Source organism: Rattus norvegicus, chromosome 7, assembly GCF_036323735.1.
Source record: "Rattus norvegicus strain BN/NHsdMcwi chromosome 7, GRCr8, whole genome shotgun sequence".
Taxonomy (NCBI): Eukaryota; Metazoa; Chordata; class Mammalia; order Rodentia; family Muridae; genus Rattus; species Rattus norvegicus.
The window spans coordinates 23,600,420-23,672,508 of NC_086025.1; positions in this window are offsets into that span (position 1 = coordinate 23,600,420).

The window sequence follows — 72,089 nt, forward strand, 5'->3', positions numbered from 1 at the left end:
GACTCACTAGGCCTCTTATTACTGTTCTGATGGTGTCACTCTAGGCTAATTCTTTTCTTTGCCTGTTCTCAGCACCCCCCAACAGTCAGATACACACAATTTCAAATATACACAACCTTCACAGAGCATTTGACAGTCACAGTTCTAGATAGTTCTAGATTAGGGAGGGGGTAACTAATACTTCAGGTTAAAGAGTTTTGTGAAGAGTAATCTTACAAGTATTTCTCTCAGGTCAGGTAACATGGGTGACATTTAAAGCATCACAATTTAATCTCCAGTATAGTTGATTCACAAGCTGACAAGCTCCGTAAGGAGTACTGACCAAGTGTATTGGTTTAAAACTTGAAGCATCTAACACCTCCTTGAAAGAGCTACTAGCGTACCCTCTCTGTACCTCGTAGGCATTAGGCTTGTCCCCAGACTCCCAACCTAGGGCACGTGGCTGGGTCTGGCAGATCTACAATCCTTCCCCTAAGCGGATTAATTTTTACAGATTAAGCAAAAAAAAAAAAAAAGTTGATTTTCTTCTCTTCTGTACAGGGCAAACTTCATGAGATGGTGACTTAATTCCACAATACAAAAGCATGAAAATACTGTTCAAATTAAGTCTACACACACACACACACACACACACACACACACACACACACGCAAAAGAAAAGAAAAGAAAAGAAAAGAAAAGAGAAAAAGGGGGGAGGAAGAGAAGAAAAAGGCAGGTTCATTCAGAGTAATAGACCACTTTTTTCCTTAAAAAAAAAACAATTGAACTTTAGCAATTCTCACTAATGATAGGGGAATCCCTTTGTAGAAGAACCAATCTCACTGACTACTAAATCATATAAAATATTCTAAGGAAGAAATGAAATCTTGGTCATTGAGGACCCTCTGTGATTCCTGCTGAGGGAGAGGCACCCACTGCTGCTGTAATGGGGAGAATGATTGGGTTTGCAGCTTCGTGAACAGAGACGATCACAGACACCATCCAACTGCAATTCTACACTTCAGTCATTGAAGAAGACTCTTGCAGGTGATAAAATGAAGCAGATCCGCTGGCCAGGGTAGGGACGGGGCGAATCGATGGCATGTCAAGTTTAGAGTGAGTACATTCCCGAGCTGAGCTTGGTTTCTCTGAAGCCATTGGGAGGATGAGATTTCCAGCTGAAGAATTCATTCACCTAGAAAAGCCCAGGAATGCATCATCTCCATGCATGTTTAGAACCTCAATACTAAAATAATATTTTGACATGCAAAGTCAAAGCCAGCTGTACACTTAGGATACGTACCAGCCCTTCCATCAACATAACAGATGATAGGCTTCTAAAACGTGACAGCTAACTGGGACACTTGACTGCATTTGTTTATAGACAGAAAAAAAAAAAGACTAAGTGCTTGGAAAACAGGAGATCCTAATAGCAGTGGATTTCAGTTATTGATATTGGAAAGTCTATGCTGGCAGGGGAAACAAACTGGTCTTGCATTTGACTGGAAATACTTCTTTATTCCACCTATGAGGTAATCTCTAACTTGTTTTGCCAGTCTAAGATACTGTCCATGTGCACATGATGATCTGGAACTTACCCTTTCCCTGACTCAGACACCTCTCTTGATGTCTTTACCTTTAACCAGGTTAACTTACCACACTGGAGACAGTGGAGGCAAAACCAGCAACATGGGAAATGAGACTTGACCTGTGCCAAAGCCTACCATGGATATGAACGGAATGGTCAAACCGATACAAGTGGTTTTAGTACGACAATCCCGGAACATTCAGGTCTTTAGTTTTATAGCGGTAAGTGTAGTGCTGTCAGAGTATTTCTGGAAATCTGTTCTTGCTCCAGAATTAGTTTGTTCTAATCTAGAACATTCGTTATATACCCAGGCAGACAGATGTGATTCTTCAAAGTGATTCTTACTGACGTTAAAGCCACACATGCTCCTTCATTTGAACACAGAAATGTAAGTATTCTTCCAGCATCTATATAGTGAGCCCCTTCTCTGGGAGCACTGCGGAATGAGTGAGCTTGACTTCGGAACTTCAAGGTACATAATAATTCGGTAGAAGAAAGATAGGTATTCACACAAAAAAATTCACACGAAATGCAAAATATGACCATTCTCAATGGAGAGATAAAACAAATGCTATCAACTCTCAGAGAAAAGAGGGACCTGGGAGGGCCCTAAAAAGGAGAATAAAGATTACTTATATGTACCTGGAATGTAGAATATGTCTGTGAGAAGGGCTTAATGCGAACAGAGGTAAGCTAGGCAGGAGGACAAAACAAATTTAAGGCTTAAGCATTGTTGTATGAATGGCTTATTGGAAATCTAAGTATGAGCTGTACTGAGACTTGCGATCTGTGATCCTGTGGTCCACACAGAAGTGTGTGGGATGTGCTGGGCAGTATGGTTTTGTTAACCATTGTCCAACATGACTGACATAGGAAAGTTCTTGACAGTCCTCTTGATTCCTCACTGGGCACAGCTCACAAGCCAGAAACCATTGGCATAGCAAATCTCCCTTAAACAGCGTCACTCACGATAATGATACAATGTAGAACAGTAGGGGAACGGCACTGGCAGGCTGGTCCAATGGGCATGGATGGAACACCATCTCTGCCTCACAGAGGAGGCATCTACAGATTGCTGTATCACTCTGATGACTTTACATTCTTGGAAGAGAAAGTTTTTGAGTCAGTTTAAAAGAAGATATATGTCATCATCTGTGGTAGAGGGAGGTAAGGATGAGTCTATGGCCCAGTCTTACCACATGGTGGATGCATGCGTCGTAAGTTTGAACAGATCACAGAATATACAAAATCAAGGGTGAACCCCCTTGTAAACTTGGCTTTCAGTGATATTGATCTATCATTGAAGATTCCCCAATCAAAACGCCTACACTACTCTGGGTGCTGCGTGGGTACCGGGCAAGTTAGACATATTGGAGGGCAGAGGGGATATGGTCCAATGTCTGTCTTTTCTGCTCAGCTTTGAAGGCCTTTGAAGTGTAAAACCCATTAAAAATAGCATGTGACAGACCATGGTGAAATTAAGTAGTGGTAACAAAAATGAGTATGATTTTAAAATTCTATACAGTTTCTAATTTAAAACATGCATCTAACTACTTAATCAATTATAGAAGAAAATAGAGTGGCAATTAAATATATATATTTAATATATAAATCCTTCACAGATAGGATATCTATCTATATCTATATCTATATCTATATCTATATCTATATCTATATCTATATCTATATCTATATCTATATCATCTATATCTATATCTATATCTATATCATCTATATCTATATCTATATCTATATCTATATCTATATCTATATATATCTCCTAGTACTTATAAGAACATGGGGATGTAGCCATGAATGGTTGTACCTGGTAAAAGTCACATCAGTTACTAATGAACTAAGTGTGTAACACAGTCATCAAGAGAACCGTGTACCATTCCTATTAATGAACTAAGCACTAGTGTGTAAGGCAAGTAATAGAGAGAACAGTGTAATAAGCCTAAATAAATAAAAGGGAAACATGTTTATTATAAGAAGAAAAAGTGGATGAAAGGTAAAAAAAAGCACGTGACTGAAATAACAGCCAAGTTAAAATGAATTCCGTTAAAAGGCCTCACCTGTGGTTCTGATGGAACCCATGGAGGGGGGCAGAGTAGAAAATTGTCATCAGCATTAGAACAAAAGAGGGGACGTGTTTGTGTGTTAGCACAGCAGGAACTGGAAGACCATGAATCCTACAAAAAGCAGAAAAATAATTCTAGAAATATGCAGACCACCAAGAGGACTCAAAAATAAATACAACATTGGAGCCCTCTATGGCAACACAGCCATTGAATCTGTAGATTAAAATCTTTCCACAGAGAGAACACCAGATCCAGATGGTTCCTACAGGCTTCTGGAAACATTCAAGAAATGGCAAATTTTAGTCTTAACTACTTTTTTAGGGTCTTATTGTTGTGAACAGACACCATGACCAATGTAAGTTTTATAAAGGACAACATTTAATTGGGGCTGGCTTACAGGGCCAGAGATTCAGTCCATTATCATCAAGGCAGGAGCATGGCAGCACCCAGGCAGGCCTGGTGCAGGAGGAGCTAAGTTCTACATCTTCATCCAAAGGAAGCCAGGAACAGACTGGGCATCCTCCGGCAGCTAGGAGGAAGGACTCCAAGTCCACCCCACAGTGACACACTTCCTCCAACAAGGCCACACCTTCTAATAGTGCCACTCCCTGGGCCAAGCATATGCAAACCATCACAACTGCTTTTTAAATTTTTTTCGTTTAATTCTCTGAAAGTTCCACATATTTATATAATGCGTATTGATCATACCAATCTGTTATTATCTCCCTCCTTTTAATTCTTTTTGTTATTAGTAATCCCTGGATCCAGTTAGTTCTGCCAGTACGCACATGGTATGGGGTCAGCCAATGGGGCATGAGCGGCCTCCTAGAAGCTCAGAGGAAAGTAATTTCCCCTCCTTCTGCAGCCATAAACTGCCATTACCTTCTTCAATGGGATTGGAGGCTTGGGGCACTGCCCACATCCATGTTGGCATTTTAACTGTCTTGATCTTGTGAAGGTCATGTACAGGTAACCATGGCTCCTGTGGATTCCTGTGTTCAGTGGTCATGCCATGTCCGGAGGTCAGCACTTCAGAGTTCTCCTCCCCACTGGCTGGATCTTACATTCTTTCCAGCCCCTCTTCCACAAAGTCCCCTGAACTCAAACAGTAGGGGGTTGATGCAAATGATCTGCCATAGTTAGACACTCATAGCGCCTCATACCTGGACCCTCTGAGCAGTAACTAGTGTCTGTATTTACCAGCTGTAAAGTGAAATGTCCCAGACCAACCTGGACAGCACCACAGATAAATATAAACAAATATTTAGAAGTTATTTTGGGCAACACGATCATTTAGCAATGAAACACTAGTAGTTCCCCCAACAATCCCCACCCCAGGTCTTACAACCTCCCGAGTCAAGGGTTTTTGACTAGTCATTGAGTACTGGCATGACGTCCTATGAAAGCAGGTCTCATAATGAGAAATCGGTTGATTATCCCCATAGACTTCAAGCCATTATGGTATAGGGAGTACATCTTGCTAGCAGGTCAGTGTTATAGCATGCATGGGGCTGGTTCAATCATGCATGCCCTTCCCTCCTGCATGGCACCTTCTGGCACCATGGGGGCTACCCAGTAAGGAGAGACGGTGGTCAGTTCAAAGTTGGCTTCTCACCCAAAGCGAGTAGTTCTACAGCAGCAGACTTTTAATATCCAGTCATCGTGAACAACCAAGAGAGATGACAATAGTCTAGAGCCTCCCTGACTCATGGCTTGAGAGGATATATCTCATGCCTGGTGTGGAAATTTTCATCTAATGACCTGTGTCTTCTTGGGACAGCTTTGTCCACCCATGCAGGGTAGTTCTGTTCAAATTATGTGCGCGTGCGTGCGTGCGTGTGTGTGTGTGTGTGTGTGTGTGTGCGCACACACACACACACACACACACACACACATAAAGTCATTTGTCATTTTGACTGTATTTTACTATTCTCTCTCCCTTATGGTATCCACCCCCTGTGCCCATTTCTAGGTTCCAGGTTTCCACATGTGCTTTGGATTAAACAGAAAAATCAAAGATAGGAAGCTATGAACCACATTTGAGAAAGAATGTATCACGCGCACCTTTCCGGGCCCACATGACCTCACTCAACACCATTTTGGCCATAAATTGAGTAGTGCTTGAGCTAAAGCACCTGGTTATAAACCAATGCCTTTCTCTAACGGTTGCTGAGAAGGGAAGATGGCCTTGAACAGCGCTTGTGGGAGATCAGTATGAAGTGTGCCGTGAACAGCGTGAAGTGAACTGACTTCGTCAGGTCTTACATTGCTGCAGTGCAACACCGCGACTAGAAGTCAGGGAGGAAAGGGTTTATTTGACTGTCATTGTTCATTACAGGAGAGAGTTAAGACAGAAAGTCCAGTAGGGCAGGAACCTGGAGGCAGGAGCTGGTGCGGATGCCATGGAGGGGCGCTGCTTACTGGCTTGCTCCTCATGGCTTGCTCAGCTGATGTCTTATAAAACCCAGGGCCTCCATTCTAGGGATGGCTCCACCCACCGTGGGCTGGGCACTCCTCCATTGATCACTAATTGAGAAACACCTTCCACTGGCTCTCATGGAGACATTTCCTCAACTGAGACTCCTTCCTCTCTGGTGACTCTAGCTTGTGGCAAACTGATGCCCCAAACCAGCCAATCCATGTACCAGGGACGGTAGGGGATGAAGGCAAGCTCTTTCTTCCCATCAGGTTCTTCAAAGAGCAGTACCAGTTTAATCTTTATGGTTAAGCGCTAGAGTGGGCGTGGTGAGAGAAGGCAACAGAAAGTTGTAGGAAGCTGGACCTGGGAGGCTGAACAGAAGGAGCGTTTTGGCGATACAATTTTTAGGGCAACCGGCATAAACGTTTCCCAGAGTTTGGAACATGTTGCAGGATATTTCCAGGGGACAGTTCTCTGGGAGAGGACATGGTTTAAAATGACAACGTAAAATACAATGGTGTGTCCATATTTTTACAGTCATTTGTCATGCTAACTCTGCCTCCTCGCCGCGACCTTTCTCCGGAGTTACCTCAGCATTCCCTTAGCTTTAGCAGAAGTAAGACCAGCCTTTCCCTCGAGTTGTCTGATGGGGTCGGCTGTTGCTGAAGATGTTAAAAATACAAGCAAACCTGCTAATCATTGCCAACAAAGCGGCTTAATCCTGCCTGACAGGCGATTTGTTTTGCAGCCTTTGGTGCAACCGAGAGATTGGAGTTTATAAAAAGAGGTAAATAGTCAGTTAGAGATTAGAAGCCCAGAAAAGGGAAAGAGGCCTCTCTCCCCACCAGACCACACACTGATAGGGACTCTCCCTCGAGCAATTGTTCCACAGCCGTTCATGTTTCTCCTCCCTCCCAAGCTTGGCTTCTCCGCTGCCCCTCCCTCTACCACCAAAGGTTTGATTGGCACTTGTCACTGCTGACAGAGAGGACACAGCTTCAGGAAGGAGGGAGGGGGTGCGGGAGGCAGCCCTTCAAAAGCCCCCGGAGTCAAAAGATGATTCAGTCTTTCTGCCTGCGTTTTGTCTCTCTCTCTAAATTATTCAAATCTGGGTGGCATCTTGGATAAGTGGCATTTTGACACAGCTTAAGGGATTGTCTCACTAACACTATTGAGTCCGAAGCTGCCATCCTTTTAAAAATGTAAAAAGAGAGATCTTTACTATAATCTGATATGTCTACAAACGGAAGACAGCTACATTCAAAAATTTAAAATATTTTGATCAATTATTTTCATTTTTGACTTACTGTTTTGTTCGCTCCATCTAAGAATGATCTTTACTAGAAAAGGGAAAGGAAAAAAAATATCTCTTTTCAGAATCTGTTTCAAGAGTGTCAAGGGCAGCTAGGTGCCTGTCAGATGCTTGCAAAACATTGCATGGTTGCAAGGTAGCTGGCACAGAATGAAAGTGTGGAATTTTCTAGATCAAAAGAGAAAAAAGAGTTTAGCATTGTTAATAATAGCTTGAGTGTGAAATATATAAGAAACGTAGGCTCAGGGTTTGTCATGTCCAGATTCTAGCCCAGACATCCCATTCTTACCTGGAGGTCTTAGAATAGTCACAGCACAGCCCTAGGCTTATTTCCCCTCTGCCGTCCATGTTGGTAAACATGGAAGAAAGCAGACCCCCATCTTCCTCTGGTTTTAGGGTCATGGAATTAATCACCGAGTTATTTTTACACTCTTCTTTTTAGTGTAACATTCCCTTTATGGGTGAAGACACTTACCGGAACTTAAGATATATTGATTGTTTGCCTCACAACGTGTTTGTGTCTTGGCAGCAGGCTTGTACTTGACACCCTCGGGGTGGGATGAGAGATGACAGACAGTGGGTGGAGGAGACAGGAGTAAGAATTTCCTGACTCTACTTATCAAAGAGTTCAGTCTTCTACGTCCGCCGCCTTACTTCTGAAGTTTCATTTATTTATTTTATCTGCGGATGGTAACCTATATTTTTGTTCCCAGAATAGTGGGTTTCGCAGTTAAGTTTCATGCAGGAAGATTGTCTCAAAACTGCTAATAAAATCAAAGGGTGCAGTGGCTGTTTCGTTAAGTGAAGGATCAATGACGTAGGTACAAAAGCTAAATCAGAGCTCCTCATCTAGTGGACTGATCGATTTACGTCTCATCAAACCTGAGTTTCATGTTGTCCTTCCGTACTTCCTCTTTTGCTTTGTTCCCAGGCTTAACAAAATAAAGATAAAGAATAGCCAAGAAATGTGCAATTAAAACAATGAATAACGGGGTTGGGGATTTGGCTCAGTGGTAGAGCGCTTGACTAGGAAGTGCAAGGTCCTGGGTTCAGTCCCCAGCCCCGGAAAAAAAAAAAAAAGAAAAAAAAAGTATTTCCTGGTTTTTTGGTGTTGGGGATTTAGCTCAGTGGTAGAGCGCTTGCCTAGCAAGCGCAAGGCCCTGGGTTCGGTCCCCAGCTCCAAAAAAAAAAAACAATGAATAACGATTAGATAGTATCTAGGATAAATGTATATTAAATGATTGTATACTATTTGAAATTTGAATTAAACTGGTCATTCTGTGCTTTATCTGACAACTCTTAAGAAGCCTTCTGCTTGCCTTTCAGATGCTGGGCAGAAGTTTTAGTTTGAGTAGAATTTTGCCTTGAGCAGAATGGAGTCCACGAGAAAAGTATGCATATGTATTTAACCATGACAAGTATATTTATTTACACATTTAAAGAAATATGTGTTGACGTCAGCTAGATTTTGGAAGCTGGGCAAGGTCCTTACAGTACAAGCTGGGTAAGATACAGTCCATGTTTTTGTAGGTTTTGGTCTAGCAAAAAGGAAGCAGACATTTAAAAGGGATTAACAGTTAGGAAGGGCTTAATTCCTACTATAATATGGCCCATTATGAAAACATATGCTCCAACAAGAATATTTCACAGAAGCACCTAACCCTGTGTTGGGTGGGGATTAGGGTAGGGACCCTCAAGGAAGTGACATTTAATATAACAAAGTTGGGTACTGAAAGATAGTAACCCCAGTAGGAGAACAAGAGGTAGGTGCTGACAAAATATGGAATTTGTTTCTGTTTATATATCTCTAGGACAATCCATTCTGTGATAGAATCATGGCCGGTTAATAGGTTTTCCTACTGAACTCTCTAATTTCAGAAGTATGAATGACAAACAGGTTCCTTCAGTACTGAATACAGCAGCATGAGAGTTGATATCCCACCTTAATAAACTCCAAGGAAACTAAAATTAAAATAGCTTAACGACAAAGTTAAGCTTCAAAAAATTAGGATGCTTTACCACTCATTGAGAAGTCAAAATGTTTGTGAAAAATAGCATTAATTTTAGTTCCCCAAGGATGATTAGAAGCAGCAAGAACAAGGAGTAGATGAACCTATATTTTTAGGATAAAACATTTCTACCTAGAATCAGAGTTCTGATGTTAAAATCTGCTGTGTCACCTTCTTGTGTGATCAAATGCAAGCTATATTAACAGGAGTAAGAAACATACTGATATAGTTGGCATCAGTGACCTATCGTGTCAGGAGCCCTTTCAAACAACTTACACACAGCACAGTAAGTCACTTAATGCTAATTGGTCTTATCCTCAATTTTTTTTTTTAACCTACAAAATGACCAATGGTAATAGAGTTTGCCTCCTGGGGTTCTCATGAGACTTCTGTAGGATGAAATTAAACCACCGGAGCAAAGCAGGTACTTTTCATAGCATTGATAGCATTGATGATGGCTGCCTACTTGTTTGCTCAGAGAGTAAAAGGAGCAGCCTCCGTCCAAGGTTCTGAGACTGTATCACAGCACTGATGCATCCATTCTACTTTATCTCCAAGTGTGTGTGTGTGTGTGTGTGTGTGTGTGTGTGTGTGTGTGTTCTCATCCTGTACATTGGAAACCTCAGACCACTTTGGAAATGTCCAGAAAATAAAACCAGACCTTATCATTGTCTTCCGGCAGCCCTCTCTTTCATCCACACATAGGACAGAAGTGGTTGAGGATTGCCCACTTTGAGGCGAAACACCTGACCCACCTGGCACGGTCCACAGCCTGACTTAGGTCCAAATGAGAGGCTCCTCTGCCTCCGCCTTCTGTTGCTGGGTAGCAGCAGGATGGCTAAGATAGACTCAGGAGTTCAAGGGAGCACTTCTTAAAATAGAGAAGGCTTGAAATTTGATATTTTGTAGCCTCCGGTTTCAATCCCTTTACTCAACATCAGGCAATCAAAGAACATCCACAGCGGGTACTGTCAACATCAGTTTGAGTGCCCGGCACGTGTTTAGCCACTTAGCTATCTGTGGCTAAAAGCAGTTTCAGTATTTTCCCTGGCCAGTACATTCTAGAGAGAGAAGAAAGGACGTTTAAAGGTGGTTAAATATTTAAGTGAGTGGTGTGGTGGACGAAAGCACTAGAATTTCAGGGGTTACACTTGGCGCTATGGGAGCTTTGGTAGAGAGGATGTGAGTAATGAACGCCTTACTCGGGCCAAGGAAGAGTCTGTCTGTGAAGACTTTTAATATCCAGTCATTGTGAACAACCAAGAGAGATGGCAATAGTCTAGAGCCTAGGAAAGGCTGTGATAAAGGGGGAGAGGGACAGAGACAGAGACAGAGACACAAATATACAGGCAAGACAGAGAGACAGACAGAGAGAAGAGAAACAGAGGGGAGAGGGAGAGAGAAAGAGAGACAGAGACAGAGATATACATGTAGAAAGGGGGGCAGGACAGAGAGACAAAAATAGGGAGGGAGAGAGAGAGAGAGAGAGAGAGAGAGAAGAAGAAGGAGAAGGAGAAGGAGAAGGAGAAGGAGAAGGAGAAGGAGAAGGAGAAGAAGAAAAGAGACAAGACAGAGGCAGAGGCAGAGGCAGAGGCAGATGCAGAGGCAGAGGCAGACAGACAAGAATATCCAGAACTTTCTCCAAGAGAGCCATTTCCCAGCATTCTTAGTTCTGGTTTATGTTCCACAGACAATGAAGAGCTAATGAAGGCTGACCACTTTCACACATGAAGTGATGCCCAGTGATGTGTGACACATTCTGGAGAGGGCAGTGGCAGCAGAAAGACAATTACAGCCAATTTGGCTGGGAGCAGCTTTCCAAATATCGAGTACTTCCAGCATGCCTCTGGGTTGAGAGGTTTAAATTTCCACTAACCTAGAAAAGGTCTGAGTTGAGTGTGGAAGACATTTTGCTTGGTCTTTGGGAGACTTGACAGGGTCTGTGACTTTGGCTCTCTACGGGAACCACACTGCAGTTAAGCTAGAGCAAAGGTTCTCATTGGAGGGAAGAAGAAACAGGAGGTCATCTGGTTTGCTCTCATTGGTGTTTTACCAGTGCCCAGTGAGTCCCTGCTTATCACGCAGGGCCCATCTGTGCATTTCAATAAAAGCAGGGGGGCTCTCCATTGAGGAGAAGCCAATTCATCACTGTTTGTCCAGAGGATGTGGGAGACACGGTGTGTGGAAATGAGCTTTGCTGTCTTCTTTAAAGCAGGGGCCATCTCAACCTTACTGCCTTCTAACAAAAGGTGGAAGGAAACTCATGGTCAGCCTCCTTTCAAGTAAGGGAGTGTTCAAAAATCCCGTATTTCCCCTTGCTATTCCGTGCTCTAGACATTTCAAGTCATCCTGCCCAAGAGGGAACATGGTAACACCAGGTGCACAGTGTGTGGAGAAAGGCTGCTTGAGGTATGGCTGCCATCTGGATTACCAACCCTCCGATTCAGACCTTTAGGGTCCCCTGCGCTGCCAAGCAGACATTTTTATCCAGGGCCGTGCCTTCTGTGTGTAGTGTTTGAGAGACAAATATATCTGAAGGGCACTCTTTAAGAGAGCTAACCCTTTAAGGGATCAGTGGCTGTTGCCTTTCCACCTTTAAGTTACCTATTCCTTCTCCACTGAGAGCAGTGCACCGTCCATAATCAGTGAGGTTGGGGAAGGGAACAGAAGTGAGTTTATCATCAATCCCTCCAAGTGGGATAAACTCCGAACGAGACACTACAACCTCAGTATATGTGTATCTGTATAGGGAATATTGTATATTAGCCGTGCTATTAGAGTTGGTGCCTGGAAAAGTGTCAATACCGATGCAAGCACCAATATTTGTGTTAGTGTGGTAAGAAAAAAAAAACCTAGAGCAATCTTTTGACACAAGTCAGAGCCCGAGAAGTATTTATTTCCCTCCACTGAAATTTTGTCTCTCATTTTAGGGAAAAATTAGTACACTCTGCTCCATGCAAAAAAATATTTATTAAGACTCATCCTGCTGTGTGTGAATCTCACTCAGAAGGGGAAACAAACTAGTCATCGGAGGTGGGTAGAGAGAGGGAGCTGGGTGGGAGAGGGGGTGAGGAGAGGTATGGAAATGGTCAGGTTGGGGAGAGAGTGGCAAGAGAAGGCCAGGAGTGAGAATGGAAATCGGTGGCGGTGGTGGGAAGAGCATCTCTGGGACTAACTGGTGACTGGGAATGGGAGATGCTACAGGGAGTCTATGGGGGTGACCTTAGCTGAGATTCCTACCAGCAGAGGGTATAGTGACTGAAGTGCCCACCTCCTATAGGGTAGGGTTTACAGTGGAGGGAGGGGAACAGCATTGTACCCACAGAAAACTCCAACCCAAAATCTGTCCTGCCTACAAGATGCTCAGGGATAAAGAGGTAACAGAAACTGAGGGGATGGCCAACCAATGACTGGCCCAACCTGAGACCCATTCCATCCACCAAGGGTTGGAGAGAGCCAACCCTTGATACCTATTATAGATACTCTGCTATGCTTGCAGACAGAAACCTCGCATAATTTTCTCTTGAAAGGCTTTATCTAGCAGCGGTGGAAACAGATGTAGAGACCCACAGCCAAACATCAGGCAGTGCTTGGGGAGTCTTTGGAAGAGTGGAGGATAGAATTCAGTGAGTCAGAGGGATCCAGGACAGCATAGGAAGACTGGAGAAGTCAACATGGGCCCATGGAGCAGAGACTGAACTACCAACCAAAGAGCATGCAGGGGCTGGACCTAGGCTTTCCCCACCATACACACACACACACACACACACACACACACACACACACACACACACACATTTGTAGCAGATATGCAGCTTGCTCTTCATATGGGTCTCCTAACATTTGGAGCAAGGGCTATCTCTGACTTAGTTCCCTGCCCTTGGATCTTCTTCCCCCCCTACCTGGACTGCCTGGTTGGGCCTCAGTTGGGAGAGAATGTGCTTAGTTCTTCTGGGACTAGATGTACAAGTGTGGGGTGATATCCAAAGGGGAGAACATTCCTTTCTCTGAGGAGAATGGAAGGGAGTAGTCTGGGGAAGGGTTTGTAAGGGCAGGAATGAGAGGAGAGAAGGGAAGGGGCTGTGATTGGGATGTAATGTGAATAAAAAAAATAAATTATGAAAAAAAAAGAAAAGACTCATTTTGCTGAATTAAATAAACGTTGCTATGCATCCTTTAGAATTTTAGGAAGAATTTTTGGTTTACAAGAATGTTGACCGGGTAGATTAAACCTAGGAAGACAAGGTGTAGCCATGTGTAGAGGGGAGAATGTTTTCTTGATAAGTTTGGTCTGAGAAAGATAATAGTGAAGTCAGAGACCAAGGCTTAGGATCTGGGTGTGGCCTGTAAATGAATTATGCAAAGGAGGTAGCAGATTATCCCTTGGGGTTTTTCATGGGGTCCATTACACTAGGTTCCTGTCTGCAATCATGTAATCATTCATTAATTCTAGCATCCTGAACCAGTGGGAACACCCTGTTCTGACATAAGTTGCCTGGAGGATGGACGTTTTTACAGAGCAAGATGCGTTCTATCAGTGATCTTCTTCCTCAGGTTAACAGTAACAATCTTGTTTCTCAGGTCGAAAAACTTCAACAATGAATCATTTTGGTTTGTTAAATAGATAGGGTCACCTTTTTTGAGCTCACATCAGCCACAGACTGAGCTATTGTTTTCCTTAAACACTAGGCAGGATACTATCATCCCATGTCACAGGAGACTACACCAAACTCAGACAATTACTGATCCTCACTCGAGTGAACAATCCTGGCAGAACCAGAATTGGACCCCTGGGGATCCGTTACCAGAATCCATTCAAGACTTCCTTATTTAGAATCTCTCAGAGACCTTTTTAAATTTTCTTACTGGAGGAAGTTTAAGCAAGTTGCTACAACTCCATTAGCTTGTAGTAGGGCTTGAATTGCTATGGAACAGGCATTCATAGACTCAAAGGAAGCTTGCATGTTTAAAGCATGTATGTATGTGGATATGTGTTGGGGCTTCTTCAATGTCAGCAAAATAGAATTCGTTCTAGAAAGGCTAGTGAGCGTGCCTTCTTCTTGCTTCAGGAATATTTGATCAACACTGCCTTTGATTGTGGCCAAATTGTGCTACTCACCTGAGGTTTGGTAAAAACCTTCTAAGTTTCTACAGCCTGTTGTTGGTTATTCTTAATCATAACCATTTAAGTTTATACATGAACTTAATAAAGATGCATATATATGCCTATGTGTGTATATTTTGTATGGATAGATGACACATATTTTCACAAATATTATATATTTGTAGAGCACTAAATAATATTGTATTTTGCAGAGCACTAAATAATCAGAGATGCGGGATGGTGTCTGAGGGCAGATGTTTACTGTCTAGTTCAGGAAGAGTGTTACAGAAACCATATATGCCTTGCTTCAGGATACACAAATAGGTAGTAAGGGCAAATATTGCTTTTACAGATATATTTCAGCTAGTAAATGGGGATGGAATGACAGCATTAACTCCCTGCCTTAATGGTTCGGTGGATAGAGATAACGATGGCCACTCACATTCCATTAGAAGAAACACCTGGACCTCCATCACGACCCTTCTGATTGCTCTCCTCAGCCTCCCATCCCATAATGCTGAGTCTTCACTAGGTGAACCACTTTACCGAACATTCGACAATGTGTGGAACCACACTTGAGGGACGCAGTCACCGACATGCAGAAGGTTTACTCTATTATAGAACAAATGTTTTGTTTTGTTTCATGGACAATATTAAAATACGGCAAGAGGACAAAGAAGAGTGTCAGCATGGCTTAGTGGCTAAAGGCACCTGCCAGAGAACCCTGCAATCTGAGTTCAGGCTCTGGAATCACGTGGTGGAAGAGAGAACCTGCCCCTAGAAACTGTCCCTCTGATTGCCATCCCTGTGCCCTTTCACATAGTAAGTGAAGGAGAAGAAGAGAGGAAGGAGAGGAGGAGGAGGAGAATAGAAGGAGAAGAAGAAGAAGAAGAAGAAGAAGAAGAAGAAGAAGAAGAAGAAGAAGAAGAAGAAGAAGAAGAAGAAGAAGAAGAAGAAGAAGGGGAGGAGGAGAAGGAGGAGGAGGAGGGGGAGGAAGAAGAAGAAGAAGAAGAAGAAGAAGAAGAAGAAGAAGAAGAAGAAGAAGAAGAAGAAGAAGAAGAAGAAGAAGAAGAAGAAGAAGAGGAAGGGAAGGAGGAGAAGGAGGAGGAGGAGGGGGAGGAAGAAGAAAAAGAAGAAGAAGAAGAAGAAGAAGAGGAAGGGAAGGAGGAGAAGGAGGAGGAGGAGGGGGAGGAAGAAGAAGAAGAAGAAGAAGAAGAAGAAGAAGAAGAAGAAGAAGAAGAAGAAGAAGAAGAAGAAGAAGAAGAAGAAGAAGAAGGGGAGGAGGAGAAAGAGGAGGAGGGGGAGGAAGAAGAAGAAGAAGAAGAAGAAGAAGAAGAAGAAGAAGAAGAAGAAGAAGAAGAAGAAGAAGAAGAAGAAGAAGGGGAGGAGGAGAAGGAGGAGGAGGAGGGGGAGGAAGAAGAAGAAGAAGAAGAAGAAGAAGAAGAAGAAGAAGAAGAAGAAGAAGAAGAAGAAGAAGAAGAAGAAGAAGAAGAAGAAGAAGAAGAAGAAGAAGAAGGGGAGGAGGAGAAAGAGGAGGAGGGGGAGGAAGAAGAAGAAGAAGAAGAAGAAGAAGAAGAAGAAGAAGAAGAAGAAGAAGAAGAAGAAGAAGAAGAAGAAGAAGAAGAAAATGAAGAAGAGGAAGAGGAAGAGGAAGAAGAGGAAGAAGAAGAGGAAGAGGAAGAAGAAGAGGAAGAGGAAGAAGATGAAGAAGAGGAAGAGGAAGAAGAAGAGGAAGAGGAAGAGGAGGAAGAGGAAGAAGAGGTGGAGGAGGAGGAGGAGGAAGGAGAGGAGGAAGGAGAGGGGGAAGAAGAAGGCCATCAAGATTCTTCAGTGAGTAAAAGCACTTGACACCAAGCCTGAGACCTGAGACTCTGAGTTCTATTCCCAGGACTCACATGATGGAAGAAAAGAGAAAACTGTCCTTTGATTTCTCCATCAGCTCTGTGCAATCCATGTGCACACACGCATGCACACACAACGCATGCGTGTGTATGCACACCGGCACACTAAAATAAACTTTAGACGTTTTAAAGATGAAAAGCATATAAACTAAAAATTGGAACTATCAATGGCATTGCATGAACTTCTTTGAGCCCAAGTTGAAGAAAATAAGCCCTGAAATACAGAAGTGCATTTTCAAAGCAAATATATTTGACTCCTTCACCGATATTTGATGGTATTAAGGAATATTAATGAATAATTTCTCATTTGGGTGGGTAATGTTATTAAAGTAACATTTATAAAAATGATAAGGTCAAACGACTCTTGCTTTTTAATTTGTATATTTTAGCATGTAAGCTATTATAAAAGGAAATTGATGATCAGCAAAATGGAGAGATATATCATGTTTATGAGTTGAAAGACCCCAAGTGGTTAAGGTGGCACTATCTAAGCTGATATTTACATTAAATACAATCCAGGGGCTGGAGTGATGGCTCAGAAGCTTAGAGCACATACTGTTCTTATAGATAACCTAAGTTCAGGTCTTAGAACCTACACCAGGTTGCTCCTAAACACATGTTACTTCAGCTCTAGTGGACCTGACACCCTCTTTTAGTCTCTGTGGACACCCACTCACACACACATAGATACACATAAATAAAACTAAAATAAAATGAAAATTTAAACAATACAATCCTGTCGTGGTTATATACATTTAGAATTAAAATTCGTTTTAAATAATAAAACATAATAGAACTATTTTTAAAACACAAATTATACTTCTAGATTGATTTTAAAATATATAACTGATGGACTGATTCTAAGATGCACAATAAAACCACAGTGCCTAGAATATCCTCATCTCCAACAACAACAACAAAAAATTCAGAGAAAGGGTGAACTTAGAAATTTTGTGTTTACATAGGTGAATGCCAGCAGCAAACCACTGAACTAAGTACGGGACCCCCATTGAAGGAACCAGAGAAAGGACTGGAAGAGCTTGAAGGGGCTTGAGACCCCATATAAACAACAATGCCAACCAACCAGAGCTTCCAGGGACTAAGCCACTACCCAAAGACTATACATGGACTGACCCTGGACTCTGACCTCATAGGTAGCAATGAATAGCCTAGTAAGGGCACCAGTGGAAGGGGAAGCCCTGGGTCCTGCTAAGACTGAACCCCCAGTGAACTAGACTGGTGGGGGGGGGAGGGTGGTAATGGGGGGAGGATGGGGAAGGGAATACCCATATAGAAGGGGAGGGGGGAGGGGCTAGGGGGATGTTGACCCTGAAACCGGGAAGGGGAATAACAATCGAAATGTAAATAAAAAATACTCAAGTTAATAAAGATAAAAAAAAAGATTTTGTGTTATTTGATTTCAAGGTCAACACGTGATAATTAACCTTGATGTCTACTTTACCAGAGTTAGTGTCTCCAAGGAGTGTTTCTCTCTCTTAAGGGGTTTTCAGAGATGTTTAACTCTGAGAAGCCTCACCCCGAATATGGGTAGTATCACTATACAACATGATAGCAGAAAAGAGGAGGTTAAAGAAAACAGAAAATGTCATCATCATGACTCTTGACTTATCAAAGAACAATATTTTCCTACACAAAAGAATGTGAGCCTTTTGATATCAACTTACCCATGATGAATACCCATGCTGTTACCCTTTGGCACAAGTGATCAGAGGACAGCACCATGACTCCTGTTGAGAATAATGGAAATCATGTGGGGGGACCCCCTTCTTGGTATAGCTAAGGGCTGCTGTCAATGTTCTGACAGAGTGTACCCTGGAACAGGGAGCCAAAACGCTTCCTCCTCGCTTGCTTTCATCAGGCATTTGTTAATGTGTTACAGCAGTGATAAAATTAATGCATATGCTACTAAAAACTACAACAATCAAGACATCAAGGTCCCCAGATTAAATCGCACAAATCACATACAGATATACAGAGCGTAATGAAGTTGAGGAGGAGACCTATACGATACAGTCAAATATTTAAAGACATTCATGATAAGAAAATGTTATATGTGACTACAATTATAGAAAAAAAAAGAAAAATGTTACTCATCTTGTCAGAAATTTTCATTTAAATATGAACCAAATAATTATGAGAGCTATAACAGCCAAACTTTTGAACAGCTTTGTAGAAGAAAGTCGTTGTAACACTGGGTTAGGCGAAGGTCTCTTAAATGAATTAACAAATTATTCTTCAAGAGAAAATGTCAGGGAAGCAAAGGAGCGAGATAAGATTAAGAAAAATATAAAACCCGCAGCTGACCATGCATAGTCACCAACTGCTGTGCGACCTATTGTCCTGGTCAGCTTTGTTAACATGTAACCTATTGTCCTGGTCGGCTTTGTTACTGTGTAACCTATTGTCCTGGTCAGCTTTGTTACCATGTAACCTATTGTCCTGGTCAACTTGACACACCTGGGAAAAAGGAACTTTCATTGGAGAATTCCTTCAATCAGATTGACCATTGAGTACGTCTGTGGGGGCATGTTTGTGACTGCTGACTGATGCAGGAGGACCTGGCCCACTGTGAATGGTGTCATCCTGGGCCTGCGTTGTATAAGGAAGAACATGAACCCAAGACCAAGTCAGTGTACTCCATTCCACAGTCTCTGCTTCATGTAAACCTCTAAGTCAAATTTGTTTTCGGTTCGTGTTTATTAACAGCCATGGGAGACCAAACTTGGACACTCTTACTCTTAAAACACAGCTGCTTTAAAATTTCACTTCTATTATTATCTCCTGCTGTTTCTAAAGGTCAGCATCTGAACAGTGGATTATCAGAGATGTCTCTACTCATAAGCCTTCAAAGGACTTGTAGGGCCGCCTTAGGGAACTGTGATTCTTAAGTCTTAGCCTTGTGACTCTCAAAGGTGGAGAACTGGCTCTCCTGCTATTCCAGGGGTTAATGGCAGGACTTAGATTTTCACTTCTCGGTACAAGGTCCCCTTCAAGTTACTGTCTTCTAGAATAACTCATCTGAGAGACACAGAAACCTGAGATGTGAGCCATATATTTCATAAATTAAGATGTAATATTAGAGGGATGCTTCCAAAATTCTAATTATGTTACCACATAGGCAAAAAAGCTTTAGGGGGGAAAATAGGGTTAAATGGGGGAGGGATGGAGCCAAAGGGGGAGGGGGCTATGCTCAGCTCGAGTCCTTTACAGGGAGAAAGGTCGCTAGATGTTAATTGTTAGTTGGTAGACATTTTCAGTTAGAATCTACAGATATACAGTTTCCTGTGTGATTGTTGTTTTGGGATTTTTTTTTTTTTTTTTTTTTTTTTTTTTTTTTTTTTTTTTTTTTTAGAGAGTATGTTACAGTTAGATGAGGACATAACAGAAGAATGAGCTCTGTGACTTGGTATGTATGTTTTACAAGAGGCAAAGATACTTCTTGGTTAACAGCCATAACCAGTTCCGGACATTGGCTTTGCAGAATGAAAGAGGAAAACAGCTTCTGGGTGATGGGGAAGCCGGCAGGACAGAAAACCAAGGCATCTGGCTACATCTGGAAGAGTATTGAGGACTGATCTGCAGTTTAATCCATGAATTGGGAAAGAAAATGAATATAGAAATAAAAACTGTTTATTTTTAAATGAACTGGGCTGGAGATAACGGGTAAACAGGAGGAAATATAGTTATAACTACTGTCTTGAGTCACCAAAGATTGATAGTACTTCAATACCCTTGTTCAAAAATGTGAATATTGGACACATGCTTACCCCCAAAATCGGTGTAACTATACTTTATAAATTATTTTCTTTCTAATTGAGAAGGCAATAGGAAGGAGAGGCTTGTGTTGCAGAATATGGAAGAAATAGCTAAGGGTCCAATAGCTATCTTTTTTATTTGTTATCTTGAGGTAGACTCTCTCTCTGTAACAACCTTGGCTGTCCTAGAACTTGTTTTGTAGACCAGGACGGCCTTGAATTCACAGAGATCTGCTTGCCTCTGCCTCCCAAGTGCTGGGATTAAAGGCATTTGCTCCTAACAGCTATCTTTAAAGAACCAGCTGAGAGCAGCCATGCAGAGAGCCAGCACTGTTCCTCTAAACACGCTTGTCCCGTTACTTGTATGTTACCATGTGTGTGAGGGATTTGAATAAGAATAAAATATAATTAAATAAGCAAAGTCGCTCTTCGGAGGGTAAGAGCAGAGAATTAAAGCGGAGAAACAGTTCTTTCCACCCACGTATAGAAGGTGGTAGCAATTGAGGGGTCAAGCCTGGCCTGAAGGGTTGATGGCCTTGTGTGTGACGTGGGAAAACAAGGACTGGTTCGGTGTGTAAGAAGTGGGTGGTTGGGAGCTGGAGGGATGGATCAGTGGTTAAGAGCACTGACTGCTCTTCCAGAGGACCTGAGTTCAATTCCCAGCAACCACATGGTGGCTCACAGCCATCTGTAATAGGATCTGATGCCCTCTTCTGGTGTGTCTGAAGACAGTGACAGTGTAGGCACATTTATAAGATAAATAAAATCTTTAAAAGAAAAGAAACAAAAAAACGGGGTAGTTGACTAACAGACAGCACAGAACCCTGTGTAAGGTGACTTTTGGAATGAAAAATTCTCTCAGAACTATTCTTTGAAAACCTTGGGGGGTTGGGGATTTAGCTCAGTCGTAGAGCACTTGCCTAGCGAGCGCAAGGCCCTGGGTTCGGTCCCCAGCTCCGAAAAAAAGAAAAAAGGAAAAAAAAAAAAAAAAGAAAACCTTGACGCAGTGCTAGACTTCAGGTGGGCAAAGGTTTTCAGGTCAAAGAAGGGACCTTTGCTTGATTGTCATTAATATGACAAGGTAGAACAGGTTTGCCTTGAACTCGTGATCCTCCTGCCTCAGCTTCCCAAGTGCTGAGAGTGTAGGTATGCACACCACATCCCAGTTAGAGGGGCAGTCTTGCTTTCTGATATATTTTTCCCTAGGCCTTTCAGTGAAGAGACGTTTGTTTCTCACAAAATCCAAAGAATATACTGAAAACTAGCAATGGTTTAGGAAATTTAAAATATATCTTGCTGCACAGTATTTAAGACACACCGCTGCATAAAATTTAGATGTCAAGATGAAGAAAAGAATCTTTGAGATTCAAGGAGCTTTGTTCTTGCAAACGAATCTAGGGCATCTCAATTGCTATGCGCTGGGAGGTGGGGGGGTGGGGGAGGTGGGGGATGGGGTGGGTTGGGGAGGTGGGGAGTTAAGGGGTATGATGGGTGGGGGGTTATTGCTCACCAAGTAGTTCCACATTTTACCCAGGCTGAGGAGGGGCCCCCAGAAGGAACAGTTCATCTTGGCCAAGTCCGGTTTAAACTGTTAGCGGTCGGTCCAGCCTCTGATAAAGCGACTTTCACTTTGTTTCTATGAAAATGAGGAGATTAGACAGACTGAGAGGCTCATGAGACATGAGGCTCGGGAGGCTAATTCTCCGTTCTAGAGCAGGGGTTTTGATACCAGGAGCTCTGAGCTCATTTTACATCACATAGCATCCAGCACTGCCACCTGCTTAAGGGGCCAGGCAAACTGAGCAAACGTTTAACTGGGGTGGGGGGGTTGAGGGGGAGCCCTTAGGAGGGAATAAAAGGAAAGATTAAAGTGGGTAATAAAAACTCATTTTCTTCTGCAAGAAGGTGGGTGATGAATGAAATTGCTATTTGTTATTCTAAGTGTTTTCCTAAAATGAGTCTACAAAATTGTGTTGAAGTCCAAAAAAAAAAAAAAAAAAAAAAAAAGTCAACCTTCTCTTTCTTTGTCTTCATTTAACACTTTTCTGTTTAGCCTTTCTTCCGTCGACAATGTGAACACAAATGCGTTGCCGATCTCAAATTTGTTTCTTGTCGGGTGTGCAAACACTTTGTAGTTCATAGAGACGTGGCGATTTTCTAGATTACCATTTCATGGTACACTGCACACCAAAACAAGCAACTGAACCTGTGTCTTTTACGGGTGACGTGGGTGGGTGAGGACCGGGTAGGGAGCCACCGTTCCCAGAAGTAATCAGATAAAAAGGGCCGTGTGGCATTAGTGTGTTAGCTTTGTCTAAGTCCTAGCATCTTCAACGGACCAGGCCCCCTCTTTATTTGTCACCCCAGCGCACCTTTTGTGCTAATCACCCCCCCTCCCTGCACCCGCCCGTCACCCAGAGATGACTGACTAGCCTCTTCGCTTCTACCATTATTTCCAGCAAGCTTGGTACATCTGCAGTAAATCCTGGAGGATTTAGGGGTGGGCCAAGGAAGTATGAGTGACAGGACGGGGTGATAAGGCCTGCATGCAGCTGAAAGGAAAGCCTTTCATCCTGGCCTGATGCGGCATCTGAAGATTCGAGTCGATCAAGTGGTTTTTGCCAGCTGTCCTTGGGTGTTTACGCAAGTTTAAAAAATGAAACCGTGAGCATTTCCCTCCGTCTCTATTAAGCTTGCTTATTAGTTCCGATGACAAAAAAAAAAAAAAATCTCTCTTCTCTTGGATTTTTTTTTTTTTTAATGCGGTGATTGGTGGGGAGGACTGACAGGGGCTATTCAAGACGGGGCGTCGGATGAGTCTGGGAGCTGTTTCAATGGACCGGTCCAGATGAAAAGGCAGGCCCCTGCTTTGTACAGCGGCCGCAGACAACTCTCAGGTGTGGGAGCAAGAAAAGTGGTTTAATCAAAAATTCGCAGCTTGTTTGTAGAGGGCTTCTGACGAACATCTTCAAAGCGGAGACACTTTTAAGAAAGATTAAATCCACTGCTGCTGCTTTATGAATTTTTTCCCTCTTTTTATGAATAGGAAAAGTGTACTAGGAAGTGTTTGTTTACCAGCAGTGGCTGGAGCCTTCCCCCCTCAACCCGCCCTTCCGTACCCCTCCGCATCCCTCTCTCCTGGGTGTGTATTATGTGCTTAGAATGTCAGCATAAGTGAATGAAGCAGTGTGGCATCGAACAGGCGTTTTGTGACAAGAGTCTTCGCGGTCACTCAGAGGTTTGTATATGGTAATTAGAATTTCAGAATATCCCGCTAGAGTCTGCACCGGTCTCAGCTATGTCTTGCTAACAAGTAACTGAGATCTTTAGTGGCTCCCAGCAACACAATCTTGCTTCCTGGGACCTGAGCGTTACCAGAACCTCTCTCCTTACACAGGAAGGAAGGATACTGCTGAGTCATGCACCTGCTCTTAAAATCTGTTTCTGCTCACAATTCTTTAGCCTCAGCACCTCACAGAGTAAGGCTTCCATGGAAGAGAAGAGACACACAGTACCTGGCAGCTCTCTGTCTTGTGGGAAGGAGCTGGGCATTTCTGTATGGCCGACTGGAGAGGTTCCAGTGCTCAGCTGAAAGGTATCTGTCTTCTGGTAGAATGATATGTTTGCAGGGGTTGGGGAATTAAAAGCCCAGAAAGAACCATTTTCCAGTGTTGCTACATCTATATATGACTAAGAATAAAGTTGTTTCTCTCCTTGAGCAATGGAAGTCATTTACTAACTCCCTTTTTGTCTCTGAAATGTAACGCTTGCAGTCTCTGATAGAAATAACATGAATACAGCCATGTGCTGCGAAGCTATGGGACTCATGTACTCTCCCAGAAGCTCTAATATTCCCATTCCCAAATAAATCGCTCCATTCCCCTAAGAGATGAAAAGTGAGGGCTGGAGGGATGGCTCAGCCATTAAAGGATAGGTACACAACCAAAAATAGGAGAGACGAAAAGTAAAAGTTGTCTTACAGTTTCTTGGAAATAGACGCCAAGATGGAGTGCTGCAGACAGCACTGTGACTAGGAATTTTCTTGGGAGATTCACTTATTCAGAGATGGGGGGGGGGGTGGCAAACGAGCAGGGGGAGAAGCTGGACCATAAAATGGTTGCTTCAAAGGTAGCCAATCCTACACAGGCTTTCTTCAAAGGTAGCCAATTCTATGAGGCAATGCAGGCTTCAAAAATGGGCTCTTTAACTTTGCTTTAAACCGAGGTAACTGAAGCTGGGCATCTATACTCTCTCCCATTTTAACCCTTCAGTAGATACTAGTCTTGGGCTAAAGCTCAGCAGGGATGTGGCCTAGGATGACTGATTCCCAGTGAGTCACCAGCCAAGGATGCTCTTGGCAGCTGAGAATGGTGTTTGCATGTGAACTCTTTGAAGTTACACCGCTTTTCAGTTCTTGAATGCTGTTTGTGAAACATCCTACAGTTTTATTCTCACAGATATCTGTGTTGCTGACTAAGATCTTCTGCTTCAACTTGAAGAGCCTTTTTAGACACTTCTAGTAAGGCAGAAGTGGCAATGATGAATTTTCTTAATTTTTTTTGAGAGTGTCTTTTCCATTTCATTTAAACAAAGGCTATTTTTGCTGGGTATAGTAATTTTGGTTGATAGTCTTCTTTTCTTCATGAATTTAACTATATCAAAACATTTTTTTATTCAGAACACCAGTCTCTGACACTATTAATAATATTCTGTTATGCTTGCAGTCAAGAGCCTATCATGGCTGTCCTCTGAGAGATTCCACCCAGTGGTTGACTTAGACAGATGCAGACACTCACAGCCAGACAGTGGTTGGAGATTGGAAACTTATAGAAGAATAGGAGGAAGGATTGCAGGCCCCAAAGGGATAGGAACTCCACAGGAAGACCAACAGAGTCAACTAAACTGGACTCTTAGGGCTCTCAGAGACTGAACCAACCAAAGAACATTCACTGCCTGAGCCTATGCCTCTCTTCACATATGTAGCAGATGTGAATAGTAGGTCTTCATGTTGGTCCTGAAAAACTGGCAGGGGCTATTCCAAAACGTGTTGCCTATACGTGGGATATATTCTTCTAGCTGGTCTGCCTTGTCTAGTCTCAGTGGGAGAGGAAACACTTATCCTCACAGAGACCAGAAGTGGGGGAATGGGGAGATACTTAAGGGGGCCCCACCCACTCAGAGGAAAAGGGGGAATGTGGGAAGGATTGTGGGAGGAGGTGACTAGGGGGGCAGTGAGTAGGATATAAAGTGAATAAGTAAAATAATAATGATGATAAAATGAAAACATTTTTCTTCCATATAAGATTTATGCTGAGACTACAGAGTGCCTTAGAGTGATACTTTTCTTTCTTTTAATTTTTCTCTTTGTTTTTGAACAATTTGGTTATACCTTATCTTTCTCTTTTTTCAAATTTGTATTAATTCTTTGTGAGTTTCACATCATGCATCCCTGTGGGACCATGAAAGGCGCTCTGGTTCCTAGCTGAGGAGGCTTAAGACCCCGGTGACCCTGAAGGGACAGTATGCGTTTCGCCTGACTGCCAGGAAACCTGACCAGTCACTAGCTGCAGTCTTCCATAGATTTGTGACCATCAGTCATGTAAGGGCAACACCCTAAGCCCTACGCCCTTCCACAGGTAAAGAACAGGAACCACAGGTCATGTAGGCTCAAGACAGATCCCTATTATAATGAGGTACCTAAAGGCCCGGAGGCTTAGCCAATGAACTTCCCTTCCCAGATACTCCTCCCTGCAGAGGACCTTTAATCTCAGGCCCACTCTGAGAAGTGGGGTACAGTTTTACTCATCCACTTTCCACAATGACAATAAATGTTTTAAAACCATGGAGTGTCTCTTTTCATTGGAACCACCGTGAGGAGTCACAGAGAAGGTCTTCACCTACAGAGCCACCGTCTAATCTCCCAAAGAAAGCCTTCCTGGACTTCCAGCCCTGGCTGCTACCAAACCGGCCACCATCAAGCCAAGGACTCTCCCCATGGAAGCATCCCCCTCTTTTCCCCTCTGCCCCGGGCTAAATCCAGCCTTCGGACCCCTACTCTGTTCTCAGCTCTTCCAGAACACTACAGAGGAGCCTGAAAACCCGACAGTCCCGGCCTCCTTGCAGGCCCGGGGACCACCGAGCCAATTCAACTGTGTCCCTAACCGCAGACTGTGCTCCCCCACCCCCAGAATGGTGTTCTGCCAGACACCCACCCGGAGGTGGCATGGGGTAAGCGTGGTCAACTTCCCGCGCTCCCTGCCTTCCTGAGCAGTCAGGGCCCTGTGGCCGAGTGGACCCCATTAATCCTACAACTGGCGCCAGTTATAATCCTACACACACCCAATCCCACTCCTCTCCCCATTCCTTCATATTCACCCACTGCCTTCGAAAACCCCCTCCAAAAGAAAAGAGAACAAAAAGCAAAACCAAAATATCACTATGGAAGCTGTAGTGTGTCACAGTGTGTCCCATAGTACACCCTTTTGTCCACACAGCTTTGCTTACAAAAGTTCATTACGATGACTCGTTGGTCTGGTTCAAGGCCTCTGGCCTCTGCTACACCATCAATACTGGATCTTCACTGGGACTCCTCTTAGATATCTTATTGTTGCCCTGTGTCATGGAGATCGTGGGGCTTCGAATCTGCAGTCCCTTCATACACTTTAGCAGTTCACTGATGGGGTAGCTATGGGGGTGGGCCAGCTCATCTGTGCCTGGGTGGTAGCTCAATTGATAAACCTGCTTGCTGTCTCATACCCTCACCACCAGGACCAAGCTCTCTAGAACTTCCTGGGCTAGATCACCTGATGCTGCAGTCAGCAAATAGGACCAGTCCTCCTACTTTCACACGCTTGGGCAGAGTCACATGCCTCCATGACACCAGGATCAGTTCTACTATGCTGCCCAGGCAAGGTGCAGGGCCTGCTCTCCTAAATGCTGTAGCCGTTGAGGGGCAAAGCCAGTTCTCCTGATCTCATGATCCCAGGGCTTGCTTTCCCTCCTGCCACAGGTGTTGAGGGGTGGGAATGCGGTCATCCCTCCCTTGCCCATGCCACCACAGGGAAGATGAGGGGCAGGGCCAGCTCTCCTGAGTGCCACAGTGAGTAAGGTGTGGCGCCATTTCTTCTGTTTGATCAGGTTGCTATTCAGTCTATGGGATTTAGATACTGATTGTGTCGTTTTGTTTTGTTTTGTTTGGGGGATTTCTGATGGGTTCTATTTTATGGTTTTTATCTTTGGGTAGGACTTGTAATTTGGTGATTTTTTTTTTTTTTACTAATTTTCATAGTTGCCTTCATTCTCTTTAAACTCACTGAGCTTCTTTATAATGTTTGACTTTGAATCTAGCCCAGGAAGTTCTAGAGAGCTTGGTCCTCGTGGTGAGGGTATGAGACAGCAAGCAGGTTTATCAATTCAGCTATCACCCAGTCAAGCCCACTGTAGGGCTCCGTTACTCTGTAGAGGACACTGGTGTTTTGTCTTGCTCCTTGGGGGATTTGTTTCTGTACAATTTAAATGTTGTAGGCCACCATCGATGACTGCGTGTTTGAAGAAGTACTTGTCTTTTTTTAGTGTTTACTGAATCATTGAGCAAGGAAAGATTTTTGTGAGTCAGCTATCCCGGGAGTCTTGGTGATTTGGCTGGTTTGGGATCTACATAGACCTTCTGTTGAGGTCAATGGGTAAATGAACCTGATATCTGAAACTGTATATTGGTGTTCCTGATGTGTGTGTTTGTGGGCTGTCTTGGCACTGGGATTCCATGGGGTAGACTCGTCGCTTGAGATATTGATGACAACCTGGAATTTTGTGTAGAAAAATCATACACTCAGTTCACTCCTCTCCTCCCCTAGGAATGCTCCTAGAAGAGTCTTGAGTCTGAGGTATCTGAAGTTATGGAATCAAGGAGTTAGGCAGGGGAGTCTGTCCGTCCTTCCTGTCCAAGGTATGTCTTCTTTTTCCTTTCTGTGCTCCATGTGAGTGCAGCTCAATCCTACGGCTCTCATGAAAACGTGTACACAAATAGATCACCTTCCGCATCACATGCATGCTATTTCTGTGAGATGAAAATAGCTAGAAATTCTTATCGTGCCTTCAGGATGATGCCTCCCAAATGCATTCTTCTTTCTGAAGGTCCATAAAAGGAATTCCTGTTAGATTCTGGGTCCTAGAACCATTCTTTCTACATTGTAAACTCTGAGTCAACCGTGTGTTTTAATGTTTGCTAAAATGCTTCACGGCCAAATCAGGAGACGACTTGATAACGTGCAAATGCATTTTGTGGATCAACCCCAATCCTGTCCTTGCTTTGTGTCTCATATTTTGATAGTTTTAAATCTGTGTCTTAATTAAGAGTCTTTTCTCCCCTCTGTTTCTAAGTCACAGAAAATTCAACTTATTTTAATCAACACAGCAAATGAGCAGGGGATCCTCAGATGCTAAAACAATGCCACCAAACTCACTTCCACAAGGAAGGCTGCCATCCACGAGCAGATGGGCCCCTCTCATGGTAGCAAAATAGCTTCTAGTGTTCCAATCATCCCACCAAATCATAAATCAAATCAATCAAGAAAAGGAACATTTTCACATCATAACTATGAGAATTTGTTTTTAGTTTATACTAAGTGTAGTCATACTAGTTAGCCATTCCAAAATCAGTGTAGGAGAAATAAGGCAATGTTTGGATTTATCCATTTTGTGGCCCATTTCTGAATTTGAACGCAAGGTCAATTGTAGCGGTAATTTGTTAACCCGCTCTGAGCTCCAGACGGGCGTGCTCTGCACCTGCCTACGGGCTCTGGATTCAACAAATGAAAGACACGAACATGCGGCCTTTACATTTAATAGCCTTAACTAGCTCAATGGTTGGGCTCTTCCCTAACTGCATGTGACTAACCCACTTTCCCCTGCAATATTCCAGAGTTAACACTTTTAAAATCTGTATTTTATCTCTGCTACCCCAGACCCAATTGGGGTCAGAATCTAATATAACCATGAGTTTGCGCTCTGGCCCTCAACTTGCATTGCTTCATCATCTCAAACTGTAATAGTAGCCATTAGGACTGGGTCTAAACCTTGTATTCTTAAATGAGCTGTATAGGCACAATGCCTATCTAAGAGCAACTATATTAATTTCAAATTTGTGCCAACATGCAAAATTTATATCAATGAAAAACTTAATCTGTATCAAATATGTTCTATGCTATGCAAGAAATTATAACTTCAAATTGTATCAATTAAAAAGATTTCTACCAATGTAAGATTGTGGCTATACAATGCTTTGTTTAAGAATAAAATTAGCAATCCATCCTATCTACTTCCTCTCTGTTCAAACTTATGACCATTTCCAAACATCCCATAACATGACAATGTATCTATAATTGATAAAATAACTGTAACCAGACACCCAAACCCCAGGGATGGGATGACAACTCTTCACAACTTCTTCCTGCTAAATAAGGGCAATGAAAATTCTTAAAGAGTTAGGAGGGGTAGGATTATGAGAAAAATTGGTTAGACTTAAGAAGGCTAGCTTTAGCATCTGTTATCCAGTCTCTGTATGCTTAGAGTACTCAGGGCTTGACTGAAGTTCTGACTGGATCTGTCTGAAACCGAGTCCATCAGAAATCAGCAGCAAATTCCAGAAGCTGTTCTGGGTCAATCTACCCAACACATATAGGGGAGAGGAAGAGTGTTTCCAAGGACATTCAGGGTATTCTTACCAGAACAGGAGAAATGGGTGTACCAATGGCTTACATTTGTTAGTATTTACTTTTCTTAATTTACTGATTTTTAAAATACTCTCAGGCAGTTTTAGAAGCCAACTTGAGCCACGTTTGGTAAAGAACTGGAACACATGCAAACCAATAAATATGATGTGTGGTGAACAGTGCCCTTAAAAGCACAGCTGGTAAACGTTCCCTAAGTAAGAGAGGAACGTGTACAGTTTCTCCTAAAACTTTTTCCCAGGGCCAGCCTGGCTGCAGTTGTTTCTCAGAGAGTGATGACGGCAGCCATTTCTACTTTGGGACATTTCCATGTATAGAGAGAGCGCGGATTCTTACGTATCAATTATTCATGAGTTCATCCCCACAGATATAAAAAGCCCGTACAGAACAAAAGCATATGCTTTAGAAAGACAAAGAGATCTCTACTCTCTGTGATCGTGTGTTCTTGTTAAGAATGGAGTCTATAAAATGGCCTCAATGGTCACGCCATCTGCCCCGTTCAAAAAATGCAGCTTAGGCCGGTGATAAGACTTAGCTCCCAGGGCCATGTTGCTTGGGTTTGAATAACAACGACATTAATTATTATGGCTATAGACAAGTCTAAATGCCATACCTTCACTGTGCCCCCGTTTACTGTCTGCAAAGTTGTAACCATACTGTGGGGTTTTCACAGCAGATTCAATGATGTGAACTGTAAAGCTAAGTTACAAGCACACGTACAGTGCCGGTGGTTCTTGGTAAGCATTATATAAATATTCACACCCCATCACCTTGACAAGATAAATTGCTCTTGGACATTTTGAGCTTTTCTCTTTCAAGAAGATTAATTCAGCAGTCAGGGGCTGGTCTAAACAGGTCAAGAGGCTGAAGAAGAAGAAGAAAAAAAAGACTCCAGGATCTTGTGATATCACATACAAGAAAGTTATGTTATTTTGTGGGGGACAGTTATTCGTTTTAGGAGCAAATTGTAGCTGAATACAAATAGTTGAGATAAATGGCGACCAGCGTGAGTTCTGAGATCTATCCGTCTAGCTTCAGTTAAGTTGGGGGATTTCTAGAACCTGCCCTTCCTCTAAGAAGCATGAGGAGGAGCAAGTGAGCATAAAGTCACCCTAAATCCTGGAGTGTCCCAGGCCACTAGATCCAGCTGTGTCACCTATGTCAGATCCTGTGATGGGTGAAATTGCTCCTCCAAAATTATATTCACGTCATGAAACTATCTTTCTGCGTTTTAAATGAATCAATCCAGTTCATACTCACAACAAACAAAAGACTAAGTCAATATAAAAGTTCTGGTGCCTTGTGTGAGATTTTTATGAGGTACCAGTTTGGGCACATACAGTATCTGCAACCTATAAAAAAGTAAAACTCAATAAAGCAAAGCATACGTCTGTTTAATTTCTAAATGACCTATGGTACCTAGTATAAATACTGTCCAGATAATTACTATATTCTGTCGTTTAAAAATAATGAAAGTCTATATATATTTAATAAAAATATTTTTCCTGTTTTTAATCTGCAGTTGGTTGCATTTATACATTATAAATTTATACATACCGATCATGGTATCCTTTCTTCAAGTCCTCTTATATACTGTATTTTTTTTTTTTTAATATACTGGATGTTTAGTCCCTGGGAGCTCTGGTAGGGTCTGGTTGGTTGATATTGTTGTCCTTCCCATGGGGTTGCAAACCCCTTTAGCTCCTTCAGTCTTTTCTCTAACTCCTCTACTGGGGACCCTATTCTTAGTCCAATGGTTAGCTGCAAGCATCTTTATCTGTATCATGGAGGGACCCATGACCCCAGCCACATATGTAGCAGAGGATGGCATTGTCCAGCATCAATAGGAGGGAAAGCCCTTGGTCCTGTGAAGGGTCCTTTCCCCAATGTAGGGCGTTGAGGTGGATGGGTGGGAGTGGGAGCATCCTCACAGGGGGAGGGGGAGGGGGGATGAGAGAGGATGGAAAGGGGATAACATTTGAAATGTAAATAATAAAATGTCCAAAAAAAAATAAAATTAAAAAAAATGTCACGAAAAAGAAGGTAATGAATTCAGAGTTAAAAAAAAATAATACTGGATGTTTGTGAGACTCCTTAAATTTATTAAGTCTTTTAGCATAATTCTCTCCATAGTGTGAATTCACTTTGTGTCTCCGTGTCATATTTTGGTGATTCTATCACCGTCCCAAATGCTTTTATCATAATAGAAATCATATTTGACCTCAGACCAGCCCAAACCAGAAGTGTTTTTCTAATTCTCCTCCTTCTCGTCTGTCCGCAACAGTGGAGACGAACAGGAGATCTGTGGAAAGAATGAACCTGGGAGACAATTCACTAGTGGCTGCACTTGGCCAGGATGCTGACCGACCGGTTCCTATGTGAGACAGTCAGAAGCGACTGAAGCAAAACTCCAGGCTGCAAGCACCAGAGCCTGGGAGGTTGCTGCCCTGAAGACATACAGTGGCCTCTACCCCAGCTCCTATCTTAGCCCCCTCTGTCAAGAAGAAGCGATTGCAAGAAAGACGTACAGCAGACTATGGGTTCTGCATCTGAAAATGCAGCAATCTACAACCTAAAAACAGGAAAAATACTTTTATTGAATATAAAGAGACTTTCATTATTTTTTTTTTCTTTTCTTTTCTTTTCGGAATTGGGGACTGAACCCAGGGGCTCTACCACTGAGCTAAATCCCCAACCCTGACTTTCATTCTTTTTAAATGATAGAATACGGTAATTATTTGCACAGTATTTATGCTAGGTATCACATACCACTTAGAGATAAAAATATACTTTTACTGAATTTTGCTTTTTTTATACTTTGAGTTGTATTTTTATTTCCTGAACATTTTAATTTTTATTGAAAAGTTCACAGATATGACTACAGTTTCCTTTTTCCATTCCCTCTCATACACTGTATTTTTAAACATACTGGATGTTTGTGAGAAATCCTTATATTTAGTATGTCTTCGGTATAATTTTTCTCCATAATGTTAATTCATTTGTATATCTGGTCATGGTTTGGTGATTCTATCAATTTCAAACATTTTTATCGCATTCCTCATGATGGTCTGTGATCAGTTTTGGGGTACTAAAGATTGAACCCAGAGCCTCTTTGACACATCCTACCATGGAGTCACATCTGTCTTAGTGATCAGTGATTATTACTGTTACTGTCCTTAAGGAAACTGTAGTCATATTTGTGAATATGACAGGGAGATGTGCTGAAACACACACACACACACACACACACACACACACACACACACACACACACACACACACACACACACGGGGTCTGTTTGCACTGTCCCACTGACCAAACACTTCCATATCTCTCTCCTCACAGGTTTCCCTATTCCTAGAGACACAAAAATACTGACATGGGGTAGATTTATTGTAGTTGTTTCTAAGAATTCAAGAAGAAAGACCAATGTCACTTACCTTGCTTCACAGATTTATTTTTAAGTGTGTGTGTGTGTGTGTGTGTGTGTGTGTGTGTGTGTGTGTCCAGGTAGCTACAGAGGCTAGCAGGTCCCCAATGAAGCCGTAAACATGACTTCCCTTGGACTGGAGCTGCAGGCAGTTGTGAGCCTCCCAGTATGGGTCCTAGGGCCTGAACTGGGCTCGATGTAAGAACAGAACATTCTCTTCACTGCCGAGCCACCACCCCAGCTCTGTCCATCTCACTGTCAATCAAAAAATGCAAATGATTGATTCTTGATGAATGTATGTCAAAAATCAAGCCAGTTAGAAGGCTGAGCCCCCCCTTACAAACTTCAGGTTGGTGATGATGAAATGGAAGCCCTTGAAAATAAAAACATACTCATCTACGATCCCATGAACGATACGAAAGCAAAGCTGATTTTATTCCTATCTGGGTGATGTCTCATGGCATAGATAGAAAGTCAAACCACCACAGTGTTCCCTCCAGCCTGTAAAAGAACAAGACCCCGCTGCTGTCACTGTCTTTTGAAGACTTCAAGGGGTGAGAGAAAAGTTTTGTGAAGTTTGAGGCAGGAAAGCATCTTCGTGGCATAAAAGGCCCGGCTGAAGCATGATGGATGCTGGCACAGGAGCTGCACTGGGCTATCCCAGAGGTCTATCTGCAAAAGTGGCTACACTAGACAAAGGGCCAAAGGGCCAAATACAACAGCCTTGGATTCAGTTACGATGTCTAAGTCCTTCATGATTGAAGAGGATTCAAGGCCTGCCTCAAAAGCTCTGAAGAACAGGAAAATCTCTTGGAGCTGGTGACTGAGTGGGAACCAGTGCTCACACACCATTCTGAAAGCTCGGGGCCTTTATGAATTATATGAACCGTACTTGATTTCCGATATATAAGGAGAACAATAAAACCTGGATGACCCTGTTGTCCAATATTTACTGAATATTCTTTTTAAAAAGTTTCTTCATTTTAAAAAACATTTTCATATGGATATATATAATGAAATTATCTATTTCCCCTTCAAATTTATCATATCTACCTAACTTGACTTCTCTCAACTTCAGATTTAAGAGATATTTTATTTTAAAGTGTGTGTGTATGTGTGTGTGTATGTGTGTGTGTGTGTATGCACACGCATGTGCGCACACGCACGCGCTTTATAAGATCCACACTCAGGTCCCCTGCAAGAGCAGCACCAACTTTTAACTGTGGGGCCACATACATCTCCCCTTTTGATAACCTGCTAAGTCTGGTTAGAGCCACTCATATGTGCATGGGTGTGGGGCCATTCATTAAAGAGTGAAGAACCTAACAGCGTCTACCTTCTCCATAGAGGCATGATTCTCTCTTCTCCAACATCTTCTCCTTGTCAAGGACTCCTCTGTATTGGATGGGGGCTTGCTCTATGTATGTCACAGTTTTGGCTAGCATGATGCATAGGCCTCATGCAGGTAAACGCAGTTGTTGTGAAAGCATGGCTGTGATAGCTGTGTTGTGCCCAGAAGGTAGACTGTCGAAGCATCCCCTTCCCCCGGACTCCAGCTCTTACAGAGTTTGGCCTCATCTTTTGTGACGTTCCCTAAACTTTGGCGGTGATGGGTGAATATAGATGTCCCGCATGGGGCTAAGCACTGAGCCTCTCATTCTCAGCTTGCTGACAAGTTACGCACCTCTCCGTATATTACTGCTCACTGTAAAAGGGAGTTCTTTTGATTGAGGTTGAGGTTTATGAATAGAATCAGAAACACTTAGAAGAGTGTTCAGCACAATGCAATAGCAGGGTCTTCCACAGGGCCCACGGCCCCCTCAGCCATGGGGATTTGACTAGGATTACAATACAAGGCATAAAATTACCTCCTTTGGAACAGGCCTCAGAGCCAATCAGACTCCATCAGGGCCATGCCACTGTTACTCCAATGGGCAGATCATGGAGGATTGGTATTGTAGCATGCAGGATCTATCAGTGGGTAGGACAAACGACATCTTTCTTCTCAGAAGCTTATATGACATTTATGTTTAAGCACAGCGAATACTGTCCAGCATAGACGAGTTGTCCTGTCCTGCTGAGACTGACGTCTCTGTGTCCTGAAGCTAACGCCTGCAGTGTCTTTAGCAATAGGGTCTTAGCATGTAATTATGGTAGGTGACAAAGGACAGCCATCATATCCTGTGTGGCTGGAGCCCTCTGAGGCCTCCCTGACTGAAAACTCAGAGGGAGGTGCCCATGCCTCGCACTGGAATTTCCATTTTATAGCCCATGTGCTAGGCTAGTCATATTACTCCCCCTGGCAGGGTAATTCCATTTGAACGTTTTAAAATTGCACCTTGAAATTAGCATATTAACTAATTTGTTTCTGCCGAACTTTCCCATTCCTCTTTAGTTTCCAGTTAGACCCACCCACTACCCCCTCTGTAGACCCATTTCTATGGTTTGAAAAGTAAGAGTTAAGTGTTCCACCCCTGCTTTTAGCATCCGCATGAAACCTCTTTCAAATTCCAGGATATGGTCTCCATGTCCCCTCTCAGATATCTAACAGCCTTTCCTAAAAGTTGGTTAGAGTATGGTGGTTGGAAGAAAAGAGTTAATTTACTTTAAATGTGGATCCACCAGGTTCTACCTGCGTGGAATTCTCAAACAGTATCCCGGGTGGCGATAGATAGCGCTGGCGTCTGTGTTTTAATAAACGATCTCATTGATCCTAACAAAAGAGATCTGTGTTAAACTATGTCAAGGGACATTCCCTCCAGTTCCAATCCCGTGTCAAGCTCCGTTTTAGCCGATAAAGTCTGCTTCTCTTCCACGTTTACTGTTCGACAATGAAAACATAGCTCAAGCTACCGCGTTTCCATTTTTAGACCACTCTCAGCATCCCAAGAAGCTGTTTCGGACCTCGGACTTTTAACTTGTCAGCCACTCCCCTGCCGCTACTTTATCCTGAAATGTCCCTAACACTGTAAACACATTTACGCAGAGCGGTCCTTTGCAGAGATACAAAATGTAGTCTTTAGATTTTTTTTTTTTAATCACATAACCAAGGATTCATTTCTACCTCCCAAGTGAAGATGCCATCTACACAGGAAGAGCCTCATTTAAATCAACGCCTGGGGAAGTTTGCTGTTTCCATGAGCTCCAGACCCCAGCATGCTCTGCATTCCCCTTTCCTGAGGCTCTGCTTCCCAGCAGCACTGCCACCTACTGCCGGAAATGGTTCCGGAAGTGTTGCAAATCAACCCCCCAAAACCTCTTTTCAGGATTTCATCCTTTCCTCTCTAAATGGCTGCAGTTGCCCGCTGACTGGCCGCCTTCCCTTGGCCACTCTTCAGATCTATGTACGCGAAGACGGAACTCAGGTCTCCCATACCTGCTTTCGTCCTCCGGGGCTTCCTGCCACCAGCGAGATGAAGTTTCTATGCTTCAGGACGATGACCAAGCGCTCTCAAGTGTAGCACCCACATCTCATCCTGTCTTTTCCACCCTTTGTGCCCTGGTTGCACTGAGCCAATCCTACTATTTAGTATAGCTTTGACTTCCACACACCAGTTCTTTCTTCCTGAAATTCTTTGTCACTCCATGTCACCTGGTTTGCTCATTTACATTCTTTAGAACTCAGACTACCTTCATCACCTTGCAGAATCACCCCGGAGAGTGTTAACAGAGCTCAACTCTATTCCTGCATAGCCGCCAAACACCCTGTGTTTGTTTTGTGGCGTTTCTCTGAATCCTTGTGTCTGGCATTAAATCCTCAAAGTGTGGGTGGGTAGCAATTGCTTCTTTTTTATCTATCCCAGAAGCTACTGGAACCCTTGGCACATGACACGTGTTCAAGAAAGCAGTTCCTGCACTAAACTTGTGATCTTCTTCCTAAGGTTGAGGAGACTAATTAGTATTTAAATGCACAAAAAAAAGCAGGTGTCCAGGAAGGAACTATAGAGAGAACGTGGCCTTGATCATCCACCAATGGGGTAATTATTTCTAAATAATTCAGATGAACCAGGGTTGTTCCTGAAAGATGCCCAAACAACCAGTCAGTTCTTTGGAAGCCTCAGCCAATTGGCATCACGAAAACCCAAACATTCAACAAGTCGTCCTACTGGGCTGGTGGCATTTCAGCAGGTGTCTGCAAAGCCTGTGATCAAGGAATTACCGATCACATTCGTTTATTTCTCCTTTCTCCCCCCTTGCCTTTCCCCTTACAGCAAACCTACATTGATGTTTCCGCACCCGCGTGGAAACAGATATGGAAATGTAATGTGTGCCTTTGAGAAAAAACGCTCTGAACCGAGATAATAAACACAGAGTCCACGGAAAATCCTACATATGAAAGGGTACGTTGAACCAAGTTTCTGTGTAGCAGGGGCCCCTTTCAGGTTCTGGACACGTGGCCTCCCTGGCTGAATGGACAGAAGGTTTGAATGTGCAAGGGCAGCTAAGAGCAACCCAAACAACACGGCCATTCTCCCTCTGCTCAGACCATCGTTCCGAGGGGCCTGCTCGAGGGACGGCCTCTACATGCTAAGTAACTCCCATTCTTCATTCATGTTGACTTGATGGCTGGAGCCAGGTGAAAAGACAATGAACCCAAGCAGCCGAACTGAACGTGAAGCTTCACTAACGAGGTGGTTTGTTTTCTAAGCCCAGTGGGCATTGTGAGACCCCGAGTGAGTGCCTCTTTCTGGAACCGAGTCCTTTATGCGAAGGGAAGATTATTGAAGAAGATGGGGGTGGGCGGCAAAGGAGCCCTTTGGTGGGCTCTTTTCCACCTTTGTCGCGTTGTATGCTTTCTTGCAGGCGACTTTTGGGCAAATACTGCATCTTCGGCCAGGAGAAGTTGGCGGAGTACAAAAGGGCTTTTGAAGCGGCGAGTGTAAATTCAAACTCCTTTTCTTCCTTCCTTCCTTCCTTTCTTCGCCTCCTCTCTTCTTCTGTGTCTGCAGGACCGCTCAGTAGAAATAATAAGTACCGTTGCTGGCCACCCGCCTCCCATGAATTACTCAAACATCGAATGCAACTCGAGAAAGGAGGCACACTTTATTCTCTTCTGCAAAAGTCTCTCTGCTCATTCTTTATTTACATGTTGGGAAGCTAAGCAATAGACAGCCCGTCAACACACACACACACACACACACACACACACACACACACACACACGGCCATTAAACAAATTAAAAGGGATGAGGCTGACTAACGCAGTACTCTTGGAATCCTCAATTTGATTAGTCTGAGTTTAATACACAAAAGCTAGAGTAGGAGGGGCCAACTGCTCTTTAATAACCTGTACAATTGAATTATGTGGATGAATCTAACTATTCTGTGCTTCTTAACAGAGTCCTATTATCTGATTACTTATAAAAGAAAGTTGTCTCTTCGGCAGCGATTCTGAGCTTGCCCCTGCAAGGCTCCCTGTGCCTCATTTATGTTTTAATGGATGTTTCTTTCCCCTTTCTGGAATTGTTTATCTGTGCCATGAACTTTTTCCTTCAAAAAAATTTCAAATAGTTTTAGCTTCTTGGGAGCTCTTGTCTTTCAGCCCTCTTAAAACCCGGGTCCAGGAAAGGTAGTGCAATTAGAAAATGGGTTGTTGTTCAAGTACATTTGGGGCGAGCATTGCATAATTGTCTGAATGTATTTCAGAATATGGAGAATATCCCGCGATTTTCTTTATAGGGGAGGCACTCGAGGCCTGGAGGCTGGACTGATAGCTCACTGGCTATGACGCAAAACCCTTTTTCAGAGGTACAAGTTTTGATCACTAGCTTCCAAAGTTGTACCTCACAACATCCTGTAACTCCTGCTCCAGGCGATCTGAGGCATCTGACCTCCATGGACACACACGCGCGCGCGCACACACACACGCGCGCACACACACACACATACACACACAAATTCACACCTCAATAATAATGGTGGTGGTGGTAGTGGTGGTGGTGATGATGCTGATAAATTTTTAAAGGGATTGAGCTTTAATCATTTAAACATTGAAGGGCTATTGTGTCAGAAACTGGAATCTCAGGGCTTGATTTTCTAGGAACCAGGCTGCCATGCTGTGCTCATTTCTCTCTGTGAGCGTTGCTTGTTTTAGATGGAGTCTTGCTGTTTGCTCCAGTTGGCTTCAAACCCACAATCCAGCGCCAGCCGGTTGTGCAGTTAAGACCATGGAATTGTGGGTATTCATTACAACATCTGGATTATAAATGACTATTCTTTTATGAGGAGAGTATGTCTGTCTATCCAAGGAGTTTTTCCCTCCCCCATGGCTGGAATAGAACTCAAGCCATCACATATTAAGCATAAAATCTAACATCTCTAGCTTTCCAAAAATTCTTTAAAGAAATGTGTCTTCTGTTACCTTTACTTAAAAGTCACAGTGCAGGCAAATGCTGTCCTAACAGAAGAATATACAGTTCAGGGGATGTTACCCCAGGCTACAAGGTGGTGGAGTAAAAATTGAACAAATGGCACAGATATAAAGTGTTCAAGAATGTTTGTCCTGTTAGCTTCTACTATAAGTGCTCCTGGGTCTGAGATATTCTTAGAAAATCAGGACTACCTGTTTCTGCCCCAAGTGCAGATGAACAAAGAGTAGTGGATCATGGGGGATCACTGTGAGATGTAGACAGTGGTGGCTTCTTGCTGGCACTGAAGCTCTGAGATTTCGATCCGGTCTTCCCACTGGGCTGCCAGATTGTACTTTGTTTCAGCATAGAATACTCTGGGAGGGAAGAGTCCAAGTACCTGAGCCCGACAGTTTGGTGTCAAACTCAGCTTCTGTCCCTACTCGCTTCGATGGGGTTAGATGTGTTATATACGTCTCTATACCTCAGTCAGCTTTCTCGGAAATAAATAATAATGATCCCACAACAAGTTGCTATCAGAGCTGAATGTCACTTCCCCCAAGGCTGGGGGGACTTCCTAGAAAAGAGAACAAAGAGAATGCAAATGCCAGAGGCAGGGGTGCCATGTTGTAGAAATTGTCCTCCAGACCTGACGTGCTCATGGCAATTACGCTCTTGAGTTCATGGTAGCCATGGTAGCCTGCACATGGCCTGCATGAGGTTGGGCATAGCAACACGCTATCTTGGAGATGATAGGGACTCACAAGGCTACATTCCTTCTCTGAGAATTTATTGACAGATTCTGGAAGAGGGAAAGAGATTTCCTTCAGTGGTGTAGCCACTGGTCAGGTGTCCTGGTTTTTGTAAAGAACCTCTTACCCATGCTTCTGTGAATAACCCTGAAGAACCTCATTGGGTCACACAAAGAAATAGAAAGTTAAACGACAGATGTAAGATTATATAACCAGGCCAAAAATGTGACCTTCTGCTTCCTCACCATTGAGCACATTCTGTGTTCCTGAAACCCAATCGTTTCATATATGCTTTACTATCTCCTGAGTATAATAACACTAAAATGGGAATAAATGGGAGTGGTAAATCGCAGACTGTGGATGCGAAGTATTTGATTCTTTAAACAAATGTACTTATTTTATTTACCATTCATATACTACATATTTCTCAATATTCTCCAGCTCCCTGAGAGTATATAACTCACTGGGGAGTAAACAGTGAAACAACTGATGGGTATATCCAAGAGTCGTCATAGAATGAAGGGCGAGAGAAGGCAACCTTCAAGTTCACGAAGCTGCTGGATCACAGGCGCCTGACTGGAAGATGGTTATCAAGTTCAGTGGTCTCAGCGGTAACCAGTGTTCTGTGTCCAGTGTGCTTACGTAAAGAGCTGAGCTTCAATACGTGGAACTTTTATTAGCCAGCAAAGGCTGCACTGTTAATTGTTGTAAATTATGAACTGAAACTTCCAAAAGCTGGCTGCAGTCTAGACCCACATCCAATGCAGAGCAAAGGGAGGCAGAGTCTTGCTTTCTTCTTTCTGTCAAAGACAGAGAACGCTTCCCTTTACTGAAGCCCATCACTAGTCCCTAAAGATGTCTGTACAGATCTAGAATAAGAGTGACCAAGATTTATAAAAGGGAGAGATCAAGCTCTTGCAGTTAGCTGATCCGGTAGAATAAGGTGAGAAGAAATAAAATGGGAAACCAAAGTGTAGGAGTCCCAACTGTAACCAAGCGACAGACAGGTGCAGGGCAAAGTTACATGTAAACACTTCCTCTTAGCAACAGAAAGAATTATATAGAAAGAAAAGGGATCGTTTGCTTAATGAAAACCATTGGCACAAGAAAAAGAGAAAACATGGGTGCCAGATAAAAGTTACAAAGAGTGTTCAGTCTCCATTCCCACCGTGGTCTAGCATACACGAGAAAGGCAAAAGCTGTCTTGGCGTAGTAGGAGTTACCAAATTCTTGGCAAGAGCTGTTGTGATTGGTGGGCAGAGGTGTTACTGTCTGAGTCCAGGATTAGGGAGAATCGAATTTTCTTTAAAACCTTAGGGTGCCTACAGACAGTATTTAAACAAGCGCTCTCCTACGCAAACTCAAGAGAGGAGTTGGAAAAGCTGGGGGTCACATGAACTCAGACTTACTTCTTAGAGTCTGCGAGTTGCTGGTTCCTTGTTTATTAACAGGGGGCATTAGATTGAAGAGTCCACCGCCAATCATATTTCACTATCTTATAAATACTCCATATAGATGCCATTACCCGGATTTTATAAAATTTGGAGCAGCCATTAGGGTGCTAGTTTCTAGCCCCAAGAACTACGCAGTTCCTGGATAGAAGAAGGCCTACTTCAAAACTTTGTTTAAAGAAGACTCTGTCTATGAAGTTTAATTATTGAGCAATACAGACCAACATGCCCATGCAGGTCAGGTGGTGGAAACACTAATGATTAACTCATTGGATATGAGTTCAAGATATACACTTGGTGAAATTCAGATTCCATGCCCAAAACTAGGCTGATGTTAGCTTTAGAATTGGGAAATTGTGCCATGTACTTTTGAAGAAATTTCCAGGAAAAAAATCCAAAGCTCTTGGAAAGAGTTCATAGAAAGTCACTGAAAGAGAACAACAAAATCTGGGGATGGTTTGTTAGAAAATGAAATGTCGCCCACAGGGGATTCTGGGTTTGATTACCAACAGAGCCGTGAGGCATCTCCTACAATGAGGGGTTGGCTTGGAGGCTGTGAAATCTTTGGCAAGGTCTTTGCTTTTCTGAGTCTCTCTTTCTCTATAAGTAGAGTATAAATATAGATATAATTGATATTGGAGGGAGGTGTGTGTGTGTGTGTGTGTTTGTGTGTGTGTGTGTTTGTGTGTGTGTTTATCTGTGTCTGTGTGTCTGTGTGTGTGTTTGTCTGTGTCTGTGTGTCTGTATGTATGTGTGTATCTGTGTGTGTGTGTTTGTCTGTGTGTATGTGAGTATGTTGTGTGTATGTGTGTATGTGTGTGAATATGTGTGTGTGTGTCTGTTTGTGTGTTGTTTGTCTGTGTGTATGTGAGTATGCGTGTGTGTCTGTGTGTATGTGTGTGAATATGTGTGTGTCTGTGTGTGAATGTGTGTGTATGTGTGTGAATGTGTGTGTATGTGTGTCTGTGTGTGTATGTGTGTATATGTGTGTTTTCTAAGCAACTGGCAACAGAGAGTTCTGTAAATTAATGCAACTATTATTGTTGCCATTATTGATCTCGTGACTTAATTCTGTCCACCCAACTGCAGAACTGCTGTACTTCTATCATTCATGTGATCATCTCCCGTTTTTCCACCACCGCAGAGTCAGAAATCTACACCGCAGGAGACCTGCATGCTTATGAGTCGTGGGTCGTCCCTTTGCCTACAGTTTGAGAAATGAATAAATGAGCTTCTAAACGTGGCCACTGCCCTAATGTGCTTCATGTACTTCACTCTGGACTCCCAAATGAGCAATGTCTTTATTGCACATCCCTGTAATGGGCAACACAGAGACAGTGAGTTAGCCCTGCCAATCCCAACTTATTGTGTTTCATTCACTGAGTTCTCCTGGTTTGCACTGGCCTGCCTATCAACTCACTTGCAGCTAGGCCCACTCTCTTGTCCTAATATCAAATGCTAAGAAGAGGAGGGGAAGCCATATGTCTTCTCTGTTCCTAGGAAAGGAGAAACAAGGCCAATAGTTTACCCATTGTTCTTCTCTTTCTTTCTTCCTGAAATGTAAACCCACATCTCAGTACCAGGATTTCTCTGTGACATTGAAACTTCCTTCCTAACACTTGTTTCTATTTCCTAACTCTTGAGTTTCTTAATACTATTCATCTCCCACCTTCTAAGACTCAAAATCTTGGTTTCCCCTTTGTTTTTTTTTCATATTTTTGTTGGTTATTTTATTTATTTACATTTCAAATATTATCCTCTTCCCAGTTTCCCGTCTACAAACCCCCTATCCCCAATCCCTATCCCCCACCCCTTCCCTCCTGAGCACCCTAGCATTCCCCTATTCTGGGTCATTGAGCCTTCACAGGACCAAGGGCCTTTCCTCCCACAGATGTCTGACAAGGCTATCCTCTGCTACATATCCAGCTGAAGCCATATGCCCCACCATGTGTACTCTTGGTTGATGGTTTAGTCCCTGGAAGCTTTAGGGTTAACAATTGATATTGCTGTTCTTCCTATGGGGTTGCAAACCCCTTCAGCTCCTTCAGTCCTGCCCCTGACTCCTCCATCGTGGTTCCCTGTGATGTTTGGCTGCATGCATCCGCATCTGTATTGGTCAGGCTCTGGCAGAGCCTCTCAGGGGACAGCTATGCCAGGCTCCTGTCAGCAAACTCTTCTTGGCATTCGCAATAGTGTTTGGGTTTGGTTGTCCCTTCAACTTTGGCTTCTTGATGGATCCAACCAATTGTCAGGGAGACAAAGCATTCCTTTCATAACGATCCTTTTTTTTTTTTTTTGTACCTTATCATTTATCTGGGCTTCTCAATTTAATTCCCTGTGCATACCAATCCATTTGTTCATGTGCTCATTCAGGAATACACTCAACATGTATCTATAAAGAGCCTTGGAGTGAACAGGGCAAATAACCACTTGCTTTCTAGGAAGGGGAAGACAGAAAACAAGCAAACTAAGGCATACTTGTGTGTCTGCATGACTGCACATAGTGATGAGGGGCAGGAATAATATTAGAACAGATTAAGAAAATAGGTAGGGATCTGAAGAGGTGTCTCAAAGGTTAGAAGTCCTTGCCCACAAGCCTAAGGACCCGAGTTCAATTCTTGGAACCCGTATATGAAAATAGAGAATGGACTTTCACAAGCTATCCTCTGACATCCACATTCACTCTGTTGCACGCGCACACACACACACACACACACACACACACACGAGAGAGAGAGAGAGAGAGAGAGAGAGAGAGAGAGGGAGAAAGAGAGAGGGAGAGAGGGAGAGAGGGAGATGATTGCTATTTTAGTGACCTTCTTGAATTTGCAATATTTGTTCTGGGGCTCCTGAAGTGGGGATACCCCAGAACAGTCCCTGGATTAAGAGTCATTGAGAAAAGCAATGAGCCATCAGAGAAGTCCTGGGAGAGAAGGAGCTTGGTATAAACTAGAAAAAGAGATCTCTGTGACAGTGATAGCTAACAGAAAAGATAAAGGGTGCTTTGTCTTGAGAAACCTCAAAAAAGTCACTTGACTCTTTTGAAGTGGTTGACGAGAGGATCTATGAGATATCATGCTGTCTAAACTGACTGTCAGGAACATTTGGGGAAGGGTGTGTGTGTGTGTGTGTGTGTGTGTGTGTGTGTGTGTGTGTTTGTGTGGCACATGCGCGTGTGCATTTTACTCCTCTAGATTGAAAGGAGTCTTCTCTGTAAGGTGTCCTTGGGCTCTGAAATAACTTGCTACCTTAGATACTACTCCACACACACATGTGTTCACAACAGCAGCATACACTGAACCAAAGTGAGTACATTGGCATCCAACTCAGAGGTAAAAAGAAAGGGGTTAGAAATGGGAACTGAGGGATAGGAGTGAGCATCTCATGCGATGAGTAAGTTGGTGAGAAGTATGTATTCTTCTGTGATGCACAAACTCCTGAAGTCAGTCCCTAGTGTGGTTTAAGTCAGATATGGTGGCACATGCTTATAATTTCAGCATTTGGGAACTTGAGGCAGGAGTGCCAAGAATTCAAGGCTAGTCTTGGCTACACACATAGGCCAACCTGGGCTACATGAGCCCTCACCTCAGAAACAGAGCAAAACAAAATGAAAACAAAGTCAAGGAAAAGAACTCCAGCTTGGATGATTGCACTAGTGCCTGCCTTTAGTCTCTGTCCCTCCCAGCTCTGGGATGAATTACCACTGGCTTTAACCATACAGAAATCACATCTACATTTTCAGCATTAACCTCGGCTCAAAGAACGTGTTATCTTCTTACTCTAGTACCAGAATTCTTAATAATTCTGAAGCTCCCTTTCATGTTCTCTATGCTTCTCGGCATGACTCACTGCTATAGACTTAGTCTGCTCACTGTTCTATTTCAAAGAGTACAAATAGCCTTCCCTAGACAGCTTTCCAGGACGTGTATCTTCCAAACCAATGTCAACCTTTTAAAAAGGGCTTCCAATGGGGCACATGAGAGCATAAAGTAGCCATCATTCCCATTTTTCCTCTTACACCCCAATAAAGACACACATGCACATATGAATTTAGGAAAACCCAAAACAGGGGAATTATATACAGTTAGGTCGTAAGAGAGAGTGAGAGTTGTTGATAAACCATCACGGTATTCTTACACACACTTATGCACATCCTCTGACACGTGCCTGAGGTCAGCGGTGAAGGAGAGGCAGCTCGTTGCTTCTGCTGACAGCGCCATTGTAAGGTTACTTACAAGTAGAGATTTATCAGGGTTTAAGTACATCTAAAATAAGATTCTGCTTAGAGAAAAATGACTGCTGTGTAAATCAAGGGTCTGACCAGAATGGTCAGAGCCTAAGTCGATGGGGGCTAGGAAGGAGATGTTCAGGTAAGCATGGCTGACGGAGGCATGAAGACAAAGCTCAAGACCCTTTTCCAAACTTGCCTCAACTTAAGAAAGGACTTTGGCGACGTCGACTTGAGGCTTCATATCCATTTTAGAGACTTAGGTTGTGCCAAAATGGATTAGTCCTGAACTTAGGCCTGAGAGAAGAGTATGGATTGGCAGATCCTACCGATGAAGGATGATGTCAGGGCCATGCTTTCATGGGCCATGAATTGTTTCTTTACGTGGACTATGGCTTCCCAAGACTGTAAGCACCCGATTTCAGGGATAGGCCTGGATTTACCAGTGCTGTTACCTTTGTTGCAGACTAAGCACAGAGTAGGTTGAAAAGCTAACTTACGAGAATTCTTTTCCAATGGAATTTGTTAAAGGAGAACGGGAAGGAACAGTCTGTCCATTTGCTGGGTTATTTGAGTCTGTGGCTTCGCCAGCTGTTGCTTCCACAGTCTTTGGACCTCGAAGACCTGCTACCGCCTTGAACATGCACTTGTGTCCTCCATCACTTCACAAATGGATTTCAGCGTGAACTCTCAAAACACTCCTCTCCCCACCCCACCCCCCGGGTATGGATTTCTTCTAGCAAGTCTCCTCCTCAAAACCTTCTCAAACATGGCCTCCAACTAGAGACTGGGTGTTTAAATATCTGAGTCTGTGGGGGACATTTCTCATGTAAACCACCGTAGGGAGCAAAAGTGACCTTAACTCAAATCCCACAACACTGGGATCTGGGATGTGCCCCAAGACCAGCCAAAGGAGCAAACCTAACTATACTTCAATACTGTTTTTCCAGGTCTGCAGGATGAAGAATAACTTTATGACACATCCATAGCAGCATTTGAAATGTTGTCACTCTTCCCTTTTGAGGGCATTTAATTTGTGACAGAAAGCGGAACACAGAACTGACGACTTGCAGACAGGACAAAAGACACAGTGTCCAGAAGAGGTAACACCTCTTCCTGCCTGCTGTGCTCACGGACAGCTATGTTCTGCTCACAAGCGAGGGCAGTCTGAAGCCCAAGACAGGAGAGCCTTGGTGCATGGGGGGTAATAAAGCTTACACGAAGCAGAGGTGGTTTTTGCTCCTTGAAGCTCAACTTGTGTCCCGGAAATAACGGGTTGCCTGATTCATTCCAGTCACTGCACATCACACCTCAATCTGTCATTGATTGGGCCTAGATGAAGCACCCTTTCCACGGAGCAGGATCAATTTAGCCAATTTGTCTGACTTAGATGCTGCTGAGATCTGTTCCCTGAAAGTCCAGGATTGGCAAAGGGGCAAACTTTGTGCATTGCTCTATTTAATTAAAGCTGCCCCTCGTTCAATTAGTAAAATTCTTTCCTTTGTCGTCTGACATTTATATAAGCAAAAGGAACCTCTGATAGACAACAAATGTCAAATGGTGCTACCAAGCCCAAAAGGGCAGCTTCTGGGGCGAAATAAGGTTTTTTTCCCCCTCCTTTAATAGAAATGGATTTCAAATATAATTTGCTGTTTCTACCTGGTGAAAGGCCATCTCTCCCCATGAATCTGCAGGATGCTGAGAGGCGCTCCATTTCCTTCCAGAAAGCCATGTTTCAAATTAACTTGTTCAGATGCTAAGTAGAGGAGCAGCCGTGCTGACAGAAGAACAATTACTTTCTCTGGGTCGTCTCCATGCTGGTTCACTCAGCTCGCCTTATGTTCCAAACCTTGGCTGGGTCTCCGACAATGGTTCAATATTGTGCAGGCTGAGTGATTCTATTTCAGCCAAATTGGTAGCATAAAAGATGAAAGGCCGGTGATCCTGTCACGATGTGCCAGGTTTACACAACCTGCCTTGGGAGTTGGCGACGCTGGGAAGAAAGCTGAGAAAGACAGGAGCAAGGTTTCCTTTGCTCCCTGTTTAGGAGTCTGCATTTACTCTCAGGGGCTCATGCACATACGTTCAGGTGTATGTGACTGGACATCTGAGAGCCAATTTGTCTGACTTAGATGCCGTAACCAAAAGTGTCTTTAGGTACAAAGTCCCGTTAGCTAAGCTCCAGTCTCTCTCCCCACATCCATGGCCAGCCTTGCAAAGTAGGTCCTCAGGGAGTTTGGGACTTGACTGTTCTTTTGTGGTGTTGTCTGGGGAGGCAGCAGCCTATGTGGATATGAGTTTAAAGAAGAAGATGGCAGGGAAGTGGGTAGCGGAGTGGCCTTGCATGGTAACTCTACACTCTTACTGTCAACACTGAGGGATCAAGAGGTGCTGCCTCGGGGCTGGGGATTTAGCTCAGTGGTAGAGCGCTTGCCTAGGAAGCGCAAGGCCCTGGGTTCGGTCCCCAGCTCCGAAAAAAAGAACCAAAAAAAAAAAAAAAAAAAAAAAGAGGTGCTGCCTCTTTCCTGAATGCTGCCAATGCCAGCTCTCTCTCAGGGATCACGGAAAAAAGGCGAATTTGGGATCTTCCCACTTTAGAAAGAGCTTAATCAATCTTGTTCCATGTACAACGCACTGCCTATGCTGTGAAAGAGCAATAAAAACCCCATCAGCTGCTCTGCACTGGGAGGGGGAGAGGAAAGGGGTGTGGGTGGGGCTGAAGAGGTCTCTCATTTCTTCCGAAATATGTGGGGAACAGATTCAGTAACAGATTCCTACAGCGAGTGCGAGAGGGCAAAATATGCGGCAGACAATGAAGTTCAACAGTCAGCTTTCTAAGGGAGGCAAACTCAATCTCTCCTTGGTTAATAGGTACATAAAGCTTTTCATAAGCCAGCAGGCAATCTGTGTACGTTGGTTCTTTAACATGCCAGGATGAACAAGGCTTTAAGGATGCAGTCGGTATGGTCACCTTGTCAAGGAAGAATTTGATTGTGTTCAAGAGTAACTAAAGGGTATCTTTAAAAAAACAAACAACATTTTTTTTCTGAGAAATTGGCAAGCTAGAATGTTATTTCCAGTAACATCATTTATTAGTGTAAACCGACATGTGCTTCCACTTCTCAAGTACCATCCTCTGAGGAAGAAGTTCCAGGATATTAGGAAAGTGTCTCTAAGTGGCCTAATATGGTGCCAAGTGGGTTTTCTTCCAGTATGAGCTTTTTGAGACTTTAGAATGCTGATGAGTGTGAGACTCTCTCAAAGTAGGAGAGGGTAGTCAGTGCCTTCAAAATGTGCTTGATTCCCTTTCCCTTTTCCAGTGAGTAATCTGCACAGAGAGCGCTCACAAAAACACGATTTGAAACATGGTAGTGTAAAGTCCCCTAGGACGTGCTTTCAAGTTATGTAACTTGAAGCCAGCCTTTTGATGGGTAACTATGTGGGAGTTCTAAGGTCATCTGTCTAGTTGGCATTCGAACTTAAGATGCTCAGTTTTTCTCGACACTTGGAGACATCAAAAAGGAGCTTTTAGAGCTAAAAATCTCATCTCAGCAACAAGAGCAGTAGAAATTCTACCCCATCCTGAAAGAAGGTGGCAGTCATTGTGTCTTGGGATTGGATTCTGTGGTAGTGGGACAAATAGCAATGGACCAGAGACCAAAGGACAGCAGATGCCACACTTGGCATTTCACTCAGCATTGAGGGTAGACTTCACAGTAGTTACTCACTGAGGCTTGTCACCACCATTTTACAAATATGGCAAACTGAAGTTAAGTCCTTCGTATTCCACAGTTTGATTATGTAGTCAGTGGTGGATCTAGGAATCAAATAAACCTAGACAGTGTGTCTGGAACACAATGTTGCAATGTGACTTTTAGTCTCTGCACTGTGTTGACAATTGTAGATACCGTGGCTCATCCAGGGTCAGGCCCTCATTGCATCTCTGAACTTCATTTTCACAGACAAATGGGAACCATCAAAATACGAAAGTGATTTTGGTTAAAATCTAATTGCTTTTCGGAGGTATAAGCTGGAATTCGGTGAGAGTTTTGGGTGCCCCTTGAACAAGGAGTCTTAGCGGAAAATGGAGAGAGCCCTGAGCTCGAAGTATGCTTTAGAGCTCTTTGTAGACTGTGCTGTGTTTCTTGTAAACAGTGACCTAAAGCCTCATGACCACTTATTCCTACCTGGCTGTCAAATGGAGCAATCCTACAAGTGACCCATAAAACCTATCCATCTTTCATTATTTAGGCAAGAAAGGAGACTTCTGGCAAGTTTTGATAATTGGGATTTTATACACTTCTCTAAAAATCTATTCTCCTTCGTTTCACAACTTCAGAAACAAGACTGAGACTCAGAGAAGAGCTAGAGTTTATTTCTTTAATTTAATATTTTCTTCCTATTTTCCTCTTACTCTTCAAACAAAGAAAGCGCCATGGTTCTTGGAAAACCCTTGGCACCTGATACCATATCAAATACCATGCGGTAAACATCCCAGTGGAATCCTGCCCTGTCATTTCACCTCAGGGTGCCTCATCCCAGAGGAACACTTTTGGATTAGCCAACCTAGTTTGTAATGTAGATTATAGTCTCAGAGTCATATGATCAGTGACTCACTCAACAAATACTAAGGGACGTTGACTCTACAAACTCCTTCTGGAGAAGGTATCTTAAACATAGGCAAACTAAAAATTATGAGTTGTTGCTATCAAAGAGTTGGGGAGATGATGTAAATATTCAGATTCCTAGAATGCAAATGGTGGGCATGAGAAATATATGGACATAATGAATTATCAGAAAAGCGAACTCTGAACAGAAAGGAAAGGGAAAATTAAATGGATGGTAATGTTTGTTGAAGGAGGAATATGATGTTTAAATTATGGGGTAGGTGGGACAGGAAGAAAATTCTAGCTCAATTGACATAAGTTCAACAAAAGCACTGTCAGAAATAGTTGACACATTGAGGATAGTTCATGAATGGCTTGGAGGTCACTAGAGCACCAACTCACTCATGAGAATATTGGAAGCTTCTTGAATGAAGGAGATAAATTTCTGACTCATCACTGTAGGTTGATCATCCAATACGTAGCACACCTGTGAGAGAGAAGAGCAGGTTAAATGCTTGAGGCAGAGATAAACGAATCCCTGTGGTTCCCCAGCGTAGGTCTAGCAGTGCCTTTTGTGAACACAGGCCATTAGAATTTAGATAGAGATGGAGAGAAGTTATAAGGTAGAAAGGCAGAGACAAAGCTGTTTGTTTGAAAATCAATCGTATCGACTTAACTTTGGTCTTTATGCATCCGTCCTTTAAAAAATCCAACAGGAGCCTCATTAACAGTATCAGGTATGGCCCTCTGGGACTCTCTCTTGCCTCTCTCCATGCCAAATCCTGCGGCCTAATCCTGCTGTACTATTGCTCTCCCTCCCCTCTCCACGTATTAGATATTAAATGTAATGTTCAAAAAAGTGGTTAGTTACTTCCCTAATGTCTGTGTCATTATTACACTGGTGGGCATAACTTGCAGGCATGCTGTTAATATAGCTCAGGGTTTGTGGTTAGGTGAGATTGAGGATTGATTGCCTTTCACTATGGTAGCTTTTAGAAAGCACATTTTAACACTATGAATGCTAGCCATTAGTAGCGAAGCTTCCAATTGAGCACCAGCTTCATTTCTCCATGGTCTATTTCATAAGTTTGTGGTGTCTTCAAGCAATAGAGTCCTACTTCCTTGAGCCTAGGTAGGTCTTGTTCCCCAGGCGATAATCTATTACTATTGTTCTCTTAAGTGAACTCAGCAATAAAATGACTCCCAGTGACATCCTACTGTAGCCACAGACCAGTGTATCTGTCACTCAGCCCTCAAAGATGCAATTAACACAGAAAACCCACAGCTGGACAACATGCAGAAGGTGAGAGATTTTGGAGTGCTCCTGCCTGAATAGGTGGTCTTCATTACACATATAATCTATGAAGAAGGGGAGGCAGAAGGGTTGGGAGGACCACAGGTAGTGGATGAAGGAAACAGTATCTTCCAAACACAACGGAAGGAATGCCTATGAACTCATAGAGCCTGCAGCAGACTGCACAAGACCGGCACAAGTTCAAGGCAGACAAAATCCAAGCTTGGAGGAGGGGATATGGAGGTAAAGTTGCACCCTTAACCAAGAAGCTATTCACAAATGGTAGCTGTTGGGAGAGGGAAAACGAGTTTTCTTAAGTGGTGTGACCCTGGATATATCAACCACCCTTCAGTGCAGGCCCCATTCTCAGGAGAAGTTGAACACCACATAGATCCATTTCCCTACCCCCACCCCCACCCCCACCCTCTCCCTCACCCCCACCACTACCCCTTGGTGACTTGTTTTGTTTTTTAAATGAGAGAAAGAACCTGAGGTTGAGTGGGTAGGGAGAGGGGGAGATCAGAGAGGAGTTGGGAACAGGAAAGAATTAAATAAAGCATATACGTAGAGCGGGCTCTGCCCCTCACTGGCTGAATCGCTGGGGAGAGCAGGCCCTGCCCCTCTTCTGAGGCGCACAATAGATCTGGCCCTGCCCCTTCCTGGCTGCAGCACTGGGTGAGCTAACTGGGCAGTGCTGGAGAGCACCTCCTGGTGGTGGGGGTGTGGGAGAGCTGGCAGGCTGACCAGAAGAGCTACCACCCAGGTCCAGATCCAGGGCTTTGAGTTGACCCGCTCCAACATCTACATCACCTGGAGGGCGTGAAACAGCAAGGATACAACATTAAGACCACATGAGATCTAATCGTATATCTGACTCAAGATTTTTCCCATAACTTAGATAAAACTACATTATTCCCTGCCCCAATACCTGCCTCATTATTTAATTTACTCTACTTGACGAAGCTCATCAGTTTCAGAATATCTAAACCACCAGTCTGCCTTTCTCTCCCCTTCGGTTTTCTAAAAGCAAAAGTTGAAATTGGAACGGAAGCATATTGTTGTCATGCTCAAAATCAGCTGGATGAATATTGACTTAGGAAGATAAGGGGTTTTTGTTGTTTGGCTTTTTTTTTTTTTTTAATGGCCCGCAGCCTGCTGAGTCTCTAGGAAATGGGAAACCAAGTGATTCTACCTCTCTGGATGGGTGAGATGGGAGCTGGCAAAGCAATAGTCTTCCTGGCTCAGCGAACAATGCTATTATCCCACCAAATAGGCACCTGGGGTCTGCGAGAAAGGACAGGTTTTGGCACACATAACATATCTGACTTGGTCCACGTCGACTTGGGTAAATTAATTCAGATCTCTCAGCCTCCGTCAGCCGTCTGCAAATGGGAACAAGTCACATCTCCCTAGCTGTGGGGATATTAGCGATCATATGTCATGCTCACAATGCATAGTAGGTAATAAAAAAAACCCCAACTCACCACCCGAAAATACAACACTCTAGCCACCATTTCCTGTGACTGACCTTTGCCACAGCTTGAAAACCATTTCCCCTTGTTTCTTAATATCCCTTTTGGGACACGATCGATTGGAAATTTAATAAACTGGGTTAATGAATTATAATTAATTATAATAAAATAATTATAATATTAACAATTAATTAATCGATTAATTAACTGGAAATATAATAAAATACCATAACCAAGCAAAAGAATACATCTTAGTACAAATGGTAACAAAATGAAAATTGTTTAAAAAGTATGATCCAACCTTAAGGTCATATTTTTAAATTTTCCATGCATGTGGTTTAAACAGTTGTTTAATTTTATCTTTTACTTTGTGCCTAAGTGCTGTGTTTTTGAAAAGAAGTGCACCCAGAAACAAAGAGTTAGTGAATTGTCCAGTAGTTGACACTTATGCAATCTACTCTCACCTCTAAACGTGACCACAATCCTGATTCACAGCCTCACAGACTTATTTGGTCTCTTTTTATACTTATGCAAACTGAAATGCTTTTGTAGCAAGGGTAAATACAAGCAATGGTCCTAAGTGGCTACAAATGACTCTAATGGGCTACAAACACCGTGTGCCTCAGCCATTGAACGATTCAGACTGGAAAGGGATGAGTTATCAGATTTGGTCTGCTTCAAAGGAGTAAGTGTGAGCTTTCAAGCGCCATAATACTGCAAGGCAGGGCTATGGCAATATTAAATCATAATTATTAGCAGCTGCCAACCTAAAATAAATTACGAATGATGGTTATAAAAATATTGATAGTGAAAAATCAATGGAAGAAGTAGGTGTGTGTGTGTGTGTGCATGTGCGTATGTGTGCATGTGTTTGAGAGAGAAGAGAGTTTTTCAAGGCTGAGAAATAACTAAGAAGTCCCTCGAACCATCTTCTAAACCATCTGGATGTACAATAAAGTGCCCAGAGGCTCAGCGTGAGGAGAACACCCTGCTGTTGAAGAACTCTCAGGTTCCAGGCTCACTCCTGAGTGACTCGGGCAGCCTTGGGGACTTCCCGAGCCCACGCAGCAGACTTATGACAAGCCTTTACTTTTCCCACTGAATAACAGCGATGTGCCATTCGGCTGCAGCTTGGGGTCTCACATCAAGTGAAAACGCTCGTCGTCTACCTCTAAACCCTCCCTCTCAGATGTAATTTCCCATACTCTGTACCGTTTGGGCTTGGAGGAAGTAAAAATTACTGCCAAGAAAATCTTATACGGAGGGGCAATCTCCCAGCCTGATCTTAAAGGGCCCGCACACAAGCCTGAGCAGTGAGAGCAAGGAAGGGTGATTCGTGTCTGTTGATCTTTTTCTCTCTAGACAAATGTCTTGTTCTATGCTAAGATCTACAGCAGACGACAGAAGGATGTGAATTTGGGGCGGTGAAGAGGGAAATAGGAAAGTTTCCAGTTTTGGGAGTCTGTTGACTGACTAATCACGTGACCAGCCCCCCCCCCACCCCCCAGGTTGGAATGACATGGTGCTGGTGAGTCCCATTTCAGACATGAAATTAAGAATGCAGCCAAGTAACAATAGATAGCTACAAATGTATAACTGTAAATTGAATTTGTTGTTTAATGAGAGCTTATTTTTAGCCAAGCAAAGAAAATGTATTAAACATCAAATCTGTTCCTTGTTTTGTCTAAGATTACTGCCTTATGGGAAATGTTTCATTTTCCCTTTTTTGAATATAACTTATCCCTGATATATAAAATAATTAGGAATGTGAAAGAATACTTCAGCAAACATCTGCCTTTTAATACAGGAAACAGTTGATGTGTTGGTGGATTTCTTCTCATTCTATATTGTGTCACCGATATTCATAGTGCTTTAATTTGCACTTCCCAAATTAGTAATTTGACTACTAATCACATTGAAACATTCTCCAAATAACTTTTGATAGCATTTGAAATGAGGCTCGGTTCTGTCATCCGGTGTGAACCAGCTACTCCCTTCTACTATGAACTGCCCACTTTGAATGTGTACCTGTACAGCCTGCTTGTCGCTTCACATCTTAAAAAAAGCTTGCTTACTTTTAAACGTTACCTTGGGTTTTTATCCTTGATCCCCATTAGAGTGTGGTATTATTTCTATCAGAAAGTGGTTTGCTTCAAAGGAGTAAGTGTGAGCTTTCAAGCACCATAACACTGCAAGGCAGGGCTACGGCAGTATTAAATCATGATTATTAGCAGCTGCCAGCCTAAAATGAATTATAAATGATGATTCTAAAAATATTGATAGTGAAAAAAATCAATGGAAGAAGTAGATTGCAAAGAGGACAGCTTGTGCGTGCGTGCGTGCGTGCGTGTGTGCGTGTGTGTGTGTGTGTGTGTGTGTGTGTGTGTGTTTGAGAGAGGAGAGAGAAGAGTGAGTTCTTTCTTTTGATGTCAGCCAGAGGTTGAGGAATTACTAAGAAGTCCCTGGAACTATCTTCTAAACCATCTGCGTGTCTATGGGACTTGGTGAATTTTCACAGACTAAATCTAGTAGAATCATCAAGGGCTTAGATTAGGAAACATTGCCAGTGATCCCTAGTTGGTCCTTCCCCAATTTCACAGCTCTCTCTCCCTTTTCATCTCTGTGTCAGTTACCAGAAATTGTATTTTTTCTCTCTTTCATACTTTTCCTATCACAGTAATCATTTAGCTTGCATTTGCATGTCTGCTTTCATTTATCAACACCACCTCTTTTTCTGGGATTCAGTAACGTTCTTAAATCTCCAATACGGTATAGGAACCCAATATGGAACTGACAGTGTACTCTGTCATTGTTTACGGTCTATTCTGCCGGCGAGCTTCCAGAGCATCATGGGTAATGGTGCTGTGATGTATCTTAGCACATATTTTCTGGTGACTATGTGCATGAATTTCTGTTGGGCATAAGCTGAAGACTGAAACTGCTGGATGAGGAGGAATGAATATATTTGAATATTTCAGATATTTTAGAGTTTATCAAAATAGCTTTGCTAATTCACCATCTTGTTGCCAATCTTTTAATGTTCCAGTGGCTAAGTATCCTTATCAATACTTGATCTTTTTGACTCTTTTTTTTTCCATATTCTGGTTGGTACACAGTAGTGTTAATTGAATTTCTTTGATGACAAATGAGTTCCTGTGCCTTGAATTAAGTTTTTTAGCTGTCTTTTGTAGAAGGAATCTCTTTTGTCTGTGTGGAAGCTTCAGCTGTCAAATAAAGCTGATTGGCCTAGAGCGGAGGCAGGAAATAGAAGGTGGGGATTCTGGTAGAGAGGATGCTGGGATAGAGAGAAGCACAGGAGGGATGGCCCTGGGGACCCGAAGGAGGACAGACATATGGAGCCTGAAGTAACCAGCCACATGGCAAGGCTTAGGTTAATATACATAGGTTATTAACTTATGAGCTCTTGGGGAGCATGCCTAGGTATCTATAAACGCATTTGAGTCTTGGAGTCATTATTTGGGGACCTTGAGGCCAGGAGTAGAAACATGTGCTTATAGAAAAAACATCACAACAGTCTTTTATAATGAATGCGTTGAAGTTCTAAACTCCGTTCTAATCATATCTCCACTGTTACCGAACTGAGTTTCAGATGCTCTCCTTATGTTTCCAATGAGTCCTTTTTCTTTTTGGAACTACACAAAAACAATATTTATTCTCCTCTAGTTGGGTTAATATAACAGAGTTTCACCATAACAATGTTAAATTATTTAACTATATGCTATATTATAAATGTATGTTAACTATATGTAACATATGTTTAATGCACCTCTTTAATCAAACATAGTCTAATCGTTGTATGGTTTTAAAAAGATGGTCTCTTTTTAAAAGACCCACTTTATTTTTAATTATGTGTAAACACATTGGGGGTGGGTAAGTATTGCCCAACATGCGGACAGGTGTCTGAGGAGGCCAGATGCATCTGGAGCTAGCGTTGCAGACAGTAGTGAACCATGCAATTCTGGTAGCAGAACCAAAGTCAGGTTCCCTGCAAGAAGAGCCGGCATTATTAACTGCAGTTTTTCTCTAAAAGCTTTTCTATTTTATCCTCTACCACTATATCTATTTTGAATTTAATGTTCTATCAAGGTAAGAATTAAAACACATTTTTCCCCATTTCCCTTTACTGAAAAGTCTTGTTCATTTGCTTGTCTATCTCAGTTCTTTTTTTTTTTTTAAGACAAAGAAGTTCTTTATTGTAGTTTTGTCAAGTACAAAATAGGAAAGCAACCACAATGTGATGGTGAATGATTGACTGCTAAATAAGTTAGCTATATTCACAATATGAACACAATGAAGCATTATAATATGGTACAGAGGCAGATAGATAGATTAGATAGATGATAAATAAATCGATAAATAATTGATAGATAATAGATCAGTAGATGATAGATGATGGATGGATAGATAGATAGATAGATAGATAGATAGATAGATAGATAGATAGTCTATCTCAATTCTTGAAGCAGGGGCTGTTACTACCCCAGGACTGATTGCTTCAGCCGGGCTGGCTGGCCAACGAGCTTCAAGGTCTGCCTTCATTCCTGTGCCCAGCTCTACAGTTAGAGATATGAACCACCCCAGCTTTTATATGGTGCTGGGGATGGAAACTCTGGTCCTAATCACCTCAGGGCAGATAATTTATGGTTAATTTCTAGTGGTGACACGTCCTGGGACAACCTGTATGACATAAGTCGGAGTGAAATATTTCCATCATTCTACTAATGACAAAGTGACTCCAAACAAGGATGTTCTTTTGGGAAGCAAAGAAAGATTTGTTTTAAGCTTAATCCCTTTTGTCTGCTTCAGTTGGACCTCTCAAGGAGCATAAAGTCAGGGAGAAGCAAACACTTCAGGGGGCAAGAAGTCAGGCATCTGGATTATTTGACCCGCTCTAAAGAAACTTGGCTTTTAGGATAAAGGAGAGGACAAATTATGCTCCAACTAGTCCAGCTCTGTAGTTTCGAAGTCACACTACAAGTCTGCACCAGCAAATGATGACAAAGAAACCCCTTTATGATAACAACCAGCAGGCAGCAGTTCTCTGAACGTGTAGAAACACCAGGTAGCTTGTTCTAGAGTTTGACCCTGAGTTTAGCAGATTGAGACAGGCTATGATTCTATTTTTTTATATATGCTCCAAACCAACATTTGTTTAATTTCCTCCATGGAAAATTAATTCATTGTCTACTTAACCCACATTAGAAACACATCAGAGATTTTGAGACAATGCATAATAAATGTTCGTTTACCTCTTTGTTGTTTCATTTATGTCACGGCCATTACTATTTATATCTGCTTACAAATGGAACCGGCTAAGGTGAGTCTCACTCCCACTGTCTCACTCTATAGACCCAGGGAGCAAGGTGTAAGAATAGAGGAAGGACTGTTTAATCCTTCCCGACATAAGAGCAGGCATCCAGAGAAAAGGTCCCCTCTGTCCAGAGTCTTCCCGGAGGCTGTAGCACTTCAGAGGACCACAAATAAAGTAGTCTGAGGAACAAGGAACATGGAGTGCAAAAGAGCTCCGATTTACAGATAATTTCTAACCAACCAGCTGTTTGTGTTAATTTGGACCGGGGCAATCAAAATCATAGCAAACTTACTGAATCTTTCACAGCATCCTTAGAGTTACTGAAGTGTTGTGTATTTAAGCAAACTATGTTTTGGTCTAGAATGTATTGCAAGAAACTCAAAGGGCTTAACTTTTAATATAGTCCATAAAAGATTAAACAATAACCAGTAAGACCAGTAAGAACCTTGCTAAGACTTATGGCGTGTCCTTTCAAAAGCTCATGTATTATAGTATTTGGTTTCCTGCTGATAGGTTTAGGGGTTAGTGACTGGATACCCAGAGTTCTGACCGAGTCAGTGAATTAATTTTTTGATGGATTCATAATGTGAAGGCACTGTTGGAAGGTGGGGGCCTAGGTGAAGGAAATACATCATTGAGGACCCTTCTGGAATGGCATTTGTTGTCCCTGGCTCCTTCCTGGTAGTCAGGAGGTTACTACTGCACATCCCCTCAGTTTGCCTGCCTTGGGTCCAAAGCAATGGGTCCATTCAACTGTGGACTGGAATCTCTCAAACTGAGAGTTAAGACAAAGTTTTAAGTGGTTTGTGTCGGGTACGTGTCCTGATGATGAACATACATACTCACATAAGACTCAAATTAGCAAGGCCCTTAATTTTAATAGATTAATATGATCGACTTTCTAGCCCACCCATACAACAACTTGATGATGTCCCTGGCCTACCTCTATACATTCCCTACCTCCAAAAAGCTACAATGTTTGCTCTTATTTGGTGACAACATCATTTTCCACCTGTACTGTCACCCATTGATCCTATACAGAAGAGGGAAGTGATTCAACCACTTGTGCTTGTTCCTCCCAAATGCAGTGACCCTCTTTTGTATGACCGTGGAGAAAAAGGAGGGCTGCTATCAGCATTTATTTTTCCCATTGTTGTCCATGAGCTTTGTCTGAATGTTTCCTGAAAGAAGGACTGAACCACAAGGTTGGTCAGGCTATTTTGGCTACTCCCTCGGGAGCCTTGAGTAAACATATTTATTGTCTCTGTATGTTTCGCCTCCATTTTTCTCCTGGGCATTTTGTTCTGCCTCATAATGTTTGAACAAGGTTTTTCAAAGGTAAAACAGACGAAGGGGCCAGAGAGCTGAACACGATAAAAGCATACTGTTCGGACATTCCAGATGGATACCAGCCCTGTACAACGGTGGCTTTCCTCAGCTCACTTTGTGGTGTTTATTATTACGTACTGCAGTGAATGGAGAGAGCTGGGGGGGGGGAGTAGACCAGTGGGATGAATTCAATTCTGAGACGCAAAGACAGTTGGCAGGGGGGGAAGTGATTCTCTGCTTTACCCCTGGGTCACAGCCATGGATCTGTGTATAGAAAACGGTTCACTCATTGCAGAGGCCCAAACTTTAATTTGGCATAATGTAAGCCCTGCATCATACAAAATGTCTTTCATCACATGGATCTGAAAGCTCTTTGGAGGCATCTGAATGGGGAAAAAATGATTGTTTAAAACAATAAAGGCTAGAGGCTGACCTAATGGTGGAAGAAGTTGGCTCATTCATTTCCTCTTTTCAGGTTTAATTTTAGCCACAGACTAAAGGAGTACACACATGCTTGTTTTCCAACTCCCTTGACATCCCTCCTCATTTGCAGAAATTCCTATGAAGACTTAATTTAAATGAAAAGTGGACAGCATGCATTTTGAGATGACTTAGGTAGCTACAGCTTTTGCACTCAAAGCACCCTCTAAAATGCACTCCATCAACAAACCTTGACCTTCTAGAAGGAAATACCTGGATCGGTTGGTTGCTTGCCGACCTACTGAGCGCACGTCTAAGTCACACCTGCATGGTATCCAAGCTGAGGTACTCTGGGTGACCTTAATGGCTTTCCATGAATTTGGTGTGCATTTTCTCACCACTGCCCAGAGGCAAATGAGTCTCAATTTCCCCAGCTGCACCATAGAAAATACTAATCGCAATTGGTAGATAATATGTGTCCTAGAGAAAATACGCCTTAAACATCATATATAAACAATGCATAAGGAACAGCATTGTTCTCTGCCTCACAACAATTAAGCAAGCAAGTTTTAAGTATGCTTACAACTTTAAGTTTTCCTTACAAAATTTAGAAGGAGTTATACATTTTTCTGAAATAGTATGTGACATTGGTCTGACCCTATTCATTTTAATCTATACTGCCTTCATATGTAATAGCTAATAAAAATACCTCATGATACCATTTATTAATTTAATCGTACATGCAATACAAGAAGAAAAAAATCAGGGGCTGGTGTTTTAGTTGAATGGTACAGAGTCTCTGCCTAGCACTCTTGAGGCTCAGGTTTCTAGCACAAGGAATGTCTTGGATTTAATCCTTAGAGGGGGAAAAAGCAACAGAACAAAACAAAGACAACATAAGAAGAACTTTACAGGTACTTGTAATGTATTTTTATTAAAATGGTCATTTTAATAATCTAAGAGTTGCATGCATTCACTCAACGTATTAATGTATTTTTGATCCTCTCCTGCTTTGAAATCCCTCACCCCACCCCACCCCGTCCTCTTCCCTCCCAACTTCATATCTTGTTTGTTTGCTAACTCCCTGAATCGAGTTAGTTCTGCCCATATGCACATGAGTGTGGGGTCATCCTCTGAAGCACGGTCAACTAGCAGGGGCCACACCTCAAGTCCTGTGAGTGTTTCTTCCTTTCCTCTCCAGGGCTCCCTGAGACTATGATAAAGATCCCACACTGATTGGATGGAATTAGAAAAGTCAGAAGTTTAGAAATCGGCATGCAGGGCACCAGTGATGTCTCTTCTCCTTCTTTTATCCAATCACTCATTTACAGATGTATTTTAATGTTTGAAACAAATACAATGTAATAATTCGCTTTGTGAAACATAAGGCTAATGTTTTAAATTTTATTACTTGTTAGTGTGTGTATGATGTGTGAGAGGGGGTTTGCACACAAGACATGAATAGGCAGAGATCAGATCTACCTTCATGTGGGTTCTGGGAATTGGATTTAGGTCATTTGACTTGTGCATATCAGCACTTTTACCTGTTCAGCCATCTTGCGCGCGCGCGCACGCGCTCACACACACACACACACACACACACACACACACACACACACACACACACACACACACACTCACACATATATGAAAAGAGGACAACCAAGAGAAGAAGTAACAGAATTCAATTCTTTGGGGAAGAGGTGAACATTATGAAATACGCAATTTGTTTTTCTTTCTGACCATTTAGTAGGCAGTAATGATAGTCACAGCGTTTTGATTGCTTATCTGATTCGTCACATGACGTGCAGCTTCGTGGAGACCTAGTGCCTGCTGTAAAGAATTCAGCTAGAAGGGTTGGGGATTTAGCTCAGTTGGTAGAGCGCTTGCCTAGGAAGCGCAAGGCCCTGGGTTCGGTCCCCAGCTCCGAAAAAAAGAACCAAAAAAAAAAAAAAAAAAAAAAAAAAAAAAGAATTCAGCTAGAATGAAACCCGGATGTGATCACGTGAGTAAGCTTTAGCCAATCAGATTTGCGACCTCCTGAATCAGAAGGCTCATCAATGCTTTTTTAAAAAAAAAAAAAAGATTTATTTATTTATTATATGTAAGGACACTGTAGCTGTCTTCAGACACACCAGAAGAGGGCATCAGATCCTATTACAGATGTTTGTGAGCCACCATGTGGTTGCTGGGATTTGAACTCAGGACCCCTGGAAGAGCAGTCAGTGGTCTTAACCACTGAGCCATCTCTCCAGCCCCTCATCAATGCTTTTTAAGCAGCATGGCGCTTTAGACGGTTCAGCTGCAGGGAGTGCTGAGTGTGAGTCTCTCCTGTCTTCTCACAGATGTTCTAATTAAGTTGCCCACATGACTATCAGTCAGGGACTCCGACTACAGGCAGAGAGATAATTCAGTGCTTTTGTTTCAAATAATGCAAACGCTGTGTAGTTTCTCCTTCACCTTTTAGCGTCTTGTAATTTCCTAAAATATTACTTAGCACCATTGCTTAGCCTCCAGTGTAACACGTCCGCTTGGAAGACTCTTCCCACTGCTTTGCTGTCAGAAAGACGATACCCGCATCTGTTTTGCCCGGTCTGTTGTGAAATTGGAAAATGTACTCTCTGCGTCTGCTGCGTCTTGTTCCTCATCAAGGGACTTACCTTATGTTCTTCAAATAGGGCTCGGGAATGGGAAACTATTCTGGGACTTTCCTCAGTCTTGCTAAGGTGACAGCAAAGAGCCACAAAAACTTGGGAAGAGGAGAGCTTTGTGCTCGGAGCCAGCGTCACTGACAAATGCTCACCCTACTTACCTTCTTTTCATTCCTTGTTTTCTGATCATTTCTTCTTCTGGAGATAGGATAAAATATATGTAACTTACTGAAAAGCATTTCAAGCTGTGTTCACAAAACACACATCTAAAGGCACCAAACACTGTTCCTCCAAAGTGATAGCTCTGAGGTGGATTTTTTTTGTTTGTTTTGTTTTTGTTTTTGTTTTTGTTTTTGGTACTCAGCATATTCTGATGGTGACTGTAGCGGGCATTAAGTTCTTAAGCTGCTGCAGGAGCACCTGGTCCTTGCATTAGCACCCAGCTTTATGCCACCTTTGGATTCTCTTTTTTGATCCTCACAATAACTTCAGGATAATTATGATCACGACTGTGGCTGCCATGGGATTCATAACTTAGGCAGCCTGAGACCTATTCAGTGTTTGAGCTTGGTCTTTGTATGTATGACAGGCCCCCACATATCTGCATGATGTCTTCAGCTTCTTCAAGGTTTTCTTTTCTCTTATTAGAGGAAAAGCGTCAGGGTAGGGAACAGGACTCAGGGTCGAGGGTCTTCTCAACACTATGCAGTTTTCTAAGACTTCTGGATCCCAATGGCACCTACTGCCAGCCATTGATCCTTCAGGCCAGCAATGCCACTGATGGTAAAACCATGAGACAGCTTGATGGCCTCCAGACTGTCTGCCTTATTCTGTTCTTACAAATTGCACATATTTCTACCTAGTAATTTTCCAATTCTAGATGCCCCAAACCAGCCATGTCATGAGCGCTGAACTCTTCATGTGTTCTCTTTTCATGGGTCACGGCATTAAATATGCTGCCATTGGCTCGGAAAAGAGGACACCCCACAGTGTCCACCGTTCTGCACTTGCTTGTGCAGACACAGAGAGTTGCTCCAATACGTTCACTGGTTTCCTCTCCTTCCATCCCCTGTGGTGAGAACTGGCAGCCAATAACCTTTCCGCCCCTCACGTTCCAGTGTAAAAATGTGCCTGTTTCACAGGCAGGTATCTTTGAACCAACCCAAGGCCCTAACCTCACCCCCTTCTGTGGTTTCATGTTCAGATCAATGAAGCCTTCACATAACGCAGTGCTGTATATTAAGTGGAATCGTGAATGCCCTTGTTTGACATTCGGCGCCTTGCGTTCGGTCTAAAGTGTGTTTATTTACAGTTCGGATATTAGCTATCACTGGAGGGTGGCCTACTGCACTGGCTAAACTGACTAAAATTTCCTGAACATGGAGGCTACCCTGCTCCTGAGACACATACGGTTGAACGCACACCAAGGGTTCACAATTATTCCAAAAGCAATCTCTGTCCCCTGAGTCTCCTTCTCTTTCCGAATTTCCTTCTCTTTCCCCACCACTGAATCAGAACTGTCATTTTCTAGTTTGTTTCAGAATTATGGGCAGCATGGGGCTCTTAGGTTTTTACCTTAACTTTAATATATATTATATATAATATATTATTTCTAAATAAATAAAAATACAATGTAATACACACACACATATGACTTGAGAAAAAGTAAAAATATCACCCTCCAAAATTAACTAAAATGAAGCTCTTAGAAATGAAATTTCTCCACCTCTTTCTCTCTCACTCTCTCTCAAAAATGTCTTAAGTCTGCAGCCAGGCTGCCGGTAGAAAATAGTCATCTAAACTTATTTTTGGAGATCAATGGAAGCCTGGAGACAAAGTGGCAGCCTTGATGTACTCCCTGGCCTGGGATGGGATTTGCCAAAAAGACTTCCAAATTGCTACTCCTAACTCTGAGCTTTTTTTCTTTTTCTTTTTCTTTCTTTCTTTCTTTTTTTAATTGTCTATGCAGGAGAGATCTTGAAAATTGAGGAAAGAAAAGAATTTATAATGTTTATCCCGGAAAGAATCCACTTGCAAGAAAGCAATGATAAAATCAATTTCAGTCTAATTCTATCCCATAGTGTGACTTTTACTATTCTCGTTGATTTTAGTTTATTAAAAGCAGCGATAAAGTAACAACACCGGCATTATATTATATTATATTATATTATATTATATTATATTATATTATATTATTATATTATACTATATATAGCTACAGCAGCCCAACTAGACACACAGCTCAGCTCTCTCATTCCTTCCTTTCAGAAAGCAGCAATTGAATTCATGACTAGACACTTTCAGATGTGTAAAGTTTTCAGCGCTCATCGCGCTTATTTTGGAACCACAAGGTGTCTGCATCCTTCCCTAACATCTTTCAGTGGAAAATTTCAAAACATACACAAGTTGAAAGGATTACTGAATAGCTGGCATATGTAGTTTTAGGCCCTTCAACTAAACATTTTCCCTATTTGGACTCCTCTAAAATCTATTCTCTTACCTACCCATCAGTCCCTTTTATGTTTTGATGCATTTAAATTCAGTTGCTGATACAGTAGATTTAGCCCCGAACGCTGCCTACAGAGTTCACTATTTTCCTTTTCACTACAGATTGACACACTTTAATATTGCCCTTTGGCTTGGCTATTTTGGGGGAGGGGGGTATGTTCTGCAGACACCCCGCCTTTCCTAGAATTCATTAGAACTTTTATTCAATTTCTTCTCTTTTCTAATTTTTATTTACCTATTTTATGTCCAGTTTCATTTATTTTTCTCTTTTTTTTTTTTGTTGCCTCTAGTTTTGTGTCTTTTCTCTAAAACCCTTGCAAGTTGAACACTATAGGCTAGTCCTAAAAAACTGGCTTGTTCCTAGTAAAGATTACAAAGTTTACTGGCAGCTACAGGCAGCTACACCAGGGAATTTAAGAGCGTCAGAGGCAACATTGTGGCCCACTCTTTGTTGCAGTAATGAAAGGAGACCCTGAGTCCTCTCACCCTGCTTAAGGTAGTTCAGGCAAAAGCGCCTTTCCCATGTCCGCCATGGTTTAAAATTCAAGTGCATGCCTGCATTCAGATTTCGAATCCCACAGCAATTTTTCAAGCATATTTCACATTTGTCACGACGTGTCGCATGTGTGTGGAGCTAACACATTGTGTGTTGTTTGTGTGTGCGCGTCACATTTGGGACCCCTGTGACCCACAGTTCAGCATGGGGTTTGTCCCCAAGCCTCTTTAGACTGTCAGCATTTTTTAAAGTTTGTTTTGTTCCTTATGCTAATAAAGCTTGTCTCCGCTTCAATCAAAGCATATTATCTCTTCTTTTTTTCCCCCCTCTGTAAGCAAGGCGGCAATCTGTTCTGTTTAAATGCCTCATCATCCCTGCTCCCCCATCCCCATTCCCCGAGATTTTCGAGATTGTTGACTATGATGTAACAGATGGCCCAACAGACCTCCGACTCTTTGCAGTGTTGGCCAGCTTGGCTCCGAAAAATAGCAGCACTGAAGTAAGTATTCCCAGGCATGGGACGCTCATGAATTTTAACTCCTCTTCAACAAAGGAATTCAAAGGGGTAAGAGGCAATCTATCAGGAGCAGAGGCAATTAAACTGGGATGTAGGTTGGCGTTCTGCTGAGGACTCCCTTCCCTGGTTCTGAATATTTAGACGAGATTAGATCAGCCTGGCTTCCTTTCCTCTCCGCCTTGCCACAAGGTATCAAAACAATAACAGGACTCAAAAACAGAAGGCAGTGGGGTTTTTGCTCTCCATGATAAAATGTCTGTGTTGTTGTGGAGAGGTCCAGGGGGGAAGGGACCGAAGAGTCCCTCATCTTCCCGTGGACAACCAGGAAGAGGCCTTGTTTCTCAGGTTTTCTTATCCAAGGCCCTGGATTTTAAGATTTTACTTGCCAGGAAGTTGGTTTAGAGCCTGGGTTGGCTGTGCTTTTGTGATTACTTAGAGCATAAAATGCATCTGTGGGCCAATGGCAAGAGAAGACAGAGAAAGAAGCTTGTCTCTGTTTTAACTTGAAAAGTACAGAAATCGACAAAGAAGAAAACAGGCTCTCCCTACCCCCAAAGTCCTACCATTATAGAATGCTCTGGAAGATTCATTTCCTGTCTTTTATTTATTTATTTATTCTTGTAACACTATATGTGTTTACACTTGGAATTACACATATATGTGATTGCATTGTCTCTTTAGAGACTACATAACAGCTACTTAACTGCTTTGATGATTTAGCAGCCAAACTTGTCCTTCAAGTCCATGTCTACCGACAGCCTCAGGATTTCAGAGTAAGCTCATATCATGCCTGATTTTTCTTTCCAGAAACATCTATCATAAATTTTTTGGTCACTGGGAATCCACCCTCCCCTCTTTTGTTTTTGCTTTTGAAGTCAGCTGCATATCAAGCAGTGAGAAAAGCTCACCCTTTTCTTTTCTCATGGGTACAGAGCAGAATGGGAGAAATTCTCTTTTTACTTACGCCATGATTTTGAACACCTCAGAAATGTGAAGGGATTCTTGCTGTTGTTATTGTTTTGACATATTTTGACAGAGCTCAATTTTGTTGGTCTCAAACTTAATATGGAGCTGAAAACTACTTTGAATGTCTAATCCTCCTGGTTCTACCTGCAGTAGTGGTGTGGGACACCACACCTAGTTTATTCTTGCTGGGGATCCACCAAGGGTTTCTTGCAGGTTAGACTAACCCTTTATCAGCTGATGTGTATCCCTGGCTCTTGAAGTTATTTTTAACCTGGAAGAATAACTGTTAATTAAAAAAATAACATCGTTTCCACACAGGATGGGGTGGGGAACTCCTATTTCATCCAGATACTTGGAGGTATCAGTGCTTTCTCTTTTGAAGGAAAATGTGGAGAGCAAGGGAATTTAGGAAAGGATTTAAGGTTACACACAGATTCGAAGCAGAATGTGTTCCGGGAGCTCCATGTTGGTGTCTTTCTTTGAGCTTTAAAATGAAGTGGAGGTGTTCAAACAGATGTCTGCTGGATGTTGAACACAAGAGTGTGAGGTATAAGAAAAGTATGAGAAAAACCACTACTGGTGCAGTGTTGGAAATCTACACCTACAATAGGCCAGGTGAACTTCCATGGTGTCACTGGTGAGCAACGGGGAGACATCACTGTGCTGGGCAGCATCACACTGGCTGGGTGACAGTAATGGAAGTAAGAATTCTACAGAGACAGAGGATTAACCTTAGAGCGGAGTTCACACTTGTGCTGAATGTTGAAGGACTGAACCACTAAAGGATGACAAATTAATAGATAGCCAAGGAGAAGGAAACACAGCATGTTGACTCCAGCATGCTACTGTACCAACTAAACACAAAGCTGGGAAAATAAGGAGGATTGTTACTTTCCGTTTTTTTTTTCCTGATTTGTTTTGTTGAGAAACTATATAATCCTCAGGGAATGAATTTTGAATGCGCATATCACAAAAAAAAGAAGAGAGCCTACTGTTATTCCTCGATTTCTACTCTTGCGTAGGTTTCCAGGAGCAGACAAAAAATGAGCATGGATAACTTACGTTGAGATCCTCCATGATAGATAGAGGAGATAAAGCAGGACGTTCTTGGTGTAAGAACACCTCACCATCTCCTCCACCTCAGGGATTGCTCTCTACTAGCATCGATATGATAGACTGTGGTTGTTTATCTTGTTGATTTGACTGTTTTGGAATCACCTAGGAGACATGCTTTTGACGATGTCTCTCTGTGAAGACTGTTCTAGAAAGGTTTAAAACTTGGGGACAACGAACATATAAACACATAGCGTGTGGCACTGTATTATGGTCTTGAGGTGCAGACTGAATAAGAGAGGTGGGAGAGAGAGAGAGAGAAAGAGAGAGAGAGAGAGAGAGAGAGAGAGAGAGAGAGAACTCAATGAGTGCCAGCATCCCCTAATCTGTTTCCTAATCCACTGAAGTGTTAAGAGGTAATGGGTTGTGGATGGACATTTCTCTGTCATGGAGCCACCTGTCTCTATACCTTTCCTTTCATAATGGTCATGAGCCCAAATCAACCTTACTCCGTTAACCTGATGTAGTCGGGTATTTTATCACAATAACTAGAAACTTAACTAGTGCAACCTTAGTCACCTACAGTGCCACCAATAACATCACCTCCACAACCACAAGTCCCAACCCTGAAACATCATCTATAACAATCTACCTCACTGCCAGAAGCAGTTTTGCACCCTTACTACCAACAATAACAGCACCATTACTCCTCCATTTTTATCATCATCCTCATCATCGTCATCATCATCATCAGCAGCAGCAGCAGCAGCAACAGCAGCACACCAGTACCATCATCCCCATTGACAGTAACTACCCCTCATCACCATAATTAACGGCAATAACATTAACTCTCCCCTACCTACAACATCTCCTCTAGCAACAATGTATCCTGCCCTGACACTACCATACCTCATCATCAAGGTGGCCATTATCACACCCAACAATGATATAGCACTTCAAAACATCACCAAACGTTAGTCCACAATGACAAGCACCACCTCACCCTAACCATTGACCTTCCCCTTGTCGGCAGCAACGCTTGGTAGATCATGACAACTGCGTAATTCTCTGAGGGGAAAAAAATAGTGAAATCTTTGTAGAGTGAGTTTCTACTGAAAAAGAAGACTTTAAAATGATGGTTCTGATGATTTGAAGACTCTTAGAAAAACAAAGATACGGAATTTTAACTAAACCAAGGATGGTTGATTGAAACAAGGGGGAGACCCAACAAGCTGTACCATTTACAGTAAGTAAAAGTGGATCCTTCTCAGACTATAACTTTTGCACTGGGAAAGGCAAGAGTTTTAAAAACAACTTTGATTAGAAAAATGTGGTAAATTTAATAATCGTAAGAGCTAAGACTGGTCATACTCAAGAATCAGAGTTTTATGTAATTTTTTATATGCTTCTGTCTCAGTTCTCCTAACTAGAATATAACTTTTCTAATTATGAAAAGCTTATTTTCTCTGGTTGTTACGGAACCGACAGCATGGGCTCCACTTTTGACGGTTCTGAAGTGGCGTGTCCTGAGACAATCGCTCCAAGTAACTCTTGTTTCAGCATCTATTTTGGGAACCATGTAGCTAGCGACAGGATCCAGACCACAAGGACATAGTTTTGGATTCCAATCTGCCTTCAAAATCAACTAGAAGGCAGTCCTACAACATACCTAGAGAGGCCTAGGGCTGAACATCGTTCTTAACAACTTGTAATTGTGAATGGACTTTTGTTGCTGTTTTGACAGAATCAAAACTAGATGGCCTGGAACTTAATATGTGGCTGAAAATGATTTTGAACTTCTAATCCCCCTGCCCCTATCTCCAATAGAGATGTGGGCCATCACTCCTGGCGTATGCCTTGCTGGGGACTAAACCCAAGTGTTCTTGTGTGCTAGACTAACACTTTACCAATTGATCTGCATCCCTGGCTCTTGTTGTTTTTAACCTGGACTAAGAAACTTTTGGCAAATCCAAAAGTAACATTGTTTTCATTCAGGACAGGAACTCATCTTGAGGACCAGCTCTTATGCTTGCTGAATTAGTGACTAGTGTGTGGGTTGGCGCGCCATGAAACGAACCACTCACATTTCCCTGAACTGCAGTCCTACATAGCCTGAAGTAGCTGCAGAGACCTGACTGACACAAGGTTAGACTCATGGTGCTCTCCGCGTCTGGTGTCTCATTATTGTGACTGGGTAGATCCTCTCAGCCCCTCTCGAGACCATTCTGCCTTCTGGTAATCACATTTTGTTGCCATAGTGAAATATCTTATTGATTATATCTATATATCTATACACATATATCTATACATCTATATAGCTATACATCTATACATCTCTATCTCTATCTTTATATATGTATATGTGTATATCTATATGTCTATATCTGTGCATTTCTATGTATCTATATATGTACATATCTATATGTCTATGCCTATGGCTATGTCAATATCTATCTCCACCTCTCTCTCTCTCTCTCTCTCTCTCTCTCTCTCTCTCTCTCTCTCTCTCAATTTGTTTATAATTCCAGCTACTCAAGACATTGAGATAGGAGGATCATGAATTTGAGGCCAGCCAGGGAAACTTAGCAAAACTCTGAAAAGGCAAACAAAATGAAAAAACAATGACGTACCTGAGCCAAAACAACTTCATCAAACAGAAGTTTATTCACGGTTTTGTAGGTCCATGGTGCCTTTGTCAGCTCCGTTCTAATGAAGAAGGTGGTAGGCTGTGGAGACACACACAGGAACAAATGACTGCATCTCAAGCCAGGAAGCTGGAAGCAAGAGGTTTGGGATCAGGCTTGCCTCTTTTTATCAGCCTTCTTGTTAGAACCACCAAAGGCTCACAAGAGAAATGCTTTCATTCTTTCCGAAGCCAATGTTCCTGATAGTCCCCCATCATGCAGTTAGGTTTTCTTTATTAAAGGTTCCATCATCTCTTAACTGTGCCTCTCTAGGGACAAAGATTTCTCCACATGGACCCTTGGTGACAGATTAAACGGATACTTCGTCATAGGGCCCAAGATCTCAGCCCTTGGTGGAGGCTGAAGATAATTCTGTGTTGAACTTGTCTTCTGACCCTTGGCATGCCTCCTTTCCTGTTTCCCCCGTGAGCGTTGTCTGTTAGTACCAATGACCTCATGAATGTTGTCCGTTCATACCAATGACCTAACTATTAAACTCTGCCTCACTGGAAGAACTAATCTGAATCCAGAGTATGATCTCTATTCTCAACCTCAGAGCTCTCCTCTACATCTTTGAAATGTTATGAGAATCATACTAGGTAAAATCTTTTTGGAAATCATGACGTAAGGTTCTTCTCTTTACAGAACCATGG